Source organism: Mastigoproctus giganteus, chromosome 11 (genome assembly GCF_048544385.1).
Source record: "Mastigoproctus giganteus isolate SK-2022 chromosome 11, ASM4854438v1, whole genome shotgun sequence".
NCBI classification, from domain to species: domain Eukaryota; kingdom Metazoa; phylum Arthropoda; class Arachnida; order Uropygi; family Thelyphonidae; genus Mastigoproctus; species Mastigoproctus giganteus.
In genome coordinates, this window is record NC_143585.1 from 55,104,601 (window position 1) to 55,174,886 (window position 70,286).

General features: G+C 38.1%; 3 protein-coding genes across 3 annotated transcripts in view; all 3 read right to left on the reverse strand.

The window, feature by feature from the left end:
* Positions 1-23,487, reverse strand: part of rg (A kinase anchor protein rugose) — a 1,582,765-nt gene extending 1,559,278 nt beyond the window's left edge. The window contains exon 1 of the mRNA XM_090384432.1: positions 23,078-23,487. Coding sequence (XP_090240558.1) covers positions 23,078-23,239 — 162 coding nt within the window. The 5' untranslated portion in view covers positions 23,240-23,487. The remainder of the gene's footprint in view (positions 1-23,077) is intronic.
* A 29,411-nt stretch (positions 23,488-52,898) lies between these two features.
* On the reverse strand, positions 52,899-54,134 carry LOC150078019 (uncharacterized protein F54H12.2-like). Its single transcript, XM_090384433.1, has one exon. It carries the CDS (start codon positions 54,132-54,134, stop codon positions 52,899-52,901), a length of 1,236 nt encoding a protein of 411 aa, XP_090240559.1.
* A 1,366-nt stretch (positions 54,135-55,500) lies between these two features.
* On the reverse strand, positions 55,501-56,598 carry LOC150078020 (uncharacterized). The gene is made up of 2 exons (XM_090384434.1): positions 56,138-56,598; positions 55,501-56,014 (listed from the first exon to the last, which is right to left on the reverse strand). Exons 1-2 carry the CDS (start codon positions 56,596-56,598, stop codon positions 55,501-55,503), a joined length of 975 nt encoding a protein of 324 aa, XP_090240560.1.
* Between the last annotated feature and the right edge of the window lie 13,688 nt (positions 56,599-70,286).

Below are 70,286 nucleotides of genomic sequence, written 5' to 3' on the forward strand. Positions count from 1 at the left end.
ACACGACAAACGCACACTCATTTGCACACACCCAACTACACGACAAACGCACACTCATTTACACACACCCAACTACACGACAAACGCACCCATTTACACACACCCAACTACACGACAAACGCACACCCATTTACACACACCCAACTACACCACAAACGCACACCCATTTACACTCACACACCCAACTACACCACAAACGCACACCCATTTACACACACCCAACTAAACCGCAAACGCACACCCATTTACACACACACACCCAACTAAACCACAAACGCACACCCATTTACACACACACACCCAACTACACCGCAAACGCACACCCATTTACACACACACACCCAACTAAACCACAAACGCACACCCATTTACACACACACACCCAACTACACCACAAACGCACACCCATTTACACACACACACCCAACTAAACCACAAACGCACACCCATTTACACACACACACCCAACTACACCACAAACGCACACCCATTTACACACACACACCCAACTACACCACAAACGCACACCCATTTACACACACACCCAACTACACCACAAACACACACACAACTACACCACCCTTCAACTTGTGATTCACTAGTTAGAAGCCTAGCTTGCTTCTACCTCTCAATTGCATTGAAGCCACTTCTTCGCCTATTAGAAATGCTACCAGGTAGACCGAATCTTTTCTAATTGCAGTTTTCATCAAAAATCTGCCAGTTTTCTTTAAATCAGAACACCTTCCCATACAAGCTACATTAATGCCATCTTACAACCTCAAGACCTTCTCCTGGCAAGGCATTATCAGCACTTTTCCTGAACCAAGATCATTTTAGGTTCCTGTTCACCTTTATTCTCAAGTCAGTCTGCCTTTGTGAGTCCTCTCTCTAATGCCTAGTCTTGGTTGGCTTGTTGGCTTACTTTAATTTGAAGTGCAACAATGTTTGGGACTCAACATTGCCAATTTGCAAGGAGAACTGGTACTAGTTCTCTTTGCAAAACAAACCACAGTGAACATCCAACTTATAAATCCTTTTTCAGAAAAAAAAAAAAAATGCGTTTCAATAGGTTTGAAGGCAGCCCTCTCATGGGATGTATGCCGATTTCTCAGGTCACCATTCCGTTTAATACTATTAAGAAAGCAGCCCTAACTGAATTTATCAACACTCAATCTCAAAAGGAAAGAGGATCTTTTCACAAAAATTCACATCCATATCCCTCAAAACTTCCTGCTGGACAGATTATGTTACCAGATTTTGTCTTATCTCATCAACCAATGCAATGCTCAGGGACTTCATTCTGACATGCTGTCTGAAATCTCAATTTCATCTTTGAACTGGCTAATCCACTCCCTTCTGAACTTCATGCAACAGGATTGGATGGTATCCTGAATGCTGCCTGAAAATCAGTAGCTCTTTCTTCCTAGACACCTTGGCTAATCTTTACAACAAATCTGTTACTGAAGCTAATGTACCTCCAGAATCAACATGTATTTTTAAATGTCATAATATAATTACACTGGCCAAACAAAAAATAAATAAAAAATAAAAATGTTTGTATCTCCAGAGCAAAATTTGCAGCTTGATTCCAAAGCAAATTAATCCACTGATTCCAAAAATACCATTATTTTTGGAATCGGCTATCACATCTCCATTAAAAGATAAACTGAAATATTAGTAACCTAATGAATGACCAATTTCAAATAGCATACAATAATACATATACTATCTTAAAAATGAGTCATTCATTTTAAAGACGTTAAATCAAAAATAAGGTATTACATACATTCCTTAGAAATGTTTTCCACTCAGTTTTCTTACAGTCAGTTTTGCTTTCTCTCTCTTAAGAAACCAGCAGTAATCTCCCATCGTGGCAGTATCCCAGCAACCGTAGCACCATTTTTATATCAAGGATATGCATGTCCTGCTGAAAGCATTCCCCTTTTTGTCACTTACATCTCCCCAGTTTTGAAGAAAAACTGAAATGGGAATGAAGAAAATGAATTACGTTTTGCTTTCCCTTTTAAGAAACAGCAGTAATCTACCATCGTGGCAGTATCCCAGCAACCCTAGCACCATTTTTTCATCAAGGATATGTCCTGATGAAAGCATTCCCCTTGCTATCACCTAAATCTCCCAAGTTTTGAGGAAAAGCAATTGAAATGGGAATGAAGAAAATGGATTTTCAAAGAAATTCAGCAACCCATCCTTTATAACACTGCAGTAAAGTCGACACCAAGGATACATAATTATATTCAGCAAAGGTAAAGAAAGGCAACACGAAAACCACATCAAACTTCGGGAAACTTACCAGATAAACTTGTTTCCCGCTACCGCAGTTTCTCCCTGCATTCTCAGTAAACAGACGGTGTGTGTTATCGGTAGTGCCAGTAGAAGTTGATAACAATGTATGTATTGATTAGTTTTTTTTTCATTATTAAAAGCAGATTATTGGAGTTCATAAGGTAATGCCTTCGTGGCTGAAATTTACTTACGGGTACACTTTCCAGACTGCCTCAGTTGTAGGGTGTTTATTCCTCCCTGCTGTTTTAAAATAGGAAAACTACTTCTACAGACAGTGTGCATTATCGGTAGTGACATTAAAAGCAGTTTTCCTATTTTGAAATAGTGGGAAAGGGGGGGGATAAACACCCTCAAACTGAGGCAGTCTGGAGTGTGTACCCGTAAGTTGATTTCAGCCCACTCAAGAACTCCAATAATCTGCTTTTAATAATAAGAAAAAACTAGTCAATGCATAGGTATTGACTTGTACTGTCACTACCAATAACATGCACCACCTTTTTACAGAGAATGCAGGGAGAAATGGGGGTAGCAGAAAATGAGTTTGTCTGGTAAGTTTCCTCAAGTTTGCTGTGCTTCTCATGTTGGCCTTCTTTACCTTAGCCTTATCTTTTTTCCTTCTTAGAAGGAAGGAAGAAAGAAGATAAGGATATTTGTGAAGGGAACAAAATGGAACATACAAACCACTGGAACAAATAAATTCGCAATTGCTTTAAATGATTGGAGAGCTGTTAGCTCAGTATCATGTAGCTCTGTTTAAAATACATCATATTTGAGTATGTTTCTTATTTGAGACATATTTTGCATCTGTACTTGTTAAATTGGGAAACACTTACCTTAGGTAACAGAATCCACTTCCTTCTTTATTCAAAGCCTTAACAAAATTCTTCATTAATCTAAGCTTATACAAAGGTGGAAGAAGAACCCTTTTTTTTGGTTCAACCAGTGGAACATTTTATATTACTTCTCCCTGGTAAAAATTCCTTCCTCTTTTCCCATTGCTGCACAGTACAATGGGAAAAGACCGTTGCAAATTCTGTTGTAAGACCGTTCCACAAACTTAGAAAACAACAGTATTTTGCAAAACCTCCCTGTGGACTAGCAAATAATCCAATTACCATATAATCACCACAAACATTCCAAGCAAAATCATCGCACTTTACTGCACTCAGGATCTTGGACACCTCATATGTTTCTTCAAGCCAAGCAAAAGAACTGATGGGAATACATTTCTAGCGAGGCATCGATGCACCATTCATTAGGATCGTGTGGTGCTCAGTTCATTCAGAAGACCACTAAAGGCCGCCTCCGTAGCCAGGTGGGCAGGAGCGACAGTGCGTAGCACACGCTTCTTGATTAGACCAGGGTTCAAGCCCGTGACCACCAAATAACTGAGGATGCGGAAAGGTCAGGAATGACCACCGCATATCCCGGAGCAATATGGCCTTAGTTGCTAATGCTCCTAAAAACCAAATAACAACAACAACAAGATCACTAATATCTTTATAGAAACACATACTACTTTCCATAATGAAATATTCTGAAGAAATTTTGTGATGTTTTTGATATACTATAATTTAAGTTCCTGCTTCAAGTAACTTCAACTGTTGTAATCTAGAAGGAAGAGCTTTGCTTGCCCTTTGTGTAAGTTTAAACCATGAACTAAGGCATTCAGTTTCTTCTTGCTTAAGTGAGGTGCATTATAATTTTCTGGTTGGAAGTCCAGCAAAATCTGAAACACAAGAATCCTCGCTATATCCATCGCTGGTTCCTTTATTCCATTATTTTGGAGGATCTGGTATCAGCAGGTCTTCATTATGTGAAACAGGCCTTATATTAGATGTGTTAGGATATTTGATGCTATGCTTTTTCTAGACATTCCTGATATTTTTGTCATCCAAAAACAGCAATTGTCAACATGGCTGCACAGTTCTCACAGAGGAACAGCTAAATGCATACTTTTAATTTTTCGTTTCAGTTAGCCATTTGCTCAAATTTGTGGTGCAGGCAAAACATCACATATGTAGAGTCCAAATTATGTCCTGATCACTAATCCTGCAATCAAAGTAAAAAGAATATGCAAATATATTAATACTACAGATTTTCTTCCTCTAAGCTTTTTTTTTTGTAAACTGGCCACACATGTAGCAGAAATTGTCACAGTGATTCAGACACTCCCTTTGCTTTGGCTTAAACACTTTAACAATACAATGATAAATAAAACAAAGAAGAAACAAACATTCAATAGTTACAGAAACTGTATACTTACTCATACTATAACTATTTTTCCATTATTACTGAGCGCGAGAGAGTGACAAAGTTGAACATGTTAACCCTTCCCACCATTACACGTAAACATTATTTTTTGTATGTAAAACAACAGATCAGTGTCATATCTACTTCCCTAGATTGTAGCAAGATATACACAACATATGGATAAACACAAAAATGTACACACACACACACACACACACACACACAGAGAAATTGTGATGTAATGTGAAATTTTAAGAATTATTTTCAAAATCTACACATAAAAATAGACTGCAAATAGCTGATAAATTAGTGCAGGTAAAAATCATACTGGCTAGTGTTATTAGATCTAATTTATCACCTTTGCATTCCTTTAAAATAAGTCTCATCCAAAATTGGTAAAAACATTAAATACACTGAAAATAAAATCTGGTATGAAATTCTATACTTTTCCATATAATTCTATACTTTTCCACATACATGATAAACATATATATATGGGAAAGATAAACATACATCTATTATGTATTTAATCTAATTATTTGATTAGATTGTAAACAATGTTATGGATATCACTGGTTATACTCAAGTGATGAAATTAGTACAAAGAGCATTCGAGAACTATTACAACTCAGTTATAAACACAGTACTGTTTTCACAGTGTATTTAAATATTACAAATATTTAAATATACCTAATGGCCAATTTATTAGGTAAAAGGACCTAATAGCAAGTAAAAACTCTTTTAACCTTCAGAACAGTCTCAAATCATTTGGGGACAGGCTCCACAAAGTGCAAAAACATTCCACAGAGATGGCCCATGTAGACTATCACTCACAGACCACATGTGAGTGACTGTCTATACAGTCTACCTGTTCTACCTCATTACACAAATGCTCAATCGCTTTAAAATGCACTCTAAACAAGACAAAAAAGTATATTAAATTCACCCTAAAAATACTCCTGGAACCACTTCTAATGATCTACATCTTGGATAAACTAGAAGTGTGGAGGTTAATGCACCTGTTCGGTAACAGCATTCAAGTGGACTGTGGCATTCAAACATTGATCTGCCATTTGAATCAAGGGACCAGTATCAACTGGTCCCTTGATCCCTTTAATGCTCAGGTTGAATTGTGGAGGCCTATCACACTGTGTGATAGGTCTCCACAATTAAAGGGATAACAATTACAAAATATATGCTAAGATCTTAAATCCTGGATTTACATGTTTAAATTGTGTCATTCGAAGTTACCAAACATATGAGGTCCCAAGAAGATCCTTGCTTTTTAACCTACATTTCTGTTGTACTTAATTTTATTTACATTTTTTTTTTTTTTGAATTTGACTTAATTTACTTTAATTTGACTTGCATTTTCTATAGACTTGAGCATAAAAAAAGTATCACACCATAAATAATATGCCATGATACTTTTTTCAAACTGATCTGGTAAATGATGAATTATGCACAGCAACATCTGTTCAAAGTAAAAACAAAAGTTAACAGTAAAAATTTTAACTAAAAAAGTTGAAATTATGCCCATTGCAGCCCAAACACGAATCTATCATCTTTCAGTGGTACCTTTTCAACAACAACCATTCCTGTAACCAACAATCCTGTGTAAATCTCTGAAGGATAGAATGATCTTATTTACAGCAAGATCTAACAATAATGTGAACTGTTTTAATACCCATGTTGTTTCACATGATTAACATTCACAGACATGTCATACGGGCCCCGTCAGAAATTTCGAAAACTATTCTTCCAATTCTTTCATTGGAGAAAGCAGCAAGAATTACTTGTGCTGCCAAAGGATGGGGGGAGGGAGATTATGTTGCGCCAGAATTGTACTGGTTTCACTTTGCTTATGGAACACAGATGCAATTTTGTCAAGCTCATATGGAGCAACCAGTTTGGCAAAGTACTGCTTTTTACTGACTGTGATTTTCAGGTGTCCCATGTCATGCTCTGTACTCCCCCAATCAACATTTTAAAAGAAATTAATGAAAATATACTATGGTTGGTTGGTTATTTGGTTTTTAAGAGCATTAGCAACTAAAGGATTATTGCTCCAGGATATGCGGTGGTCATTCCCTCACCTTTCCGCATCCTCCATATTTGGTGGTGACGGGCTCGAACCCCGGTCTAATCAAGAAGCATGTGCTACATACTGCTGCTCCTTCCCACCTGGCTACGGAGGCACCCAAAAATATACTAAAATTTGACATTTTGTATCTGATGATACAGAAGTGAATAGCCTCAATAAATTCAAAGAAGAACTAGACAACTGTTGGAGGGAATGGATAGGAGAAATGGGAAGGGTTTGTTTGTTTTTTGTTGATGCTATATACACTTGCTTTCATGTATCATTTGCCACAAGTAATACTACAAAATGCTACAAAAAGCAAATAAAATTAAAATATATAAGAAAAAAATAAAGGCGAGTGGAAAACTATGTACCCTTTTTAGGTACATATTCTTTCCACATTATTCTTTTTCTCATTTTTTCCCTCACTTCTTTTTTTTTTTCTTATGTAATTTAGTTTTATTTGTTTTTTTGCAGTGTTTATCCTTCTTACTGTCCTACTTTAATTTACATTATGTTCCTGGCAACATGTCAATGGATATGCTAACACTAGTCGTTAAGTTTGCCATTCTTTCTTCATTTCCTCTTTATTTTATATATATATATACAAATAAAGAGGGTCCATTTTGTGTACCCCTAGAGCTGATCTATGGACCCACCAGAAGTCCACAGACCCCTGTTTGGGAAATGCTAGCATAAGGCAATGGTTAGGCTACATCTTGAGTACTGCATACAGGTCTGGAGGCCTCATTTTAGGAAGGATGTAGAACTGATGGAATGAGTATAGAGAAGGAAAGGGAGATTGGTGAGGGGAAGAAAGGGGTGCTCTTACCAAGAAAGGCTTAAGTTCTGCAAATTACAACGTCTGGAGACTAGGCACCTGTGAGGTGATCTGATTGAGGTGTTTACGGCTTTGAATGGATTGAGCATGATCAATGCTGATAGGATTCTTCCTTTTTGCTCACACACACACACACACACACACACACACACACACACACACACACACACACACACACACACACACACACACACACACACACAAGGGGGAACGAATTTAAATTGAGGGAGGACGGTTGTAGAAAAGATGTGCAGAAGTTTTCTTTTAGCCAGTGAGTGGTTGATTGCCAGAACAAACCTAAATCTGTTGTTGTGGAAGCTGATAGCGTAAATAAATTTAAGGAAGAACTAACTATTGGAGGGAATGAATAGGTGAATAGGAGGTGTGTTTTCTTTTTTTTTTTTTTGTCTCATGCTGTATAAGCTTGCTTCCTTGTATCATTTGCCATTGCTGATGATGATGGTAATGCTAAAGAATCTCCAGATAAAGGAACTACTAGGTGGCAGTGATCATAAGAGATTGATGTGGGATTTATTTAAAAATATAACTATGATCATGGTTAGGAGAAAAGAATTTTGCTTTCGCAAACATGATAAAGATGTTCTTACACAATTTTTAAATTCTTTTCAGTGGGATCAAATGGATGATGTTACCAGCGGCAACTTCTAAACTGGAAGCATTCAGGGAAGTAATCATAGAAGCTCCTAGGCTTTTTATACCAGATGGATGAGACTAGTCACACAGAAGAAAAATGCATGGGATGAGTATAAATGATCAGGAAACTATAATAAGTACAGACTAGTCTACAATCAAGTCACTAAGGGAGTTGAGCAAGCTAAGCCAAATTGAGGAGTATTTTAAGAATGCAAGAAAAAGTGGCAAAGCATTCATTGCTTATGTTAACAGTAGTTAGTAGTAGAAGAAAAGTGATGACTAAATTGACCCACTGGATATGAATGGCATAATAACTGTTGATCCTATTCAGATTACTGAAAACTGAATGAATATTTTCATGAAAGAAATTTCTAGGGATGAGAATATCAGAAGTAGACCAAGTAATAATTGTGAGCTATATCAGTTTGAGATAACGGAGAAACAAGGGGAAAGGAAATTGTTGAAGATACAAGTAAAAAATAAGCACTTGGTAGTAGCAAGGGGAGGTAAGAAAATCTTTGGCCATAATTGTGAGAGTATCCTTGGATTAGGGGAAATCCCTACAGATTGGAGATATGTGACTTAGTATTAATGATGTAAGAAATCAAGCTTATACAGCAGCAGACAAAAAAAAAAGGGGGGGGGGGGAGAATCAGATTTCACCAAAAATCTCCAATAGTTTGGCAAGTTTTTCCTTGAATGTATTCAAACTATTCACTTCCAATAACAATTGATGGAAGCTTGCTCTAGCAATGCAATCAACCACCTGTTGTTGGCTGAAGGCAAACTTCTGCACATCTATTCTGCAACCATCATTCCTAAAATTGAATTTATGGCCCCCCTCATGTGCATAGGCTGAGCAAGAGGGGGAAAAACCCCTATCAGAATTGTTTGCCCAAGCCATTCAAAGCCTTAAACACCTCAATCAGATCACCCAGCAGGAGCCTAGTTTCCAGACACTGCAAGCCTTTCTTGCAAAGAGCACCCCTTAGTTCCTTCCCCTCACCAATCTCACTGTCCTTCTCTAAACCCACTCCAGCAGCTCTGTGTCCTTCCCAAAATGAATCTTCCAGACAATCACCTGCCTATCTCTACCAGCAAAACTCCAGCATATCACAGACAAAACCATCTGAGCTGTCCCATCAGACTGTCCACAACTTCATATCAGACTGCACAATTACACAAGGTACTTTAACATCTGTCAAAAGTTAAACTTCAATTTCCATTCCTCAGCCCATCTGCCTAATTTTTCCAGATCTTTTTGCATCAGCATACCTTCAATACTGTCAAACCACCCTACCAACCTTTGTACCATCTGCAAAATCAGACATTAATCTTGATATAACCACATCAATAAATACAGAAAACAACAATGAGCCCAACAGTGAACCCTGTGGGACCCAACCAATAACACTAGTCCAATAGCAGTGCAAGAAGAGCATTTCACTGTCTTCTCCCACTCAACCACCCTTCATCCACAGCAGTAAATTTCCCTTAACGCCATGCCACACTGCTCCATTTGTACAGCAGTCTTTTATGTGCAACAGTTTCAAAAGCTTTCCTGAAATCCAAGTATATGATACCAAAATTATTTTTTGCATCCAGTTCCTTTATGACTGCATCATACTATCCAATAAAATTGGTCCAACAAGATATCACCTTAACAAACCCATGCTGAGTGTGAAGTACAATTGCAACCTTGTCTAGATGATCCGGCATTACTTCTCTTACCAGTGACTCCATTTTTTTCTGGAACAGAAGTCACTCTATGATCTCCCTTTGTGAATTGGGAATATATTAGCACATCTCCAATCTGCAGGGACTTCCCCTGAATCCAAGGATGCTCCCATAATTAGGGCCAAGGGTATGCTTATTTCCTTTGCTGCCTCCCTTAATATAATTGGATAGATCTCATTCATCCCAGGTCAGAGAAGTTTCAGAAGTTTTCAGAGTGTGTTTAAGAGGAAACATTACTGTGACTGAATTATAACTGCTCTCTTGCAATGGTCCTGCATTACTTCTTTAACCAGTGTCTCCATTATTTTCCCTGAAACAGAATATATCCCCCCCCACAAAAAATACATTCACACATCTCCAGTCCACAGCGACCTCCCCTGAATCCAAAAATGCTCATATAATTATGGCTAAGAGTTTGCTGCCTCTCTGAACAGACCTCATCCACCCTAGGTAACTTTTTTAAATTTAACTTCAACAATTTCTCATCCACTTTCCTCTCAGTTATCACAGAATCATTTAGCTCCTGTTTGAATTTGTTAAACGTCTGGCATCCTCTTCCCTAAAGAATTTCTCTTGTGTGAATGTAGGATGCAAAATACCTATTCAGCCTATCAACAAGCTCAGCAGGATCATCAACAGTTAAACCATCAACGTCAAGTGGGCCAATGTGATTCAGCCCCTTTCTTCTACTGTTAATATAAGTAAAGAAGTTTTTGCTAATTTTCTTGGCATTCTTTACCAGAAATTTCTCATAATCTGCCTTGGCTTCAGCAAACCTTCATTGCAACTTGAGTAGACTAGTTTATATTTACCATAGGCTTCTGTATCACCTAACAATTTAACGCATCCCATTCATTCTTCTTCTCTGACATGTGTCTCAATAGTTCATCTGTCATCCATTTAGGTCTAAGCCTTTAACTGTATTTCTTAGTTGGTATGAAAAGCCTAGTTGCTTCTATGATTACTTCCCACTTAGAATATATTGTTGGTAACAACATTAGTTGGTCCCATAGTATAAAATTTAAAAACTGTCTGAGACCACTGTAGTTTCCTTTACAAAATCAAAAATGTTCCCCTTACCCTCTTGATGGTAGTTGCTTCTTTAAGTAAATTCTACATCAATATGCTGTCACCTAGTAGTTCTTTTATCTGCTGCTTGTTAATGCATGAAGAATCTGCAGATAAAAGAATCAGTACTCCCTCTTTTTGCCTCTCTAACATGCTGCTGCTGTAGAAAAGTCATCCAATAAATCCATATAAGTCTTGCTAGTGTATGAGAGAACAACCCACAAGTTCTAGTCAACATTTGGTTAAATTCCCCAATTATAAGATAATCTGATTTACTGGCCCACTCTCTCTGTACAGCAGTACATTGTACTCACCACAGTCATTCAACCTATAAAACAGTCCTACTCTCAATTTTGTTTTCCCACCACTTATGTCACACCAAACTAACTCAATATTGCACTGGCCACCCATGTTAACTGGATGCACTGCCTTGGATTTTACATACTTCTTAATTAAGGCTATAACCCCCTGTCCTTTCTTTGTACTCCCCCATATTCAAATTCTGCAACCCTTATATCCAGTGGTGAGCTATAATGGGCTTGCAATGGGCTTGCGAGAGCCCATTGTTATTTTTTTTGAAAATTTGCGAGCCCATTGTTGAGACAATCATTTATTTTACAAATGAAATCCGGAATGCAATTGAGTATCCAGAGTCGAAACTACGGTGGGGCCCCAATCCCAGCATTTTAATGGACAATCGATCGGTTATGTATTTTAAAATTGCTTCATTTTTGATTTAATTACAGTCCGACATCTGTCTAACGAACTTCTTTATAGCGAATTTTTCTGATTCCCCTTCGTAATTATATTTCAAATAGTTTCCGGTGAACGAAGAAAATTTCCATGTAACGAACGGATTAGGAGAGACAACTTTGTATGCATTGTTCTCACCTCTGGCCTTTAGGTAATTAGAAAGCGCAAATGGGATTACCGTTGGTGATTACTGTTTCACAATGTTAGTGGTGTCCATAAAACCTATGCAGTCACATACTGAGAAGTCGCACTTGTCAATCTGTTTTCCATAGCCACTCAGAGGATTAAGAAGATTCCCGACACGGATAATAGCTTCTGGTCAATCTGTGTTGTGGTTTCCCCTTTACTCCGACAAACAGGCATATGTTTTTCAGAGAAGTGAGTGATCCACACCTTCCAGAAAATTTCTCCTGTCTATGTTTACATGGTCACAGCAGCAGAATATCCGTGTGATTCTGATATTTTGCACAGTATTCAAACAACCAGTGAGAGTAGCAACTAAGATATATAAACTTTACAAAGATGAAATGGTGGCAGATTTTGAAACTTTGTTGAGCTTTTCACTGTGTAGAAAATGTTCTAAAATATAATGGCATGCAGGCAATAATTAAAAAAAAAAACTGTATTACCAATCTCCAAAAAACTAGCGCGAATTAAGGATGATTGCTAAAGAACTTGATGTGGAAACTATAAAGATCGGTCGTGTGTTCAGGACACGATGGGCAGCTTGTAGCTTGCGGACGGCAATTGTAGGTTGGAGGAATTACCCCGCTTTGTGCAAACATTTTGAATCAGAAGTTAAATATTCTGGATTATTAAATTGACTTTTAAATTTGGAATTTCTTAAATTAGCACTAATGATCGACATCCTGCAGGAGCTCTCTTACCTTTCAGAAGCTTTACAGAATCACAATGGTAAAAGCATATAAATTAATAAATCAAACTATCAATGCTATTGCTAATTTGTAAAATTCTGAAGGAAATCATGAAGCTAAAATTGAGAGCATGTTGAAGTGGAAAGAATTTGAAGGAATCAAAATCAAAAGCAAAAAAATTACCTCGTGACAGGTTATTAAATGCATTGTTTTATCCTTAAAGGATAAGTTATTAATGCAACAGAGTGATTTTAAATTAAATAACGAAAATGACGATACCATTGAAAGAAATTTTAAACATATGCTACCCGAAATCATGGAATGTGAAAGAACTTTCGTCTCGGTGACAAGATGGTGAAAACCGAATAAGAAATTTAAGTTTTCTGATAAAATATGAAATAAAAATTAATGATTTTAGAGATTTTGTCGAAGACAGTTTATCTTTAAAATCGAGTGAAATTACCTTTTCAATTAAGAAAGCCAGAAAATATCTTCACACAATATTCAGGAAGCATGATTCTTCAGGAAGCATGATTGAGATTAGCAGTGCTGAAGCTGAGCAAGTTTTCAGTGTAATGAATAATATTGTGACAATTAAACACGTTGCAGATTATGATGACCATACATCTAAATGGAAAACCATTGCTTCAATTTGATCCGGGTCGTTATGTCAAATCATTCCTCTATAATCATCGCTCAGCTATTGAGCAAAGCAGAAGATCGACAACAAATATTAATAAAGAAGTAAATTGGCAATTTTTAGAATAAATTTTTCTTGAATATTTGAGAAATAATTTTTTTTTTTCATGTAATCTATGATTTTTGTATACTTTTTTCTAGAAAGTTTGTTTCTTATGTAATATTTGTTTTTATATTGTGGAATGTTTTGTGATAGATTATGTTATTTGTGATATGGGAAATATTTCATTATTTTTTATTCACAATATTAAAATTTTATAATGAAAAAAAAAAAAAAAAAAAAATGTATCCATTATATTTCCCTAGTTGTTAAAAAAAAAGACGAATAAAAAGTTGCACATGTGCCGAGCACGCATGGTGGATGGTTTATGTGAAACATCCTTCGCATTTCTTTTAGGTATATTGATTTGTATATATTGATTACGAAATAAAAGCTTTTTTATCGTAAATATTTTATTGCTCATTCACAGATTTTCATAATTTCTAGAAGACAAGATAGAATGAATTTATAACTAAAGTAAGAGATGTATACTTGCAAGTGCAACATATCTAAATATCTCTGTAAAATAGCACCGATTGATGTACCAATCTTAGGGGCACCTAACAATGGAATGTAACGAAAATGCGAGACGAAAAAAGAAATTGTTGACAAGTATTTGTATTGTTACAATCATACTTACTGCAGTAGTAACTTCAGGAAGCATGATTCTGACATCATATTATTCAAAAATTCAGAACTCCAGACACTGTCATATCCAGTTATCATCGTAAGGTGAGGAATGATGACCAGGTTTTTTTTAAGTTTTTTTTTTTTTTTTTAGATAGACCTAGGAACGTTTTACACATTCACTTATATGCATGGTTAAGGGGGTAATAAGCCGCATCTGTCCACCCCCTAAATCCACCCATGACTTGAGATATCATACCGGTCACTAAAAATGCATCACTCGCTCTAATCACACTACTAGTAATGCGAGCGTGGGAAGCGCCTCTGGTGTAAGCTGCGGATGACATCACTTCCATGACCGATCAAATTTACTGGGTAGAAAGTCGGAAAAACTGCGAGCCCATTGTTAAAATATTCACAGCTCACCACTGCTTATACCAGAGTGACACAACATCTCTGATATCCCCACAATGTCTGCATTTGATGACTTGATCAACAAATTCATCAAAATTATTTACTATGATCCTAACACTGGTGTACATGGAAGTTTTGTTCTTGAACTTAGTTACCCTAACACAGCCCATGTATTTCCTTGTTCCATGATGACCCACAGTTGGCCTTGAAATTCTCAATGCCTTGCTTTCCAGGCTGCCACTCATTCCGATAGAAGCAGTGCAAGAATTACCTTCACCTCTGACTATGGCTATTTTTAATCTATTAGGCCAAGCTAGCAATTTTCTGACCCACCTAACACTGACTCGATAGAATCAGCAAATATTCTTGCACTCTTTCCATTTAAGTGCATCCCATCCCTGTAAAAACAGTCTCTCCTGTTAACAAGACAGACCACGTTGAGGAAAATTCTACCCCTAGCACAATCTCTCCAATATCAAAATTATCTGAATTTTGATGCTAGAGTTGTAAGTGATTGACAAGGCTCTCATCACAAAGTGATTGACAAAGGCTCTCGTCACATTCTGGGCAGAATTGCAGCCACTTTCAAATTTAAACCAAGCTTATGACTTTTTCTCAATATTGCTCTGTACTTGTTAAATAAGTTCTCAGATCTCCTGCTCTTAATGTCATTGGTGCCAACATGTACAATATCACCTTTTGTGCCCTTAAAAGATATCTGCTCTACAATGCCATCAACATTTGCCCCAGGCAGACATACCCTGGTCCTATTCCACCTATAACTTTGAACAACATATTTCCCTCTTTTTTTTTTTTTCTTTTTTTTTTCGCACAATATATTTCCCTGGCAATGTCTATCTTATACACAAAGAGGCATCAAAGAGCAAAGTTATTAATTACAGAAGTGTCAGCTTGATTTTGGTTCCATGGAAAATAATGGAGTCATCAGCTAAACAAGTTTTGCAAGATCATCTTCACAAAGTACAGTTACACAAAATTCATGGAGTGATCTCTGCCTAATCTGATTACCTACCATGATGCAGAGGCACGGGAAATAAAGTTTTTACATTAGTAATGATTTCAGTAAAACTTTGGACACTGTTCCACATGAAAGACTGCTGTACAAATCAAAATAGCATGGCATAGGGAGAAGTAAATGATATGAATAAAGAGATGGTTAAGTGGCAGAAAACTGAGGATAGTTATAAATAGGCACTGCTCTCATTGCACTAACATTATCAGTGAAGTCTCTCAGGGTTCAGTGATGGGCTCCCTTATAGCGTTCAATACTTCTTTATGATACTGAAGCTTATTGTATAAGGTTGGCAGTGTAGTTAACGACAGGCATACTATGTAACATGATCTGAAAAAAAAAAAAAAAAAAAAAAAAAATGTAGGCTGGACTCAGAAGTGGCAATTAAGATTTAACATTGATAATGTCAAACTTCAACTGTGGTACCACCAATTGACACTATTCTGGGATTAGGGGCAGTAGTAATCGCAGAATAACATACGAAACAGGTGGTACCACATTCAAGGTGGTGAGAGAACAAAAGACCAGCGTAATTGTACAATCCAACACACAGTTCCCTGAACAATGAAGATAGGTTGTACAGGAATTTTTCCAGTAGGAACCAGGAGCTAATTATCCCACTGTATACAGCAATGGTTAGGCACCATCATGAGTACTGCATACAAGTCTAGAAGACTTATTTTAAGAATAATATGTAAAAACAAGTGCAGGGAAGAGCTACAAGATAAGACAAGGAGACAAAAGGGTACTCATCATAAAAGACGTCAGTTCTGCAACTTGAGACCTGGCTGACGTATTTAAGGCTTTAAATGGATTGAGTAAACCGAATGCTGATAGCATCCTTACTCTTTCTAGGACAACACACATAAGTGGATATAAATTGAAAAGGATGGTTGCACGATAGATGTGCAAAAATTACTTTCAACCAGAATGATTGATTGTTGAAACCACAGAGTAGTAAGATACAGAGTGGACACTCCGCTGAATTACTCCCAGCACCATCAATGTATGAACGTGGAACTAACACAGCCATCAAAACCCAGAGAGTACTAACGCACATGCCCAATGCTAATGAAGCCATTACTGTATTTGGATTTGATTAGTGTTAATGGAGTGTAGCAAGTTCGATTTACATTGGTTTTATCATTATTATAATTATAATTATTTGTGTAGTTGTCTCTGACATCGTGGATAGAAAGAAGTATTTCTTTTGTAACAAAGCTGGAGTGCGATTCTGCCGATTTCCAAAAGAACATTTAAGGTAATTTATCATAATAATTGATACAACTATGAAATATTTAATGAAATGTTAAAAAAAACTACTATTAATAGCTAATTAATAACTAATTCATAACTTATTACATTAATTAATATGAATAATGTATTGATATTAATCGAATTAATGGTTTATCTAATAATTAAATAATTTAAATATTTCTAGATGACAGCTCCCACTTATTTCAGTCTAGTGAACTGTCCACAAAAAAGTCCTAAGCATGTTTCAGTCTGTATCAGTATCTTTCTTAAAACTCCAATATCAAAATTATCTGAATTTTGATGCTAGAGTTGTAAGAAATACTGATATTTGTATTAGCAAAGGAAGCAAAGCTTATCTCTCAGTAACAGAATGGAATATATGTCACAGCATCTTTACAGTTTATGAAATCAAGGATTGTATTAAAAACTGTGGCATACTGCTTTATTATTACTATTATTAGTTTATTTAGTTTTGTTGCTTATACTACTGGGCAAATAAGTCTTGCTTTTAATTTTATGACTTAAATCAACATGCCATTTTATATAACCACCAATAATAGGTAACAATCAAAAATTCGAACAATTAGAAACGCATATATATATATATGTATGTGTGTTTGTATTAATATATTGAATAAAGTATGCATAAATCGATGTGAAAGTTACACAAAGTGCCAGTAACTAGAAGGATGAGGATAGTTGAAAAAGAAGTGTAGTAGGTATGTGAAAGAATGTTAATATCCTAAAAGTTATGATGAATTTTGAAAATTATAGGCTGAATTACTAAGCTAATAGAAGGTGGGAGAACTATAAAATAAAATTAGTACAGCAAAATACCAATAAAATAAAAAATAAAAGTAGAAAGTGGTACAGCTGTCATCATGTATCAATATTTATTTCAGCTGACATCAGATCAAGCACATTTGCCTTACCTGTATTCCACCATTATCTAAATATGTTCCCCCCATATCTGATGACAGCTATACCACTTTCTACTTTTATTTCATTGGTATTTTGCTGTACTAATTTTATTTTATAGTTCTCCCACCTTCTATTGACTTAGTAATTCAGCTCATAATTTTCTTAATTCATCATAACTTTCAGCTTTCACATATCTACTACAATTCTTTTTCAACTATCCTTACCCTTCCAGTTACTGGCCCTTTGTGTAACTTTCACATCCATTTATGCATATTTTATTCAATATATTAATACTCATTTGTATTATATATACTCTTGCCTCCTTTAATGTTTACACTTTTTGGTGCATCTGTCATAACTGACTTATTAATCTTTCATTTACTGAAACCATTTCATCAACTGAATACCTTTTTATCCTATGTAACTTTTTAAACATTACCTATGTAACTTTTTAAAAATTACCTTTAATGGGTTACATTTAACGTTCATTTATATATAGTATTAAGAAAATAAGTAAGTGGCGGACAGTAATTGTAGCATCCTCTTCACACTTTTTTCATACTATAAAAAATATATATCAATGAAAGAATGCTAAATTACTTTGTTAAAGATAATAACTAACTCAGTTATAAGGCAGTCAAAATTCTGTCACAGATAATCGTGTTCCAAATTTTCCATTGATTCCAGAATATTTTTGTGTAGCATACAAAAAAAAAAAAAAAAAAAAAATATATATATATACAGGGTGTTTCAGTTAAACATTTCGGAACTTCTAAGAGGGGTAGGGTACATCCTGACAACTCGAAATCATATAGCAATGTGGGGTCGGAAATGCTTTCCTGAAGCGGTGTTGTACACAGAAGCACCATAAAGAAAAGAGACCGTAAGTGAGAATCGTTTTAATAATACATGAAAAGAAGCAAAAGGTACATGGATTAAAGTAAGTGTTCGAAGTTTCTTCCACGGGCTACAATGCACGCCTCACATCTCCGACGCATGGACATCCGAACATTCTGGAATACTCCAGGCGAATTTCGAATTTCTTCGGCAGCTACTGCGATTCTTGCAACCAGCTCCTCAGCATTGTCAACAGGGGTGTCATAAACTAGCGATTTCATATGACCGTGAAAATTCCTTCACAAGGAAAGGAATTTTCAACAAGGATAACGACCATATCTGGGCGGTCGAGAACCCGCATGCAATACGACGTCGTGCAGCACAGATTCGATTTTCGGTCAATGTATGGGCCGGTATTATGGGAGATCACCTCATCGGACCTTACCTGTTACCGTGTCGTCTAACCGGATCTTTCTGCAGCAAGTATTGCCACAACTTTTTAGAGATGAACAGATTTCTGCATCGACGCAACAGACAATGTGGTTCCAACACGATGGAGTCCCTGCCCATTATAGCGGAGATGTTCGTAACTACCTGGATGTTACATTTGGTCAACAGTGGATCGGACGTGGTGGTCCCGTGCGTTGGCCTGCTCGGTCACCCGACCTATCATGTCTTGATTTTTATTTCTGGGGTCATATGAAATCGCTAGTTTATGACACCCCTGTTGACAATGCTGAGGAGCTGGTTGCAAGAATCGCAGTAGCTGCCGAAGAAATTCGAAATTCGCCTGGAGTATTCCAGAATGTTCGGATGTCCATGCGTCGGAGATGTGAGGCGTGCATTGTAGCCCGTGGAAGAAACTTCGAACACTTACTTTAATCCATGTACCTTTTGCTTCTTTTCATGTATTATTAAAACGATTTCTCACTTACGGTCTCTTTTCTTTATGGTGCTTCTGTGTACAACACCGCTTCAGGAAAGCATTTCCGACCCCACATTGCTATATGATTTCGAGTTGTCAGGATGAATCCTACCCCTCTTAGAAGTTCTGAAACGTTTAACTGAAACACCCTGTATATATATATATATATATATTAGTGGCTCTGGTTAGCAGCTAAATGATGCAGAGTTTGTTTCATAGGATGCCAGACCTAAAATAATAAATAAAGGAAAAGAATTAAATAAAAATTAAAACCGAAGTCAAAAGGAGTTCAGTTCATTAAATCAAAACCTAAAACAAGAGTTGAGGTTTGTTGTTATTGTTTGTTATTTTGTTTTTAGGAGTATTAGCAACTAAGGCCATATTGCTCCGGGGATATGCGGTGGTCATTCCCTGACCTTGCCGCATCCTCCGTATTTGGTGGGCACGGGCTCGAACCCCGGTCTAATCAAGAAGCGTGTGCTCCGCACTGCTGCTCCTGCCCACCTGGCTACGGAGGCACCCAAGAGTTGAGGCTAATCAAAGTGACCAGATGTAGATTTATGGAGTTTATGGAGTTAAGATCAAATAAATAATATTTTAAAATATAATGACCAGACATTGGCTAAAATGACAGTCATGTGTGCCAGTTGCAATAAACATTAATAAACCTCAGGAGCTCACAACTGATGAGTATAGTGTCTCTCACTCTCTGGGTAATTCAGAATTTCATTTTATTTTTTTTGCTTGGTGCTGCATAAGCCTCGGGCTTCCTTGCAACATAAGGCTAATAATAATAATAATAATAAATAAAGAATTTATATATACACATATATATATATATATATATATATATATATATACACACACACACACACACACACTACTGTACATAAAGTTGTGGGTAATTATAGCAGGTTTCAGTACAGTGAGACCAGTCTCACTGTACTGAAACTTTTATTATTGAACCCAGTAGTATGTACATAAAATTCTGTATTTATTAATGTTTATTGCAAATGGCACACATGACTGTCATCTTAAACTCCTTCTAGGCTACATTTTAGCCAATGTGTGGCCATTGTATCAAAAAAAAACCATTAAAAATATTTTTAAAAATTTCTTATTAAATATGTGTGAAAACATAAGTAAACTACCATATTACACTGAATAAATAAATATAAAGTATAAGAAGGAGAAAAAAAAAAGGGGGGGAAGAAAAACGTGGGGGCAAAAATAAATAGATTTGAACTGAGGAAGGAGAAAACCACCATCTGCAGCATTCCCACATTAGAACATTGCAACTACAAAAATGTAGAAAATTCTCCAGGAACTCTTCACAATGTTCCGGCCTGTTTCTATGTTAATACAATGATAGCTCTACTTTCTATGCGCTATATCATAACCGCTGTTTTGTCGAAATATATACTGATGTTTATATTTCACTTTTCTGCCATCTTTCATAGCGTCTTTTTTTTTTTTTTTTTTTTTTCTGTATAAAAATAATAATTAATTATGAATATCTAATAATCAGTGAATCGAAATGGTATCCATTGCAACTACAAAACTGTAGAAAATTCTCCAGGAACTCTTCACGATGTTCTGGCCTGTTTCCATGTTAATACAATGATTGCTCCACTTTCTATACACTTTACCATGTAAAAGGAATTAACATTATTGCCTATGGGAATGTCCACTCTGTATCTTACTACTCTGCCGTTGGAACAAACTTCAATATGATGTTGGGGGTGGGGGGGGGGATTTTCTAAAGGGAAGGAATAATGCAGTTAAACAGAGATAGCTAAGGCAGTGTTCTGGGCAGCAGCGTAGCTACCCTTTTTCAGGCCCGAAGGCAAAGAACATGTTTGGGCCCCTACTTAATTAATGAAAATAGCAAAAAGGGGAGATAGCCAAAGACACCGGGGCCCTTAATGGCCCCGGAGGCAATTGCCTTGCCTGCCTACATGGTAGCTACGCCACTGATTCTGGGGAATTCATCATATAGCAGTAAAAAAAAATAAAAAAAAAAAAAAAAAACTTCATTATTTTCAACATAAAGGAAGGACTATAGTCACCCCCCCCCCCCCCCGAGCTCTGATACTGTAGAAGTGGATAGTTCAAATAAATTCAAGGACCTAAAACTATTAGAGAGATTGGACAAGTGATATGGGAAGTAGATTTTTTTTTTTTTTTGTTTGTTTGCTGTATAGGCTTGCTTCCTCTGCGTCACTTTCCAATACTAATTGTTAATAGTAATATCTTTAAACCACCCATCCTATGGTTGAGATTTTACTCACATCCATAGTCTTTCTAGAAATCTTAACAATTTGTACAAATTCTTAGATGATAATGCAGTGAAGACAGCTGTTAATGGCCATTTTGAGAAGGCTTCATACTTTTATGTAACAGGTATTAAAAACCTGCAGGGAAAAAAAAGAACATAGCATTGACATACAAGGGCATTATATTAAAAAAATAAAATTATGATTGAAACTACCAAGAATTTTTTGAATGCCTCTCTGTTTAAATTGATAGTAGTATCATAATCAAGAATTGCTCTAGTAATATACACACACTATATATATATTATTATTATCAGTGTATTAGGTGGAGGTGCTGAACTGTCGGGTGTAATTACTGTGGAAAAATTGAGAACACATGCAGGTGGTAGATGACTTTCATCAACCAGTGAAATACCACCACTTTGCTTATTGGAGGCTTGAAGTGGTGAAACCCATGTTTAGTCTCTAGAGCAAAGTTTCCGGCATCCCCCTCTCTCCATACTTCTCTAACCCATGCATAGTACTAAGTACTATAGGTTTTGATACCTTTCGTGTTTGGGGTTTTCATAAAAAAAAAAAAAAAAAAAAAAAAAAATGGTAAAAACAGAATACCTGAAATAAAATGAAATTAAAGCTTAACATAAAAATAAATGATAGTACATAAAGCCATAGGTCCTAGGACTTGAACTGCTTCATTATTACATATATATAAGTATTTAAGAATAGATAAGTCTGATAAAGTTTGCACAAATGGAGGTGAAAAGTACACAAAGTGCCAAGGACCAGAAGGGCAAGAATAGTAGAAAAAAGAAATATTGTAGGTTTGTAAAAGGCAAAAGAATGTTAATATCCTAAAAGTCATGATGAAGTAAGACAGTTGTGAGCTGAATTGCAAAGCCAATTAGAGGTGAGGGAACTGTAAATAAAATTATTAAATAAATAAAATAAAAAAGATAGAAAATTTAAAAAAATAAAAGGTGGTAAAGCTGTCATCAAGTTATCATCATTATATATATATATATTATTTTTTATTTATTTATTTATTTTTTTTTTTTCCTTTTTTTAACATCACCAAAGGGTTACTTTTGGTAATCCAGTTTCATATATTACCACATCCGGCATATCATCAAATATACATCAGTTACTTTTCTAAAAATCACATTACTAACATAGCCAGCAACTCATGTTTTTTTTTTAATTATTATTTTTTTTAATTAACTGATCGTGCTACATACTGTGTGTGTGTGTGTGTGTGTGTGTAATTACAACCAGTATAATAATCGCATAATTTTGTAATGGTTTCATAAACAGCTGCAAACTTTCACTATATATAACAGAATTTATATATGATATGATATATATATATATATATATATACACGGAGGGTGGAACTATAACCAGAAGCTCACTGCCTATTCTTAAAATAGCCTTAAATAATAACAATATATATATATATTGCTATTATTACAAACAAACTTACCAGGTGAAGAACTGCATTCACAACTTCCTTATTAGACACCTGCCCCACCTCCACCAAACCGATCAAAACGGCAAATTTTAAGTTATCATTCAAAGGCATTTTTATGACATCTTCAGGCTTCTTCGCCTCACCGGGCATAACGTCTCCTGAATTCTCCATCATTACCTAAACGGCAGAAACACGTTCTATAAAGTTTCAATGAATGATTCCGTACATATTTTCAAATCCACAAAGCACTAATCTAAGCAGTTCACCTGCCATGTTTGTCATATAACGATAGTAGGTTCCAGTTCCCGTTTTCCACTATTGCGTATAAGAGTTATTTCATTTATTACTACACACGTATGGTATAGTAAAGGGAAAACTATATTGGCTGATTATACACAAAATAACGTACATTTTTCAACATAATAAACAAGAACATATAACCTGAGAGATTATATAACTAAACCAAAGATTGCTCAACGATTGCAACACCCAGAAAATATAACCGCACGTTTTGACACTTAACAAGCAAAATAACACCGTACAGAATATCAAAGCATGATAACATGAACTGTGGACTATTTATTTTGTGCTTACATACGCAAGAGCTAGTCTAATTACATGGACTGGAAGAAATGCTCCGCTCATTGCATTATCGAAGTTAGTAGTGGTAGCGACTGTATATGTTATAAAATAAAAAGAAAAAGGTGCGTTATATTTGAAACTCGTGAACAACACAAGCCAGATAAAGTACAGTGGGTGAAAAATATAAAAATAAAAACAGGCAGACAGAGGGAGAGAGAGAAGGAGATACTAATTAAATAATATGTGATTCTCTAATTGTTTTCAATTGTTTCTGTTCACCGCTGTCAAAAACTTGCCGTAGCGCCATTCTTGCTCCGAGATTTTCTTTCTCTTTTTTTTTTTTTTTTTTTTTTAGGACACTACAGCTGTCCTAAAATCAAGCCATTTACCATTTAAATTCTGTACTCTTGGTTTTTTTTGGCGCGGTCACTTCATGTTTCGTTGGTTTTGTCTCATTTTCGCACCGTTCTTAATTGCTTCAACTGGTAATTCAGATTACGGCTTTTTTAAATTTTATAAAGTATAAAAAGATTTTGGACAAAGAAAGAAAGAAGTAGACAGTTTTTAAAGAATATTTTCGATGTCTTCATCGGCAATAATCAGATTCCAAATTATATACGCAACACTAACTGGAGATAAAATGGAGACTAGGGCAAAGCATACTTCACACACCCTAATCATTGCTATTACTTTTTAGTCAATGCCAAATTTACCGAGGTGCAGCGGTGGGGTTACTCCAGAGCTCACCGTAGCTGCAAAACACAGGGTTCGGCGTTATGTCCACTGTTGTTTTGTATATTTATCAATGATATTGATGAAGGTATATCAGGCTTAATGTCGAAGTTTGCAGTGATACAAAGGTTGGCAGGGTTGTTAATGACAGTGATGGCGGTGTACTACTGCAACAGGATCTAGATAATTTGGGCAGATGGGCTAAGAAGTGGCAACTGAAGTTTAAACTTGACAAATGCAAAGTACTGCATATGGGTAGAAGTAACCCCAGAGAAACGTACCAACTGTGTGGTACTACACTTAAGGTGGTAGAAAATGAAAAAGACCTGGGAGTAATTGTGCAGTCAGATATGAAGTTTTCTGAGCAATGCAACAGGCTGCCAGGGCAGGTCATGGGGTTTTGTCAATGATATATAGGAATTTTGCTAGAAGGGAAAAGGAGGTGATTATCCCTCTGTATAAGGCAATGGTCAGGCCACGCCTTGAGTACTGCGTACAGGTCTGGAGGCCTCATTTTAGGAAGGATGTAGATTTACTTGAGCGTGTACAGAAAAGGGCAACAAGATTGGTGAGGGGAATGAAGGGATCCTCTTACCAAGAGAGGCTTAAGTTCTGCAAATTGCAGTGGCTGGAGACTAAGCACCTGCGCGGTGATCTGATTGAGATGTATAAGGCCTTGAATGGGTTGAGAACGCTGAATTCTGATGGGATCCTTTCACTTGTTCAGATTACGAATCTAAGGGGGCATAAATTCAAATTAAGAAAAGACAGATGCAGATTAGATGTGCGGAAATTTGCCTTTAGCCAGCGGGTGGTTAATTGCTGTAACAAATTTCCATCTGTCGTTGTGGAAGTTGATAGGTTGAATAAATTTAAGGAGGAACTGGACAGGCATTTGGAGGGAATGGTGTGATTTTTTTTTTTTTTTTTTTTTTGGCTGATGCTGCATAAGCTCATACACTTGCTTTCTTGCATCAAATGCCACTACTACTACTACTACTACAATGCAGCTACTTTTGTCCTAGTACCTTATTTTAAGTCCTAAACAGATGACCAAACTTCCTAATCTGCAAAAGGTTCAGTAGTAGGGGCAAAGCTATAACTTGTGCGTGGTAAGCGACGAACGTTCGGCGATCATATCAAATCTGGAGAGCAGTAACCTAGGATTTAGGATAATTTAAAAAAAAAAACTATTATATTAGGACCACCGGGTAATTTCTAACATATACCCATATATGTAATATGTTTGTAAATCGAGTGTGCTCTCTGGTCGATTTGCCTTTTTGCCTGGACGAAAAAAAAACCCAGTTTCTGGGGGAAAAACCTTGTCATCTACGCCTCAGACTGACTAACTCAGCCACGGAGTAAAAAAAAATTCCGTTCCGCGCGTCATCGACGGAATTCGAACCCGGACTTTTTCCAAACGGTGTGGAGAAAACAGTGACGATACTACCGTGCTACCGCGCAGACGATTTAAGATAATTAAATAAATATTCTCTTTATAACGCGACGACCACATAGGGTCAAAAGTGATTACAAGATATATACACAACCCTTCCTATTATAATGCGCCATCTTTTAACACGCGTTTCAAATTGCAGGCATATTTAACACCTTGTCTGCCATTACGCGCACAAAAATTCAGAGTTAGCGCACGAAACCAAAGACCCGCGATGCTACACTCTTGATCAATAACGTTATTTCAGTTATGGTTATCCGCGAAAGTGGTTTGAATATTTTGATTCGTTATATACTTTGCGTGTAAAATATAGTATTTTGATTCTTTATATATTTAATGTATATACAGTTCCTATATGCACTGAGTTGGTTCTTCATTAGCAAAACTACCAAATAACTCGAGGAGCCAAGTTTTGCGTGTAATGCAGCCATACAATTATACTTCTATTAGAATAAGCCATACTTCTATTAGAATAAGAAGCGACCTGGAGCGAGGGGTGTTGGGGGTTTCAGGGACGGATGGCAGTCATCTTGGAATAGTTGGGTATATGGGATGTGTTAGGGTAACAAGGAATAGGCATAGGAGCATGTATGCTTGCATGTGCACTGTGGACAGTGCACTGTTGAGTCAGTTTGGTGTGACATAAGCACTGCGAAAGCAAAAATAAGAGTAGGAGTGTGTTATAGGCCTAATGACTCGAATGAGTACAATGAACAATTGTACAGAGAAATAGAGTGGGCCAGTAAATCAGAATGTCTTATAATGGGGGATTTTAACTTCCCAGATATTGACTGGAACTTGTGGGTTGGTCACTCACACACTAGTCAGACTTTTGTGGATTTATTGGATGATTGTTTTCTGCAGCAGCATGTTCGAGAGGCAACCAGAGAAAGTAATACTCTTGATCTGGTTATCAGCAGTGATCATTCGTGTATTAAGAATTTGCAGATAAAGGAACCACTAGGTGGCAGTGATCACAGTGTGCTGCAGTGGGATTTACTTAAAGAGGTAACTACCGTCAGGGGTAAAGGAAAGGGTTTTTGCTTCCGTAAAGGGGGAGTACAGTGGTCTCAGACAGTTTTTAAATTCTGTACAGTGGGATCAACTGACGATGTTACAAACAGTAAATTCTAAGTGGGAAGCATTCAAGGAATTAATCGTGGAAGCTACTAGACTTTTCATACCGATGAAGAAATATTGTTCAAGGTTTAGGCCTAAATGGTTATCAAATGAACTAATGAGACTCGTGACAGAGAAGAAAAATGCATGGGATGCATATAAATTATCAGGTGACGCAGAAGCCTGTGGCAGATATAAGCTAGTCTGTAATCAGGTCATAAAGGAGGTTCGGCAGTCAAAGGCGGATTACGAGAAATCTTTGGCAAAAGATGCTAAGAAAAACAGCAAGGATTTCTTTACTTATATAAACTCTAAAAGGAAGGGGATGAATATGATTGGTGGTTCGACTGTTGATGATCCTGCTCAGATAGCAAACAAACTGAATGAGTATTTTGCATCTACATTCACACGTGAGGAATTATTACAGTTTGAAAATGGAAGAAGGACATCAAATTGTAGCAGTGTGCTTAATGATTTTGTAATAACTGAGAGCAAAGTGGAGGAGAAATTGTTGAAGTTAAACATAAGAAAGGCACCTGGGGTGGATGGGATCTATCCAGTTATATTAAAGGAGGCGGCAAAGCAACTAAGCAAACCCTTAGCCATAATTATGAGAGCATCCTTGGATTCCGGGGAGGTTCCCACGGACTTGAGATGTGCAAATGTATCCCCAATTCACAAAGGAGGTTCGAAGGGTGACACGAGTAATTACAGACCAGTTAGTTTAACTTCTGTTCCGGGTAAAATAATGGAGTCACTGGTTAAAGATGCATTGCAGGATCATCTAGACAAGACTGCAGCAATAATTCAGACACAGCATGGGTTTGTTAAGGGAAAGTCTTGTCTGACAAATTTGATTGGTTATTATGATGTGGTCACAAAGGAACTGGATGCAAAAAATAATTTTGATATCATATACTTGGATTTCAGGAAAGCTTTTGACACAGTTGCGCATGGAAGACTACTGTACAAATTGGAGCAGAATGGTATTAACGGTAAGTTGCTACAATGGATAAAAGGATGGTTAAGTGGGAGAAGACAGAGGGTGGTAATCAATGGGTGCTGCTCTTCGTGGACTAATGCTATTAGTGGAGTCCCACAGGGTTCGGTGTTGGGTCCACAGTTGTTTTGTATATTTATCAATGATATTGATGAAGGTATATCAGGCTTAATGTCGAAGTTTGCAGATGACACGAAGGTTGGCAGGGTTGTTAATGACAGTCATGGCAGTGTGCTACTGCAACAGGATCTAGATAATTTGGGCAGATGGGCTAAGAAGTGGCAACTGAAGTTTAACCTTGACAAATGCAAAGTACTGCATATGGGTAGAAGTAACCCCAGAGAAACGTACCAACTGTGTGGTACTACACTTAAGGTGGTAGAAAATGAAAGAGACCTGGGAATAATTGTGCAGTCAGATATGAAGTTTTCTGAGCAATGCAGACAGGCTGCTAGGGCAGGTCATGGGTTTTGTCAATGATATAAAGGAATTTTGCTAGCAGGGAAAAGGAGGTGATTGTCCCTCTGTATAAGGCAATGGTCAGGCCACGCCTTGAGTACTGCGTACAGGTCTGGAGGCCTCATTTTAGGAAGGATGTAGATTTGCTTGAGCGTGTACAGAGAAGAGCAACAAGATTGGTGAGGGGAATGAAGGGATCCTCTTACCAAGAGAGGCTTAAGTTCTGCAAATTGCAGTGGCTGGAGACTAAGCACCTGCGCGGTGATCTGATTGAGGTCTATAAGGCCTTGAATGGGTTGAGCACGCTGAATTCTGATGGGATCCTCCCACTTGTTCAGAATACGAACCTACGGGGACATAAGTTCAAATTAAGAAAGGATAGATGTAGAATAGATGTGCGGAAATTTGCCTTTAGCCAGAGGGTGGTTAATTGCTGGAACAAACTTCCATCTGTCGTTGTGGAAGTTGATAGGTTAAATAAATTTAAGGAGGAACTGGACAGGCATTTGGAGGGTATGGTGTGATTTTTTTATTTTATTTTATTTTATTTTATTTTATTTATTTTTTTATTTTTTATGTTTTTTTTGGCTGATGCTGCATAAGCTCCTACACTTGCTTTCTACACTTTCCTACACTTTTAGTAGTAGACTACTACTACTACTACTACTACAAGTCTTGACATAAACTCCTCAAGGTGTTTTTTTGTTATGGGATTTTAGACACTTCAGCGAATAAGGCCATGTTGCGCCGTATATATTATCTGTAAAATAAGTGTGTTGTGGGGTGGTTTTCTGTTTGCTGGATGAAAAAGCTGAGTTTAGGGAGGAAAAAACTATACTACCGTTGCCTGAGACAGACTAATTCAGACACGTTGTGAAAAGTACCAAAAAAAAAAAATATTTCACATCATCGACGGAATTCAAATCGGCTGTTGTTGAAAGAACCCATGATATCAGGTGGATAGTCGTATCATGGAAGATGTCTCAAAGAGGGTCTCAAACCTTCTCATTTAGATTCAGATCGGATTAGTTGGCCGGCTATCAAAAGACGAGAGAATTAATTGGCATATACATGAAACCTCGTGGAGAACGTAGGGTAGGATCGCCGTGGATGACAGGAAGAATTTTTAATGGGCGTTTTTCACAACGTGGCTAAGTTACTTGGTCTCAGGCGTGGATAGTACGGTTTTATCCCGGAAACTACGGTTTTTCGCTCAGCAAACAAAAATTTGACCTCAGAACACATGCAGGTTACATGCATGTGTTCTGAGGGTTATATTGTGTATATTGTCTGTAACATGCAGGTTACAGACAATATACACCAAACAATATGGTCTTTGTCGCTAATGCTTATGTTATTAGTTTTTACTATGGCCATATTGCTTCTTTGTATATTGTCTGTGAATTGCGTGTGTACTATGGTCGATTTTCTGTTTGCTGAGCGAAAAACTCGAGTTTCCTGGATAAAAACCGTACTATCCACGAAAAACGTGGATAATACGGTTTTTATCCCGATGCATGAAAGCAAGCTTATGCAGCATCAAACAAAAAAAACCCATCGATTTCACAATCATTTATTAACAACAAATATTTGTCCAGCTTAGCCTTAATTTTATTTAAGCTATCAAATACCACAACGAGAAATGGAAGTCTATTCTTGCAATGAACTACCTGACGGATAAAAGCAAATTTCCGCGCATCTATTCTGCAACTGTCTTTCCTCAGTTTGAATCTATGCCCCTCACGTTTTTAACTTGAGCAAGAAAAAGAATCCCATTAATATTGAGCTTGCTCAACCCGTTCAAAGCTTCATACATCTCAATCAGATCACCTAGCATGCACGAAGTCTCCGGGACCTGCAAAATGCAGAATTCAGGCATATCTGAACAAATGGGTAAGAGCACCCATTTGTTCCCATCACCAATGTTGTTGCCGTCCTTTACACTCGTTCTAATAGCTCTACATCCTTCCTAAATGAAGCCTCCAGACCCCTACACGGTATTCAAGGTGTGGACTGACAATTTCCTTGTGAAACCGGATAATCACCACTGTGTATCTGCTAGCAAAATTATTATATATCATTGACAAGACTCAATATCCTGCTCTGGCCACACATCTGAAGTGCTTAGCGAACATCATATCTCACTGCACAATTACCCGCAGGTCGTTTTCACTCTCCACTTCCTTGAGTATAGTACCATACAGTCGGAACGTTTATCTTGGGTTACTGCTACCGATATGCAGTACTTTGCATTTGTCAATGTTAAACTTCAGCTTCCACTTCTCATAACATTTCACCAACTGTTCTAGATCCTTTTGCAGTAGCATACTGTCTTTACTTCATTAACACCGCCAACCTTTGTATCATCCGCAAACTTGGACGTTAAGCTTAATATACCTCAAGATCTGTGAAGCTCGATATCATTGATAAATACACTAAACAACAATGGAGCCAGCGCCGAACCCTGGGGAACTCCACTGATAAGAACAGTCCACGAAGAGCACTCTCCATTGATTACCACGCTCTGTCGAATCCCACTCAACCATTCCTTTATCCATTGTAACAACTTGCCCTGAAGACCATACCGCTCAAATTTGTACACCAGTCTTCAATGTGAAACAGTATCAAAAGCTTCATTGAAATCCAAGTATATGATATCAAAATTATTTTTTGCATCCCATTCCTTATGACCACATCATAGAATGCATTCAAATTGGTCAGACAAGACTTTCCTTTAATAAACTCATGCTGTGTCTTAACTACTACTGCAGTCTTGTCTAAATGATCCTGCAATGCTTCTTTAACCAGTGACTCCATTATTTTCTCTGGAACACTAGTTAAACTAACAGGTCTATAATTATTCGTGTCACCTTTTGAACACCCTTTGTGAATTGGGGACAAATTTGCACACTTCCAATCCATGGGGACCTCCCCTGAATCTAAAGAAGCTCTCATAATTATGGCTAAGAGTTTGCTTACTTCCTTTTCTGCCTCTTTTTATATTACTGAATAGATCCCATACACCCCAATTAAGTGACTACCTTAAATTTAACTGCGACAATTTCTACTACACTTTGCTCTCAGTTATTACAAAATTACCTAGCTCCCTGTTAGAGTTTGATAAGTTTCTGCGATTCCTCACCTTGAAGAACTCGTGTATGAATGTAGTTGCAACATTGTCATTCAGTTTACCAGCTACCTGAGCATGATCATCAATAATCAAACCACCTATGTTAAGTGGACCAATCTGATTCCTCCTTTTCCTACTAGAGTTTACATAAGTAAAAACTCCTTGCTTTTTTCTTTGCATCCCTTGCCAAAGATTTTCAATTCCAAAGATTCATAATCTGCCTTCACATGCCTAACCTACATTACAAACAAGCTTACATTGATGAGCCAAAATATTATGACCAGCGAGTTGTTATGCAAATCGAAGCAACTGCAGGTGAACTACGGCGCGTGCGCAGATCGGGACAGGGTATAAAAAACACATGATACTGAGCTATGTTAATTAGTGTTACTCTTGTTCTTCAGATGGGAAAGGCAGTGGATTCAAGAGAGTTTTGACAAAGGCCAAATTCTAATGGCCAAACGACTAAATCTGAGGCCCAAGAATGGGCCTCAGATTCAACAATCTCCATCTGTCACCAACTAAAACCAATTCTCTCCTTCTCAAAAGCAAGCTGAATATTAGAGTACTCTCCCCCCGCTGATCAGAATCAATGGAACAACTATCAAGTTTCCAACAGAATTAAACTATCTGGGAGTTATCCTCAACACAACATGCTCATTCCAACTTCATCTGAAATACCTCAGGAAAAAGGTACGAAATTATGCAGCCCTGGTTGCCAAGGTCTCACGTCGTGACTGGGGACTCAACCGGAAGACCTTATCTTTATTCTTCAAAACTGCTTTCACACCGATAATAACATATGCTTCTGGAATCTGGTATACCAAAGCTACCACTGCCACCAACAGAAGGACGCTGGATGCCATCCAACGCTCCATACTGCTCGTCACCTTCCGTGCTGCCGCACAGTGAGCACTCACTCCCCCCAGGTCCTGGCTGGTGCCTTACCTCTCGACCTTGAGGTCATTAGAAATGGTCTACTGTACCACCTTTCTAAGGGAAACCCACAAACCTTCCTCAACTTTACAATTAATCCAGCAAATGGCAAGACAGCTGAAAAATATCGCCTCCTTGCCCATCTGCAGCAGGAATTGCAAACCACGTAGTAGACGTGTAGACATGTATAGTATCTTCTGTATAGCGGCTCCAGGAACATATGTTCTTCTCTCTGCCCTGTTACTCTGTGATGATACAAAACTCTGTAGCCAGAAACGTGTAGTGTTATATTTGTGTATACTATGTGTTGTTTAGTTGTTTCTGGCCTCTTTGCCACCGGGCAGGCGACTTCCTGGAAAGCGTGCCTGGGGCCCGACTACACCACGAGGAGGTGGGCCACAACTAGATATGTCCTTAGCCAAGTGGAGATAGACCATTACAATATTTGTTTTCCCTGAAGAGGACGCCCGCACCCACTGGAGATAGTTCTATACCAGTGGGTGCCAGCAAATCCCGTACCACAGCTACCCAAACTTAAGGTACCAGCATAGAGAAAAAATTAATAAATAAAATCATAATTTAAAAAAAAAATTAAAAAACTAAAATAAGTTAGTTTAAAAAAAGGAAGAAAAAAGTAAAATAAAATAAACTAAGATAAAAATTTATAGATAAGAGTACAATTTTTTTTAAATTTAATTTTAAAAAATAATAAAATAAAACAAAACAGTATTAAAAGGGGGAAAAAAGAAAAAAAGAAGTAAAATAAAATAAGAAATAAATATATATATATAGATAGATACAAGATAAAAAACAAGGAAATTGCTAATAAAATATATAAATAAAATGAAGGTGAAGTAAAATTATATAAAATAAAATAAGATAAATAAAAAAAAATAAAAAAACCAGTTGCCCAGACTTTCTTCTATTTTCTCTAGCCAGTACACATGGCTAAAGAAAATAGAAGGGAAAAAAATTACACGAAAGTAAATAAATAAAATATATTAAAAATTAAGTAAATAAATAAATTACAAAAAAGAAAAGAGAAAAAAAATATTATAAATAAATTTAAACGAAAAAAAAATAAAAGTGAATTGTCCAAGATTGGAAGAATCCCACACCCACTGGAGGCAGTGCAATACCAGTGTTAGCCAAAAATCCTTGGGTTGCCCATGCCCGAGGGGATAAAAGTAAAAAAAAAAAACTGATCTATGTGATCTTCTAAGAGCTATTCAAGGTGACAATATTTTATCTTTGCAAGACACCGCTCACTGTTGAGGCTGACATTATTGAAGGTGCTGGAAGCACCGTAGGAGATGAAGCTGAAGTAGGACTGGCCGACAGAAGTTTTCTTCTAGCAAATAAATCAGAAGCAAATTGTTGTAGGATTCCAAGGTGTGAGGCAGATTCTACTAGATGTTTTTCGTTGCCAGGTGAGAAGGTGTTTATACAGTCTTGTAGTGATTTCGGTAGGTCAGCATAAAGAGGACAGTGATAGAGCAAGTGATTCCAGTCTTTCAGTTATAGACAAAGGCAGGAATCGGTATTGCTTATTCTGAACTGAAAGAGTTTGGAGTTGAAAGAGCCATGTCCAGTTATGATAAATGATGTGTAGAGGTTTGGAGAGAACCATAGGGAATTTTTCTTGTTGGCAGTTAAGCAGACGTCTGGTATATATTTATATGTAATTCTGCCTTTAGGGGTTGTATTCCAACGATCTTGTCAAATTTTTGTTAAAGCAGATCAAATCTGGGTTTTTTCAGCTTTGCTGTCTACAAGGACATCATTCTGTATTCCATAGAATTCCATGGAGATCAGATGTTTTTGAAAGTAGCAGAAGACACGATGTAAAATTTGCAAGTCCAGAGGTAATACTCCAGCTATGACTTGCAGGGCATCAGTTGAGACAGTTTTGCAGTCACAGATCATTGTAAGAATCACGGATCTTTGCCAGGAAAGTAGTTTTGATTTTAGTTTGACGTTCTTAATTCTGTCACACCGAAATGGAGCAGCATAGGTTGTAATAGGTGTGAATACTGCCTTGTAATATAAGAGAAGAACTTTGGGTCCAAGCCCCAGTCGGTTTTTGTAATCCAAACAATAGCCATAGTAAATTTCTTGATTTTATCTAAAAGGCACAAAGAGGGTATACTTATATGCTGCTGATCCTGTTGAGATGGTTGTTTCTTTCCCAGCAGATCCTAGTGGAAAGCTATAGTTCAATTAATATGGTCACGTGGTCAAACTCCACAAAGGGAGAGATCACCAGAAAATTCCTACTAGATGTCAATAGAACCATCCCCAGATCCTCCACCATGGTTCTCGCCAGGTCTATTCACAACGTTTTTACTTACTGGTCACGGTTCTATAAATGCTAAACTCGCAGCTCTCGGCATCACAGAGGACCCAACATGTACCAGTGGGGGCTTGAGAGCTAGCATCACCTTGTCTACGACTGGCAGCTATATGAGGACCTTCGTTGTATCTTCATTACGAAGATCAAATATATTCCAAAGGATCAAGAATCTCACCTCTTAGACACCCAGGATGAATACAATGCCTTCTCTTGCTTTGCAAAGGATCTCTTCACAAGACGAAGAACCCTCCTGGCACAACAAAGGCAGACTTGAACAAGACGATGCACAATAGCGACAGATATATCCACCGAACCAAGATGCTCATAAGTAAAACAGAAAATTTGTAATAATAGAACTGTAAGAACAATTCTTGACGTCAACCACTAATTTGGAATTTACCAACTGGACTGACAACACCAAAGGCCTTTTGGTAACCTACACCAGTGCTCCCTTGCATGGTGCCTTCTTTCCACTTCCCAGAGAGGAAGGGAGGGGATGGTCCCAGTCCCTCCCGTCCTCGCCTCCCCACTCTCCATTCTGGTGGGACATGGGCCTGTCCCACTTTTAAATGGAGGGGTCAATCTCTCTATCGACCCTTTACTTCCAACTTTGGTGCCTCTGTAGCCAGGTGGGCAGGAGCAGCAGTGCGTAGCACACGCTTCTTGATTAGACCGGGGTTCGAGCCCGTGACCACCAAATATGGAGGGTGCAGAAAGGTCAGGTAATGACCACCGCTTATCCCCGGAGTAATATGGCCTTAATTGCTAATGCTCCTAAAAAAACAAACAAATAACAACTTCTAAGTTCTGTCCCTCCAGTCTTCAGTCTCCCCACCCACCCTGTCTACTTCTCACAGTGTATGCCCCACACAGTCGAAACTTAAACGCACTAAAATTCTGTTCGCCCAATTTTTCAGCCTTATACACCTTTCTGTGTATAATCCCTACAGATTCATCTTATTTTTTAGCCTTTGCCATTGAAATCCCAGGAAATTAGGTGGCAGGGCCTTCCCGAGTTCAAATTATATGCTGGTGTACCTGGTCTGCCTCCACGGGGAAAAGTGTGGGCAACGTTGGGTCCCATTATTGGCTCAGCGGCTAAATGACCATACACTTTTAAATCTCTGGTATTTACAGTGTACTGTATCACTCAACGATACAGGGTGTCTCAAAAATATTGGTACAAACGTTTAGGGGAGGTAGGTAACATCTAAAGGAATGTGAATAGCATAGGAACCCATAACCGGAAATGTCACTGGAAAGTAGTAGCAGAGGCACAAGAAGCAGAAATGACACAAGACAGTAATTAGTCGCATTTATTTGACATAATATTAACAATGGAGTACGAGATAGATGCATTTCATGATGTTACAACAGATGCTCGAAGGTTCCACCATGAGACGCGATGCATGCGTGACACCGACGCAGCATAGATTGCCGGACACGGTCGAACACACCTGGAGTTTCTTTGACAGTAGCAGCAGCGCAGACGAGTCTCGCCACGAGATCCATTTCCGTCTCGACAGGCGATTCATACATGATAGATTTGATTGTTGCTGTACAACAGAAAGTGTTGGTGGGGAGGGGGGTAAAATAGGAAGAAAAGGGGTGGATAGGAAGTTACCCCCATTTTCAGTGTGGGGGTAACATTTAAATATGGGGAGGCGAGGAGGGGAGAAGAGAAAAAACTCTCCTCCCCTCCCCAGGAAATAGGAAAAAACAGATCTGCACAAGGGAGTGTGACTTTGGTTTGCCAACAGGCCATATCACCTAAGGGAGGGGGAGGAGACAGGAACCATCCACTCACCCCTACCAGGGAATGGGGATTTAAAGAAACCAGGTTAGGGCACCTGGTTTAGATCGCCAAAGGGCAGAAGGTTAGATTCGGTATGCGGTTCTACCTAACACACCGACTAGGGGACTAAAAGATCATTCCATTAGACTGTATTTGTCATACTTCAGTTGTATTTCCAGTTCTTCCATTTGCTAGTTTCAGTTTTGATAGGGAATCTTGTACTTCTACTTGGCGCATCGTGGGTAGTCAATTCTGGTCCATCAGATATGACGCTGATTTGGGATATATCCATCATCAGTGTCGTGACATCATAGGCATCCGACTCTTTGTTCATTGCCTTTTCTATTTAATAGCGTCAAGTTCAGGTGTCATTTCTGGGTGTTCAGTCACTAGGGATTTGTTGAAAGGGTCACCATTCCCTTGATTAGGCTCCTTGCTGCTATTTTCTTGCTCATTTGGTGCGAGTCTATGGTCTACTTTGTTAATCTCCTGTGTTGTGTAGCGCAATCAATGTCCTCCTCCTTGCAAAAAGATCCTGCGCAAATTTATTGAACTCTTTGTATTCTTCTTCTGTGTCCAGTAAAAGGTGTTCCCGATTACGAGGAAGGTATGTAGTCTTGGTTATCAGGATTCTTTGGAGATCCTCATAATGTTCACATTCATACATTATGTGTTGCTAAGTCTCTAACTGTCCGCATCCACAATTTGAGTCATCTACAATTCTCATATTATTTAGCTTGGCATTTATGGCCCCATGACCCATCAGTAGGTATGTAGTATGTAATCCTGGGAAGAACCAAAGTGGGGTTCTGGGGTAGACTCTGCTGACTTGAGGTATGAATTTTCTTGTGATTTCTCCTTTACAGGAGTTTGACCAGGGCCGTGCGGTAGATTTTCTCAGTATGATGCAAGTCTTCGAAATGCCGCCCCTTTAATGTTTTTTCTTTAAGATAACCTTCGATTGTGATTTAAAAAAAAAAAACTGCACAAAATGTACGAATACTATTTTTATTTTGAAAATATAAACTACTTTAAAATAACGATATCAACTATAAACTACAACAATCTACTACAGTTTTACCCTTCTAACTTTAACTTTAGCAAATTCGTTAATAAGGGATGTGTAGTCTAGAGTGGCAGCAAATGTAGATTCAATAGAAATTAATGACAGATTTATAAGTTTTGTTTGGCTTATTGAACTTCTTAAGTAGTGTTTTATTAATTTTAATTTGGAAAAACTTTTTTCCCCACTAGCTACAGAGACAGGGAGCTTTAATAAGATTCTCAGAGCAATAACAGTATTCGGATACAAAGTAATTAAGTTATTTTGGCACAAATGATTTAAAACATCCAAATGTTTCATAGAATATGGTAGCATTCTGGATACATCACGTAATTCTTCTTGAAGATCATTTGCATTTATATCTGATTCATTTTCGACCGAAAGTATTGACTGGAGACTGGTACAATAATTTTCTAGAGTTTTGTCATCTATATCCTTGAGTTTTAAAATGTCATATAAAAACTGAAAATTTTTCTATGGGTTTCCAGAAGCGTGAATCATTCATTCAGAGAATTAAGGTTAATGTCCAGAATATAATTGAAAAAGTTTATTTTAAATTTATTCTCCTCTGTTAAGGGTTCATCGACAGCTTCTTCATAGTCAAATTGACGCTTTTTCCTTCTGGCTCTAACTTCAGTTTCGGCAGAAAATTCTGTACTGATTCAAGATTCTCTGCAATCTCATTAGCAGCAATTTTCATCTGATCATATTCAGATTGTCTATAACTTTTCACTTTTTGTGTGGTTTCTGATAACATCCTTACTCAATCTGACAAATTTATAGTTACAGATTGCAATAGCTTCGAGACTGAATTTATTTCAAATAAAATATCATGCCAAAGAATTACACCGCATATAAACTTGTAATTTTTAATAATTTTTGCTAACCCTCTTGCTTTAACTTTAGTTTCTGCATCTCTGTTAACGTCTTCTATTATTTGGAATAATGCATCATAGATTTCGCAAAGTTGAAATCGTAAAGGTTTTAACGCATCTACTCTGCTTGACCACCTAGTAGCACTCAATGGTTTTAGAGTTAATTGTGAAACATATTTTTTTAGCACTTCCCAACGCTTTGTAGAACCAGAAAAAAAAAGTGTAAAGTTCTTGTGCAATAGAAAAAAAAAGTTGTTGTTTCTGTAGAAGAAGATGCTGCATCATTCACAATTAGGTTTAAAGAATGACATGCGCAGGGCATATAAAACGCCCTTGGATATTTTTCAAGTATTCTATTTTGTACACCCTTTCTTACTCCTTTCATATTAGCTTCGTTGTAGTAGTAGTAGTAGTAGTAGTGGCATGTGATGCAAGAAAGCAAATGTATGAGCTTATGCAGCATCAGCCAAAAAAAAAAAAAAAAAAAATCACACCATTCCCTCCAAATGCCTGTCCATTTCCTCCTTAAATTTATTCAACCTATCAACTTCCACAACGACAGATGGAAGTTTGTTCCAGCAATTAACCACCCGCTGGCCAAAGGCAAATTTCCGCACATCTATTCTACATCTGTCCTTTCTTAATTTCAATTTATGCCCCCTTAGGTTCGTAATCTGAACAAGTGGAAGGATCCCATCAGAATTCAGCGTGCTGAACCCATTCAAGGCCTTATACACCTCAATCAGATCACCACGCAGGTGCCTAGTCTCCAGCCACTGCAATTTGCAGAACTTAAGCCTCTCTTAATAAGAGGATCCCTTCATTCCCCTCACCAATCCTGTTGCCCTTCTCTGTACACGCTCAAGTAAATCTACATCCTTCCTAAAATGAGGCCTCCAGACCTGTACGCAGTACTCAAGGCGTGGCCTGACCATTGCCTTATACAGAGGGATAATCACCTCCTTTTCCCTGCTAGCAAAATTCCTATATATCATTGACAAAACCCCATGACCTGCCCTGGCAGCCTGTCTGCATTGCTCAGAAAACTTCATATCTGACTGCACAATTACTCCCAGGTCTTTTTCATTTTCTACCACCTTAAGTGTAGTACCAAACAGTTGGTACGTTTCTCTGGGGTTACTTCTACCCATATGCAGTACTTTGCATTTGTCATAGCCTTGTCCTCTAAGATACTTTAACTCAAAACCTAACTTTTCCAAATGTGTTGAATCACTCTCCGGTTGAATCACTAGCTTCAAAAAAAACCAATAAAGAATTCTTCAATTTCATATTTATTTTGAATGGAGTAAAAAGCGACAACTCTTATTGTTAATGAGAGCTGTTCAATATGACTTACGTCTGGGGTACAATCGGCGATTATCGAAAAATATTTAGCGATTTTTGTTATTTCGACAATTTTGCTTAAAATTACATTTCCCATCAAATTTATCAATTCATCTTGTATATTATTGCTTAGATAAGTCACAGACCATTTATCAGACTCGCGTTGAACTTTCCTGATATGTTCTTCCATAACTGGATCAAACTCAGAAAGTAATTCTACCAACTGTAGGATGTTTCCGTTATTAGGCTGAAACAAATGTTCAGTTATTCCACGAAAAGCTAAGCATTGCGAGGCCAATAGTCTAATTATTGACATAATTCTTTTTAGAACTCCTCTCCAATGCTAAATTTCGATATCCATAATTCGTTGATATTCAGCGTCAATAGTTTTTTTCTGCTTTAATCGAATGTCCAATTCTTTCCATGCTCTAAAAGCATTTCTGTGATTTACAGACTTTTCGTGCACTGTGAGGGCTCTTATAAGATTTCCCCAGTCAGAATAGCCTTTTTTTGGGCCAGTCACTAATAGCAGACGAATTATCAAATAACATACAACAAAAGCAAAAAACGGCATCATTTGTAACAGAGTAAATCAACCAACTTCTCTAAACGACTTCACCATTGCTCAACACGTTCAAATAATGCGAGGGCGAAAATCTACGCCTTCCTTTATTAATAGGAAACTCGAATTCTTTAATTTGATGTGGACCCCTCTCACCCAGTATTTGACGAGTTTCAGATGACATGCAGAAAGTATTCCATAATGCAGGATCAGAAGGAATTTCGTTTAATATCTGCTGGCTGCCACTGCTACTGCTACCCGGCTCTTGATGAACTTCTGATGATGTTATTTTTTTGGCTCTCTTCAACAACTTCTTCTGGAAGTGATTGGGGTGGCACTGAGTTTTTATTTGCCAAATCCAAAGCAGTCGCTGTTGATGTGGATGTGGACGGCTCATCTAAACAGGACTTTTGTACTAAGAATTTCTTCATAACATAGCTTAGCTTTCTTCCTTGTTCTTCTTTCTTTAAGCGTTTCTTTTTATATTGACTTCCAGACAATTTTTTCCTTTTATGTTCCATACTGTAATAAAAATATTACAGTATACAAAAATTCACAGTCCTTCGCAAAGATGCAACCGAGGGGGGGGGGTCATTGAAAATTGAAAATGATTAAATATGATGATGCTTTTCATGCTCTTAAAATAGGGTAGATAAAATAATGATAGAAATGAGTTGCAAAGCTAGTAAGATTTGTAGGTAACAGAACATAATAAACAGATAACGAATATCTGTCAAATTGACAGCTAACAGAAGTTTTGACATATGCCTTTCTTTAACTTGTTATTGTATTGTCTCCACTTCAACGTATATGAATTTGGTAAAAATAGTGCAATAAATAACGAACGCAAAAGTAGGCGAATGCAAATATTTCCTAAGCAACTCTCTCTCTATCACACACAGAACGCAAAAGTAGACCAATATTACCTAAATATCTCTCTATCTATCACACACAGGCACACGTTCCGCATCTGAGATATACCCAGTCCATGCAAATGCTACTTTTTAATTCGAGTCCCTATTGTCATAACATAATCATTTTCAATGATAATAAGTAACTAAAATTGCTGTAAAAAAGAATAATTCTCTTACCTGATCTATTTTTTAAACACAAAACTGAATTAGTATCAATGCAAAAAAATTATACTGATACAAATATATTATATATCTGATTTACTGATTTAAACACAGCACAGCCACTTCTCGAGACAAAGTAACATTAAAATCAAATATTGTCAATAATTGTAAGCTCAAAGCAACACGTAACACGTGCAATTGTCTTTTGTGATAACTGCCGCCTCAGCTTTTAGGAGCGGCCACGCGGTATATTACAAACAAAAATAATAGCTTCGCGCTGTCAGATCAAAAGTCTTTCGGCGAGCGCTCGCCAACGATGCACCTGCACCAGAAACCGAAATCAAAGGGTACCGAAAGCGCTTAGGCAGAGGCGTGCGATAAATCATAAATCGTATACATCAATATCGGAATAACATAGACCAATATAGAAAAGCGTTGCGTAAAGATTTTTAATTATTGAATGGTTCAAATTGTATTTTGATTTCGCTGCTTATGCCGTCCCCTTACGGTGCCGCCTGATGCGGCCACCTCTTTGTATCATAGCACAGCACGGCCCTGCTGAAAGTGTAAAGTTAGGTGGTTAGCCTTCACTGGTGTCATGGAAATATCCATAAGGGAAGGTGCGTGTGTCATCTCCAATCACACGTTTAATGAACGTAAATCCAAACCTCTTTAACATGTAGAATTCCAGGAGAAGAGACGTTTGTTTGTCTCTTTAGACAGAAAACGGTACATCGACTGAAGCTTTTACATTTTGGCCCTTTGCTGCAGCTGTCATAACATCCAAGTTGACTAGCCTAACTATTTTGGCATTCAGAGTCGCACCTTTGCATTTAGTCACCGTTCTTCCTTCCTCAGTTTGCTTCTGCTGGTCCCTCGGTGGGACCTGCAGAAGCAAACTCTACAATGTGGTCACCGTCAAGCCCATCTGTGAGCTCCTCAAGCAAGTGACCGATTGGTGGACATTCGAAGCTCTTTTTACAGGTGTATACCAAACTGTCAGTGTCAAGATAAATAATTAGTTGGAGTAGAGGAGCCATAGCATTTTAGAGCTTTATGTGGCTATAGGAATGATCCAATGACTGCGTCCCCAAAATGGTAGGGTTCCTCCGTACCCTCAATCAGTGAGAATCCAACCAGCATTGTATCCTCCATTACTAATGGCCTCATGATTGACCTTGGTGTCATCTAAGAAAAGATCTACAACACTTTCATATGTGTCGCAAACTTTAGTGGTAGTCTTGTTTGTTCTCATTGTGAGGTGTTCTCACAACAAATTCAGACATAATTTAGCAAGTGCACGCTTTGCGGAGTTCGCCTTTATTTCCTGCCAGTCCATGGCTATACCTTCTTTATTCTTGAAGTCAAGGATGTAAACATCAGGGTCTTCCCCCTCCGGCCATCCTGACACTTCCTGCTTAATTTTTAAGAAGGTATCCATGTAGACCAAATAAAGACTTATGCCTCTCTTCAGGGGCGTGTTATCCAATAGGCAAAAAAGATATCTGCCTAGAGCCTGATCACAGGGGGGGGGCCAAAATTACTGTTTGAAAAACTTATAGGTGTTTTTTACTAACATTTTTAAGTGATTTTCATTGGAAACTGACTTTCCACCTGAAGGTCAATGAACTTGAAGATTAATTTGAAAATTTGAAAATTACGTTTTCTTCAAAAATGGTTTTACCGATTTTGACGAAATTTTATATTTAGTTCTTCCTTAAATAGTTGAGTTAATTGAAAGAGTAAAGACTGTCTTGTATGGAACCAGCACTGCTAACGGTCTTATGCTTAAGGTGCGTCATGTACAGGTGACTGCTTATCTGAAACTAGCAGCCAATTGCAGCTAAAGCTTCTCACAGGCTATGAAAATAATTGAAAGTGGAATAAAAAAAATACTTTTGCGAGCGAATTTAAATTTATTAAGATTATTGCTGTATTTAATACCACCCCTACTATGTGAAATTAATAATATACTTTATTAAGCCTAAAGATGCCGTTTCAGGCATCTTGGGGAATGATCTGATGATGGGTATCGGCAAGATGCCTGAAACATTAGTTAGTGGTTTAGTCGATTGTTTAATAAACTATATTATTAATTTCACGTGGTATATAAGTGGTATTAAATATAGTAATAATCTTAATAAATTTAAAATCGTTCACCTACAAAAATAATTTTCTCTTCCACTTTCAATTATTATTACAGTGGGCATTCCAACGAATATTTTGTAGAAATGTCCTGCGATGGGTATTAGTAAATCAGCCACTCCCCCTCCTTCCTCCATAATTATTTACCTCTTGATAAGTTTTCACCAAATTACTTGACATCTGCTGAATTGCAGGTGGGATTGATTGGCAATTTAGTGGTGAATTTTAGTTTACCCGAGAGCTAAAGGGATTAACGTTCCGCAATTCAGTGGTGCCCATAAACATACCTGATCGCATACCAAGAAGTTGCACTGATCAACTGTTTTTTATGTGTTCGTAGCCTGTGACATATCTTACTTCTCCCTATGGCCTGTGAGAAGTTTTAGCTGCATGTCGCTGCTAGTTCCAGGTAAGCGGTCACCTGTGTTTTTTGTGTGAACACCCTAAATAGCAGGGAGAAGGTAGCCACGATCTTATCAACAAGTCTTGAGTGAATATTCAAGCAGAACTGAGGGTGCAGCGAAATAATTCAGAAGTTTTTGATTTTAATGTGTAATTAATTTAAAAAACGAGTGTAAGAACATTAAATATTGAATGACAGAAGAACACTAACAGCTGAACTTTTTCGATAAGATTTTAACTTAAATATCGTAGGTATTTTATTTTGTTTTATTTCATTTTTGTTTTGTTTCATTTTTATTTTGTTTTATATTGAAAAATACAGCAGATACCCGATATATAGCGATAAACTCATAGCTTCCTTTTTGTTTCTTAAAAACAATAGACGGATTTCTTTAAATTTATTTCATATAGTTCAGGAATTCCCCAATCAGAACGGCATGTCTGGCAACCCTGCTTGCTTGGATATCAACTTAAGGCCGCCGTAGCCTAGTGGTTAGGCGCGCGGGTGCATAAGTACACGTGCCTTTGAGTGACCTTGGTTCAAGCCCGTGACTGCTGAATATGGTGCTGTTTCTTGTATTCTGTGTATCTTGTAAACTCCTCTGACCGTTTGGTCGTCCCGGAGTATAAACAGAAAATTTATTTATTGAGTTTCCATTGTCTATTACTTTATTAAAAAAATTTAATTACTTAATTATAAAAAACTGATTAAAACTACAAAAATTTTTAATTGTAAAATCTAAATCTAAAAATATCATATATTTTTAAGGCCATGAAAAGAACGTACAAATGTTTTCCACAGAAAAGGAAAAAGTCAAAAATTAGAGAAGCGGAATTAAAAAAACAACAGCAAAACAACCCCGTCTCACGCACATGATTGTGGGCGGCGATTGAAAGACCGGCTGGGGGAGCATGCAAACGCAATAAGTCCGCAAATTATGGGAAGTCTGCTGTGGTAGAACATTTCTGGGAGAAACAACATCAAATTTCTCCGGAGGATGCTGTCATCACAGATCATGCACAGGGGTTCTGGGACCGTAAATGGCTTGAGAACTTACGTATTTGGGCAGCTAGCAATACTATTAATTGGGATAGGGGTGCATGTCTACAACCCCCCCCCCCCCTGGAAACCGTCGTTCTTGGACGTGATGAACGGTTTCAGCTAGCGCGTTCCCGAGCCATTTCCGGACCCGGTGCGCAAATGGAAAATTCCAACCGTGGAACCATGTGATGTGTGCCGTGAATCTGCTATTTAAGGATGTGCCGCACAGTAGACATATGCTGCTGAGGAAGGAGATTGCTGCCTCCGAAAGCTACAACAAAATTTTATCGCTTTTAAAGTCTAGGTTTTTAGTATATGTCATCAGTGTTATTTATATTTTTATTGTAAATATATATCTATTTTATACTTATTTTATTGTAAATAAAGGGTTTTTAGTTAGAGTATTGAATTTATTTATCTTCTGGTATGAAGCTTAATCATCAACATGAATTGTCCCAGCCTTGTAGGCCTATTTAGAGAAATGCAAAGTACTGCATATGGGTAGCAATAACCGAAGAGAAACGTACCAACTAGGTGGTACTACACTCAGGGAAGTGGAAAGTGAAAAAGACCTGTGGGTAATTGTGCAGCCAAATATGAAGTTAGCTGAGCAGTGGAGACGGGCTGCCAGTGCAGGTCATGGAGTCTTGTCAATGATATGTAGGAATTTTGCTAGCAGAGACAGGGAAGTGATAATCTCCTTATACAAGGCAATGGTCAGGCCACACCTAGAGTACTGTGTACAGGTCTGGAGGCCTCATTTTAGGAACGATATAGAGTTGCTCGAACGAGTACAAAGAAGGGCAACAAGCTTGGTGAGGAGAACAAAGGGGTGCTCTTACCAAGAAAGGCTTAAGTTCTACAAATTGCGGCGCCTGGAGAGAGTAGGCACCTGCGAGGTGATCTGATTGAGGTGTATAAGGACTTGAATGGGTCGAGCAAGCTGAATGCTGATAGGATTCTTCGTCTTGTTCGGAGAACATGAGGGGGCACAGTTTCAAATTGAGGAAAGATAGTTGTAGAATAGATGTGCTGAAATTTACCTTTGGCCAACGGGTAGTTGATTGGTGGAACAGGCTTCATTCTTTTGTTGTAGAAGCTAATAGCCTAAATAAATTTAAGGCTAAGCTGGACAGGCATTTGGAACCAATGGAGGGATGAAATGGGAGGGTTTTTTTTTTTTTTTTTGGCTGATGCTGCATAAGCTTGCTTTCTTCCATCATATGCCTCTGCTAATGCTAATGCTTATCCCCAGACGACGTTATTGACAATAACTCTTTCGGCATCTCACAGGAAGATAATACCGATAATGGAAAAATCACATCACTCTCTGATACTATTAATGATACTCCGGATACGATTAAACATCAAACACATAGTAAAAATATTGCTCTATGGCCAAAACCCATCACGAATTACTTCCTTCAATTTTGCCTTCGTGAAAAATCGCAAAATGTAGGCAACGTAAAAAATTCAAAAATAGATTTTAATGAAGGGGGGAAAATAGTTACAAGAAAACTAAACGAATCACATTTCTATTTAACCAGATCTAACGGTACACACGAAAGAGAAATGTTTAATATTTTCAGAAACAACAAAATCAGTATATTGTTTTCAACCAAATCGAATGCATCGTTTTCCCTCCAGAAACTGGGGGGTTTTCGTCCAGCAAAGAAGTTACTGGATGTAGTGATTGAAAAAATATCGATGATATTTTAAAAAGGCATGATGAGATCATAACGAATTTATGTGTGTATACGTAAAGCGTTCGAAAAGTATAGGAAGAATTGATTCCGATGATAAAAGAATACGAAACGCAAACCAACTATTGGCGTGAGGTTTCAAAAAAGGTTGTTGCTACTGTGAAACTTTTAGCAACATTAGGATTGGGATTTCGAGGGCATGATAGTTCATGTACAGGAAATGTTATGAGTTGCTTAGAGTACTTAGCAGAATTTGATATATTTTTAAAAACTCATTTAGAAACTTATAGAAATGTGGTAAAGGACATGTAAATTACTCTCAAATACTACAATTCATTGGTTTAATAGCCACAAACGTAAGAAATACAATTATTAACTATATCAAACAAGCTAAATATTTTTCACTTACTGTTGACTCAACTCCCGATGTAAGTCATGCAGATTTGTTATCTTTTATCATATGATACATAGATAAACAAAACCAAATACAGGAACGTTCTTGTATTTCATTCATGTTGATAAACACGATGTATGGTCTTGATATGCAAAACTGTCGCGGCCAATCTTACGACAATCAGCAAATATGTCCGGTATATACAACGGATTACAGGCGAAGATTAAGAGCCATAGTAAAAACGCATTTTTTATTCCCTGCGAAGCTCATACTTTAAATTTAGTTGGAAATTCAGCTGCAGAATCTTGTTCGGAAGCGAGTCATTTTTTAAAATTTTATTCAAAATTTATTTGTATTTTTTTCTTCATCAACAAAAAGATGGGATCTTTTAAATTAATAATCCAATTGTCATATTTTCTTGGTGAAATTTGTAAACATAGCAAAACAATTTAAAATATTTTGGTATGCCTCAAAACTTCTGTTAATTTCTCCAAGCAATTTATCACAAATAACATTTAAACAATTTACAACAAATGCTTGTTTGCCTGTCAACTGTACACCCCGATCTCTTTTTTTATCAAAGTGTTTCTCTGTCGACTTTTAACTTTATCAGATTTATAATCTTTATTGCCAGTTATGCATAAACGTCGGCTTCCATAATATCAAAAAATTCATTGCTACCTCGAATGTCTGATAAAAATCAAACTATTATATTAGGCCACCCGAATATTTAAATTCATCTGCCGTGAGTAGATATGTTGGGGGTTCAAACACATTTACATAAAGTCTAAATGGTTTTAAACTCAATTGCATAATACCTGGAGGAATTTAAACTCAATTGCATACTATACTCCAAGTACAGGTGTGAAAATGATATTTAGTTCTCATTTCTCTCCCTAGATGGCGCCACCTGCTTACCGGGTTTTTTGTAGTTCGTATTTTTGTCCCTAGATGGCACCACGTATATTTCTCTCTTTTAATTTTTTATCATACCTGAGTCTTTTCTTGTGTGTATGTAAACCTTTTTGAAAATACATTTTATTACAGTATATCTTCTTAAGTTGTGTGTAAACCTTTTTATTGACACATTTCCTAATATCCAAAACTCAAACACCAAAGAAAATTTCAGCCTTTGATAAAAAGAAAATACATTTTCAATTCCACCCAACTGTATAATTCCAGAAGAATAACACGCATTCTTGTAGGAATATTTGTGTTAATTGTGTAATGTCCCAGCATGATGACTTCCTCCATCACTTTTTATTTACTGAAGCGATAAACATATCAAATAATGTCATCGGAATATTTGTGTTAATTGTGTAATGTCGCAGTATGAGACACTTTATTTTTAAAAGTGACAAAAAATATTTTCTTTCGCAGTGTCTTCTCATAGATTTAAACCTTTATTGATCCTTTGATAAAAAGAAAACTCATTGTCTTGTCATAGTGTTTATTAACTAAGCCACCTGAGTCTTTTTTTCTTGTGTGTGAGTAAAACTTTTATAGGTTCGTTTCCTTAGAGATTCAATATGAAGATACATTTTTTTTAATTTGAGCCTTTTTATTATTATTGTAACTCTTTATTATTGTCTTAACTTATGTGTGTTAACCGTTTTATTGACTCGTTTCCTAAAATCAAAAACTCAAACACCAAAGAAAACTTCTGCTTTTTAATGAACAATTTTTAAAAAGGTACATCTATGAACAAACAGTAACATTTTCAGATGTGTGGAAACAGTCCATACTCCTATCTTCACGCTGCGGCTCCGAGATAATAATAATCACTATCAGGATGATGACAAACCATTTAATTGACACTTTTCCTAAAATCAAAAAACTCAAACATCAAAGAAAATTTCTGCTTTTTAATGACCATTTTTAAAAAGGTACATCTATGAACAAAACAGTAACATTTCGAGAACACAAGCAATCAAAAGACACAGTTCAATGAAATGGGAATAAATGAGCATAACGTTCAATATAACGCTTCCTTAACTCTGATATCATTCCAACTACTGCCTGCAGAATATTATAAGGATTAATTTCTGGTTCTTTCTGCTGCAAAGTACATCTAGCCGTAAAGTCTGTTACAACGTTATACGGAATCAGATGTCGAACCATATACTCGTAGGCTTCTTGAAATGTGATATCACTGGTGGTGGTGAACTGTCGACGCAGTCGTAAACATTCGCGAGCTGTGTGTAGTACTTCCATCACTGATTCTTGCATCAGCGTGAATAGTTTAGCTTCGTTCCCAAGCACAGATACAAAATCGTCAACATAGAGTATTTTTTGTGAAAGAGACTCACATTCATCCAAGTCGAGATTAAAATCACACAGCTCACCATTGGTAATCGTAGCACGACCAGCTTCTGTCTCAATCTCCAAGCCATCTGTAAATGTAATAGTTTCATGTGCACGACCCCGAACTAATAGTAATACTTCAGGCCATTTTAACGCTATCTTACTCCACTGATCTACCGTTAGTTTTAGATAACTCGAAGCGCATTCCAAAACGATCGATACTTCGAAATCAAGCAGGAGAACTCGTAGAATAGTGCGTGAACTGAGGCGACGAAAAAACACATAGTTCTTCTTTGGAGCGGTACTCATCTTAGCAGTTGCTGAAAAATGGCAAATGTAACGTATAACAGTCATATATAAAGCAGTCCCAACCCAGATATGTGACTAATAATATTACTCAAGAAGAAGTGTGTCATCGGAAATTGCCCAATAAAACAACCTTCAACCCAGATATGGACTAAGAATATTACTCAAGAAGAAGTGTGTCATTGGAAATTATCTAATTAGGAGCTCTTACAGAATGACAAACTATTTTCCTTTTGACCTTAAAACCCACTTACAGGATGTCTGTAGTATTTCCGAACAAGTTTCGTTTTGACGAAATAGTAGGATCAATGACTGAGAATGTCATAAAGCTACTGGAGAGCCTTTAAAAGCGACCACAGTCACAGAATCGTTACCGAAAAAAAAAAAATGGACATGTGTGATGATAGTTCACTGGAGTGTGAAGCTGTCCGTCTTGCAGAAGTTATTGAAGCTGAAATATTGTATACGAATACTGTACTGTATACTGAGGTGAGTGACTTTCCTCCTATATTATCCCTCTTTATTTTTAAACGGGATAAAAATGCAGTTTTATAACAATGCTTAATATTCATTTTCAGAATGCAGAATTCTTTTCATTGTCTCCTCGTGTCGAGGGGAGGGCAGGAGGATCAAACGAAGGACCTGTAAGTCTTATTCAGAATCTCATATGCAGAATTACAATCCGAATTCCAAAAACGTTAAGTATTTTTTTTTTTTTTCATTTCTTTTCAGATTCAAATTGGTGGTGGTGACGAAACATACGAACGATTCTACGAAATCAGTGAAGGGCCAGAGAAGTATTCCTCTAAATATAAAACTATGTATAAAACGTACAAGTGCAAATACCGAGACTTACATTTGCTTGCAGGGGAACAATTTTTTCTTTTGTTCAAACAAATGTTTAAACTAATTATAGGACAAGTAAACAAGGGAGGAGAATTTAGCCATGTTCGTTTATGTGTAAACGCCGACTCCCTAAAAACACCGATTAATCTTCCATTTATGAAGATATCAGAACTGACAATAGATAGAATTATGGATGCGTTTTTCAGTGTAGATCAGTCGCGAAGTGACTTTCTGATAACAGACTCTCTCACAATCGATCTGGTTCTTATAAACATATCAAATAAAGGTGGTGCTGGGCCTCTTTCCTGTACCGTTCAACGTGAAACGTGACAAATGGCAGTGTAAGCTACTCCATACATCGTTAACTAGGCGGTATGGTTTCACATTTAAGAAGCGCATAGTTGGAGAGGACACCCGTACATTCCCATATGGATACTTCCGTGAAAAACACAATCAAAAATGATTCGTCGGTTATAACACTGTCACTATGTGTTCGTTTATCCACCCCTTCACATGTGTCGCGGCCGGTGGTACTCAAAGCGGTAAAACAACCTTCATTCTGTCCCTTATTAAAAACAGCAAACAGTTAATTTCACCCCCTCCGGAGAGAATAATTTACTGCTACTCTGAAGAGCAGGATCGGTTCTTACAGTTTCCGCAGGTTGAATTCGTAAAAGGCTTGAAACTGCCCGAAGTCGATAGACATGTCAGAAATCTAATCATAATCGACGATCTCCTACACGCTGCAAAAGACAGTTCCGAAATCGCTGAAATATTCATTAAAGGAAGCCATCACAGGAATACAAGTATCTGTCTTCTCTCCCAAAATTTGTTCTGTCAGGGTAGTCAATATCGGACCATCAGTCTTAACTCACACTATTTAATCGTTTTTAAAAATCCCAGAGATTCCCGACAAATATCTCACTTAGCCTCGCAAGTATTTCCAGGGCGTTCGAGTGTTCTAGTCGATATTTATAAGGAGGCCACAGAAAAACCGTTCTCATATTTATTACTGGACTTTCGACAAGATACACCAGAACAATTACGTCTGCGCTCGTGCATATTACCGGAGGACGGCCCGTCAATTACTTATGTACCTTCATGGCTAAAAGACTCCGAAAACATAGTGACTTCATCAGGTTTTTGTCTGGTGCCAGCCCCAAGCAAGCAAATACAATTTTGAGACAGACATCGCACTCTCAGGTCACTGTTTTGTGCGAACTGTGTAAGAATTTACTAAGAGGTAACATACCAATCACTCCACAAGAACTTCGTAGACTGCAGCGCAAAAAGAAGCTGTTACGTGTTCTAGCGGATAAAACAGTCCCCTTCACAAGGCGACGGAGACTTATTACCCAACAGGGAGGTGCACTGTTTCCCTTACTGGGCAGTCTGATAATTCCACTGATAACATCGCTAATAAGAAAATGAACGACTCGTTCAAAAAATATTTACTACTGGCACCACCAGAACACCAACGGATGATTTCTCTGGACGAAGAGATGTCCGAGATTCTGAAGAGACAGGACATGTCGATCGAATCCAAGGTGAAGGCCTACCTTCAAACATTGCAGGCTTTTCTGGGACTGAAGAAGAAAAGCGGGCCTCCGGAGGAGGCCCTCGTGCTCCCTCCCGCGGCGGCCGGGGAAAAGCGCGCGCCCAAACGTGCAAGGAAGAAGCCGTCGATTCTGACGTCTCCCCGTCGCTTGAGAGGAAAGAAAATACAGTGGATAAGTATGTGAGTACACAATTTTTTTTTTTTTAAATTTGTTTATTTAAGTGATCGATTACATCTAAAGTAGCAATGATATCATTGCCCCACAAATTTTTACAATAACATTCGTTAACAATCTGTCTCATAGTAATACCGCGACATCTATGGGTTAAAAAGAAAACACAATGCAGTCCACAAGCTATAGATTCCCGATGTTGTATTACAGTCTTGTTATGAGTCCACTTGCGACTTTGCCTTTTCAGAAACGCCACAAAATCTTCGGGCGGGGGGCGGGCAAACGTGTCGAAGTAATCGGCTTCTTCTTCTTCTCCGAGGTAAATAGCTATCCAATGGGTTCCTGGTCTGTCGGATGGATCGGTGTTGACGACTAGAAGAAACGGTTTACTAAGAATGTTCGTAGCCAGTTCGTCGCGAGCACATACACTTATGGGGTAATCTTTAACAACACTTTCCAACAAACGTGCTATTTCTTCAGTGTTCATAATCCAGAAGAACCGACCTGTCTTTTGTCAGCGAAACCACGTTCTCGAATTCACTGTACAAGACGCACGTGACGTTTTCAGGCAATGGTGATGAAAATTTCAGTTCGAGACGTACGCTCCCCCGTTTCAGAGCACTAATGTGTGCACCAATCGCGTTTTCGTCTGGCGATAAATCAAAACCGTACAATACATTACCGAGTGGATACTCGGAATATGACAAATCGTTTCCGGTGTCTTCCGTCCATTTATTTAATGAAGAGAAGAGTGACAGATACGATCTCGTATACTGTCCTGTCTTGAAGTCGGGAGTCAGAGGTATTGACGGGTACTGAATGCCATCGGCAGTCACTTGTAAGTAACACAGGTTGAAGTGAGAGAAGTTAAAAGGATTACGAGAGTACGATCCATTGAAACCTTCACTCGACACCAAACCCACAATCACGCGCGATGGAATTTGTCCTAGGAATATATTATCACGTGTGGAATCTACCATTCCTTTGGGAATAGAAAAGTATGTCACGTTCACGCGATTAATAGGGTACACGATCGGGTTCTTCTCTAAAACATTGATGTGTGCTAGTTGAATCTGAGGATTCAATTTCACTTTACGTACGAATAACGTTGCTTCCATAATGTTCAACTTGGCAGTCGACGAATCGTTGGAAAGCAAACAAAATTCGGGGGAACTTCTTACCAGTCGTAAACGGAGGGAGACGTTATTCACTATGTATTTAGATTGGTGACACAGATCGAGTCGAAGTCTTCCTAACATCTCTGCAGTTTTCGATTTTGAGAAGAATTTCAATCGTTGGTACATACCACTGTCGTCCTTCTCGAACATCTGTTTAACATCGGTGTACTGATCTTTGACGTACATCTCAGTTGTCAGTTGCGAATTCTTGGCTTCCCGTCCATAGTTAAGAAGTGTTTCCAGGTATGCACGATAAGGGTACGTATTCGATGATGGGTTAATCAGTTTGTCTTGTACAAAGAGATCGACTTGACTGAATAGAGAGTGAAAGAAATTGTTAACGACTCCTACTTTATCATTTTCTTCCAGATCTTTTCCATCGCTTCTGGTGATTCGCACCTTCAACCGCAAATAACTTTTCCCGAGGTCTAGATACTCTTCCGAAGTCCCCGGAATATAGAATTCGATCGGGCCTACACTATCTACAGATGCCAGAGGAAGGAAAGTAATATACGACGACCGTTCGACACACATATTAGTGGCAGGTTTACTGAAAAGATCCAGCTCAGACATCATAACTTCCATCGAAAATATCGCGACGTCTACGTTTACCACCTCTCTGATTACGCACCTTGTCTTTAATGGCTTGCCCGACTTCTGATACACGATTTAAAAACGAACGTTTAGGTGGAACACCTGATATAACATCATCAACGATATTTCGTCCTGCCGAGAGTACTTGTCGACCGATGAAAGCTGCTGCAGGTTTGAGTATAGGTGTGAGAAAGCGGAATGCAGTTCGGAAAATGCTTCCTAATCCGTGACCTCTCTGGATGGAGGGCCCAGCGAAGTAGGGGTTCCCCCCTGCTTGCATTGTGTAGTAATGGACGTACGCATTCATCGTTCACGGAAATGGAGTTTAATTGTAGTCTTTCCCTCACTGAACGGTACGAATTCACCGCTATCTGTACGCACTTGGATGGTTACTGTATGGAACGTGTTTAACTGGAGTGGGTAATAATCTAAATGCGAGAACTCTCCGTTATTGGAAAACGATATGACACGTAACAGTGGCGCTTTCGTATCGCCTACAACCTGATCCTCAATTAGGTTACAATAGACGAAATAGGAACTGACACCCCTATATATATCTGCCTGGTACTTAGCGTAAACTCTACCTTCTAAGTCTCTGCCTAGTTTTTCGAAACCTAGCATCTGACCGAGCCCTGTTTTTGGGAAGCGAAGGTAAACCGATGGATCGATTTCGATAGACACTATACCTATGGAGTTCACTTTTGCGTCGAGTTGGGGTGCCAGCTTCATCATGGCGTTAAGCACCTGTGGTATACTTTTGTAGCTCCCTCGTGGCAGTTTACAGACCTGAACAGCTTCTGCTTTCACACCCCGATATGTGATCGTTCTATTGGATGCTTCTTTAGGCAATGTGATTTCCTTCTTGGAAAGCCACTCGCCGACGTGATAATTTCGGAAAATATAGAACCCTCCTTGATCCTCGCTAAATGCCCTATCGAGACCTATAACCCGTGTAAAAGCTTTAGAGATTTTCACAGTACTCTCGTTCTTCACCCTTAACGTGAACTGTTCTTTCGTTCCGTCAGTTTTCACTTTCAGTTGAATGTCACTGTCGACAGAATTAATATCATCGATAAGTTTTGAGGAATTGGTATACATTTCTTTTAATACTGTCATCGCTCTGACTTCTTTTTTCTTTTTGGGGTACAGAGTGAATATGTTCCATCCATCGGAGATATTATCCCATGAAAGAGGGAAGTGTACTTCGGCAAGTGCTACTTCCCACTTGCCAGAGAGAGAAACAGCATTAGGCAGTTCCACTGTGAATTGTGACTGAGAATTTCTGGGATGTAGATCCATACTAGCGTTACTGGGAAGTGTAAGGAAAAACATCTTGTGAGCTGACCCAGCTATTGAAGCTTTGTGGGTAGCCTAACCATTTGACTAATAACTGACGTTGTCCTCTGACTGTCTTTTGTTTAAGTACCTTTTCGATGGGGTAGACGTCAGGGGGTACATTATCGTCAAAGTTAACTTTCTGTAACTGTGTTTCGTAAAACGTTCCTTCTATCTGATCACCATCACGGCCTGTCACACTGTACACAACAGGGTTACGCTTCAAAACACGTGTAATAGTAAACACTTCTCTCGTCCAATTCCCCCAGTAACCTTTGCGAAAAGGGTGAGACCCGCTGCTCAAAACAACTCTATCTCCGATTTTAAATTTCGGTTTCAGGGTTTTGGTACGGTTGTAGTAGAGTCTATTATACACTTCTTCTTCGTTAGCAAGTGTGACTTTTACAGGGGCCATACCAATAGAACGATGGGTAGTACGATTATACGTAGCCACAATATCGTCGAGTACGTGAATATATTTCTGACTTTTGGAATAAGAAATCCACTTATAAATTTTTTCTTTGAGTGTACGTATGAACCGTTCGGCAATAGCTGCCTTCTTTTCTGATCTTGTTGTATAGAAATTGATACCAAGGGAAAGGAATAACCGACGAAGAGGAGCATTAGTGAATTCTTTTCCTTGGTCGGTGCTAACGCAAAATGGTGTTTCTTCTTCGAAAATAGATTTGAATGCCTGCACCACCTCGTTGGCTTTTTTGCTTTTCAGTTTTCTGACCCAAGAATATCGCGAGAAGCAGTCCACACAAACCAGAAGGTAACGATATCCATCGTTTGAGTCGGCGAGAGCCGACAGGTCACCTAGGTCACATTGAAAAGTGTGATTAAGTCCGGGAACTTTAATTTGGTTTCTCCGAAAATTAATTCTTTGCTGTCGATGTCTCACGTAAGTAGGTTGACTAGCTAGGAATTCGCGAACAACACGTCTGGGTAATTTAGTATGTTTTTGAAGAGCATCAATAGAACTGAAACTACCTATTACTTTAGGATTATAATAGTCTGCTAACATTTCTCTATCTCCACAGGTAGGAATGGACAGTGTCGAAGACATCGCACTACTTATATTTGTCATCATCCTGATAGTGATTATTATTATCTCGGAACAGCAGCTTGAAGATTGGAGGATGGACTGCTTCCACACATCTGAAAATGTTACTGTTTGTTCATAGATGTACCTTTTTAAAAATTGTTCATTAAAAAGCAGAAGTTTTCTTTGGTGTTTGAGTTTTTGATTTAAGGAAACGAGTCAATAAAATGGTTAACACACATAAGTTAAGACAATAATAATAAAAAGGCTCTAATTAAAAAAAGTATCTTCATATTGAATCTCTAAGGAAACGAACCTATAAAAGTTTTACTCACACACAAGAAAAAAAGACTCAGGTGGATTAGTTAATAAACACTACGACAAGACAATGAGTTTTCTTTTTATCAAAGGATCAATAAAGGTTTAAATCTATGAGAAGACACTGCGAAAGAAAATATTTTTTGTCACTTTTAAAAATAAAAAGTGGCTCTTACTGCGACATTACACAATTAACACAAATATTCCGATGACATTATTTGATATGTTTATCGCTTCAGTAAATAAAAAGTGATGGAGGAAGTCATCAAAAGGTTTACACACAACTTAAGAAGATATACTGTAATAAAATGTATTTTCAAAAAAGTTTACATGCACACAAGAAAAGACTCAAGTATGATAATAAAAAAAAAAAAAAAAAAAATCTCGGTAAGCAAGTGGCGCCATCTAGGGAGAGAAATGAGAACTAACTATCACTTTCACACCTGTACTTGGAGTATAGTATGCAATTGAGTTTAAATCACTCCAGGTATTATGCAATTGAGTTTAAAACCATTTAGACTTTATGTAAATGTGTTTGAACCCCCAACATATCTACTGCCGTGCAGCGTGTATTATGTCTCTAAATTGCGTGTGTTCTATAGTCGATTTGCCTGTTTTGCTAGACGAAACCCCCCAGTTTCTGGGGGGGAGAACCTTGTTATCTACGCCTGAGACCGACTAACTCAGCCATGGAGTGAAAAAAGCTCATTAAAGTTCCTCGCGTCATCGACGGAATTCGAACCCGGGCCTTTTCCAACCAGTGTGGGAATGTCTGATATATATAACGTGTAATAATTTTAAAATATTTATAGCATGTTGTAAATTCCAATCTTTATCTTGAAGATTTTCATTTATGGAATTTAATCGCTGTAGAATTGAATGCCATATGAAAAGAAAAAGAGTTGTTTCAAAATCTTCAAAGAAATTATACAGTTTCTTTGCTTCTAATTATGTCAAAGGTTTTTCAGATCATTAGAGCATGTAAATAAAGCTTCTTTTATGGCAAAAAAAAATTTATCTTAACGGTTTGAATTGCATCTGCCTTTGCGAACCATCTGGTATCACTAATTCTTTTTAATGTTTTATTTCTTTCTGAGTTTGTCTTTATTAATAAATACTTATTCAGATGACATTGTTGCTAATGTTTTTAAAAGAATTAACGCATTTTATACATTTTGCAAAACATGACAATTTATCTTCACCTTCTTTAATACAAAGCAATTCAAGGACTAATATCAACTTTTCCTAATGTGGACATCATTTTAAAAATATTTTTGTCAATTCCTGTTTCGAACGCATCAGCAGAATGATCATTCTCAGAGTTAAGAATTACATTATAAATTCACTTGGACAAGAAAAATTAAGTAATTTGGCAATAATTTGTATTGAGAATGATATTACAAACAGGATTGATTATAATGAACTGATATATAATTTCTAAGCCCAAAAAGCACGAAGAGTCCACATAAAGTAGTATAAAAATACTTATCATACTACATACTTGTACATACTTATCAGTTTAATATACTTACTTATTAGTTTAAGTGTATGTATTATTTCTGAATTATTCTTCTGGATTAGGTACTTTTCTTATGTCATATAATTTGTTTTGTTGTCACAATAAAATGAAATTGAAAATGTTCTTTATTAGTTTTTTCTTTATATGGGACCCCCAAATTCCATTTTGCCTTGGGCCCTATGAAGGTATAACGCGGCCCTGGCTCTCTTCGAAATGCCAGACCTCATAGATGTCAATAATTTTGTAGTCGGTCTCGACTGCTAGGTAAAATTCAGGCATACACCATACCCCAGAAAAACTTCTGGTCTCGTGGTTACACTTGGCGACATTTCATCAGCACAAGCACCGCACAGAGGGAAAACAAGCTTGTCATTGGATGATATAGGAAGGACAGGCAAAAAAAAGCTCCTCTAGCACGACCACTCTGGCATGGATAATTCCAAAGTATGCCTCCGGACAATAGTTCAAGTCGCTAAGAATGACTTTAGGGTGGCCGCATGGAAAGATGCTGTATTTACAAATGCACGGATACAACGAGCAGAAATCGATATAATGAATCTCCTCGTTATCTGCCATCTGGTGGTAGAGTTTAAAGCAGTCAACTCTGCCACCCCCTGAGAGCACTACGGGCCGTAATTGGTTTGTGCATTGTGATAGCTGCAACAAACTCTTTCATGGCTGGGTCGTTTTTCTGTTGGGTGCCAAATTGGCATTCCCATACAGAAACTACTTCATACCCTTGAGACCTGATGAAAGTCTCACGATCCATAGTTTCTTCATACAGGTCGCCCATCATCTTATTTCTCTGTGTCTGTAAAGTGTTAGGCTTAAAATATTTCTTGCACCCCTGGAAGTAACAGCCATAAAACTCGTAGGCGGTGTTACCACAGACCTCATCTATAAAAAAAGTTCTTACCCTAACTTCCCCTCCCTGTGAATGAGCGTGTTGAATTTTAATGCTGTTCTGTTTTTTCCAACCATGAAAGCCAGACCAACGCTTTACGACTGTGTGTTTGTGCCCATGTATCCACCTGGGGGCAGGATCACCATTGTGTTCGTTTTTGAAAGTTGCGGGCAAAGATCCTGCTACAAGCCCCGGTGATAGTTATGTCCTGACAGAAGGGTTCAACTTGCAAGACGGCTATAAAGAGGGAACGAAATTTGTTACACGAATCGCGCAATACCCTAATGTCATCGAGGGCATATGCCAATAACTCCCACTTGAGAGACTATACATTTTGTGTGACTTCTCATGGTACCATAACCCGAATTCCGTACGAGTTTCTTTCATCACGAATTCTGGTTTAAAAAATTTTTTGTCTGGAATTGGACCCTCATTTTCTAATGTGTCTAATTTGTGGAACTCATGTGGAAAGAAACCCTTACAAACCTCAGGCAGCTCAAATGAGCGGCACTGAAAGGAAAGAGTAAGAATCTAGGAAGATGATATTTAACGAGCTCAGAAAAATGCCCAAAACCGGCCAAAAATCATGTGAGGTCTCATGTGATTCCCAAAGATATAAGAAAATACGATGTACCTGTTGAAAACCACGATAGTTATGCGCCACTACTCGTATATTCTTATGGAGTATAGTGTATAATGCGTTCGTGTTTAACGGCACCAGGGGTTTCCCCCCATCTCCGCGTTGCTTTTATTATAGGTGTACCAGTTCACTGGAAAGGCCAGAGATTTAAAAGTGTATGGATTTTGTAAGTGTAATGTTGTGTATCGTTGTGCTTCTGGTCATTTAGCCGCTAGACCCCTGCTGGGGCCCAACGTTGTCTACACTGTGCCTCATGGAGGCAGGTACCAAGTAATTTTAAGTTTTCACTCTGGCAGGTCCTGCCACCTAAATTCCTGAGATTTCAGTGGCAAGGACCTAAAAAAATAAATAAATAAAAATAAATTTAAAAAAATAATAAATCATAATTTAATAGTATTGGGAAGTAGTCGCTGTAAGATTAGGTCGAAAGGGGTTTTCATATGCAGTTGGAATTTTGACATTGTATGGGGCGTTCGCTGGTGTTTAGGCAGAGTAGCGGGAAAGCTGAAGACAGGGGTGAAAGTCAAAAATATGGAGCCAATAGGGAAGGTAACCCAGGTCAAAGTTTTAAATTTAAATTTAGACTGTGTGGGGTTATGCTGTGAAAGTGAAGAAAGTAGGGGAGAGACTGAGGGCTTGAGGAGGAAACAGGAAGTAAGGGTTGATAGAGGAGGTGACCCCTGTGTCAGTGGGGCAGGCCCATGTCCCACCAGGAGGAAAGGGAGTGAGGAAGGAAAGAGACAATGAAACAATCTCCTCCACTCCCCAAGGAAGCGGAAAGAAAGTACTGTGCAAGAGAGCACAGGTATATCGCCTGTGGCGTTGGCAGCAGAGCTGCAATGAGGTCAAGTCCATGGTAGGTCTTCTTTTAAGTTCTAGTTCTTCTAAAGAGATGTCAATTTCTAGGGTTGCGGGTCATTCCTGGGACAAGTCCCGTACTTGCAGTTCAGGTTGTTGAGGTTGCGCTTGCAGTCTGTCATCAAGTTTTGTTTTAATCTTCTTCCGTTTAAAAAGGAGAAAATGCTGGTTGGTGATATGTTTTGTCTTTGGGTATATTCTTATATTGCGGTTCGGCATGTCGAATTTTTCGACTATCCTGGGCATGTTTCATTGTCTCCCAGACCCCAAACAGCTCATCCAAAAACTCTGCCATGGAAGATCGGCCCAATTATACGCATTCTTGGTCCCCAAGAGAAGCAACACAAAGTACAGCCACGTGCTCGCCATTTAATAGAATTGTTTCTGTTTTGAAATAAATTACAGAAACTGAAGTTTTTGGATCCTTCGGTTTTTGAACGAAACAGTGTTGAGGCTTGTGCACAGTCTTTCAGTGACAACAGAATTCTGGAATTTGGCATTTATGTGCGTTTTTAGTGAGATAGGTTCACAAACAAATGCAGTTCCAAAGAAGTATTGTTTGCTCGGTTATAATCCAAGCATTCGCTGATCCTGAAATACCTGTTGTAGCCATGGCATAAAAGAAGGCTGCTTCCACTATGATGGGTGTGGGCCCTGCACCGATTATAGGAATGTGGTCAAGTATGTGTTGAAAGTCACTGGAAGTTTGTAAAAGCCTTCAGACAAAGTGAACAGTAATGATCAACACTGAGCAGTCCCTTCAAAGAATGCACCAAATCATAATGTTCATCGTGGTGCATAAGGAAAATCTGTTAAGTGTCCTCGGGCCCCCGTTAAATAGGTTCAAAACCACACTCGGCAGAAATCACCACAATCTGAAAATTGGGGGGTGAGAACACGCTGAAACCTTTTCACTTCAGCCAAGCCACAAGCACCTGAAGCAACCCCTGCAATTTTGTGCAAGAGTTTAGCCCTTGTAGTCTGCTCATTAAGTTTATCTTCCCACACTTGTCACTATGTTTTGGCATCGTCCTGTTGGGCTGATATGCCGACGCATAATACTCTTAAGAGGCACAGAGAATCGGCATTATTGATCTGAACAACGCATCTTTTTTTTTTCTTCAAAAAGTCGTTCAGATATTCTCAGTCGTTCAGATGTTCTTAATATTCTCAGAACGATTGCTCCCCCCCCCCTATTGGCGATGTTAATGAGAATGATATCCAGACTAAAATCATCTGTGATCATAAAGTCTGTATTTGATTGGTCTACTTTTATGAACGCTGCCATCACCCTGTCTAAAGTAAGATCAGACAGAGCCATGAAGGGTAAATTAACGTGCCTTTTGAGGATCGGCGCATCAAGGCACAGACGTATGTGAAAATAGTTTCCCTGTGCACTCAAGCATCTGATAATTTCCTCAAACATCTCTCAGAAGGCAGATACAAATTTTAACAGTCATCTGCAAGGCTATGTTTCTGAATTTTGTTTCGTTTCATGTTTTGAAAAGCGTACGGTATTTCTTGGAATACCTTTCTACACCATCTTTAACAGCATAAAAAGGCTCAAATCCCACAACAGGGGCATCTTCACCTCCGTCTGCTAGAAAAAAAAAAAGACAAAGTTTTTTCATACAAAAATCGTATCGCTTTTCAAATTACAAAAATTTAGAGTTCACCTGCTCATTATCAGTGTTGTTATGCAGCAGCACGGCATTGGGGGCTGCGGCCCCTTTCTCAGGGTTCTCCGCAGTGCCGAGAATCTGTGGGCGTTCGCTAGTGCTAGGAGAAAAAATGTCAAATTGGGTCCCTTCTGGTTTGTGCTTCTGTGAGGCGACGGAGACTGGCCTTAATATCATGCTCTATTGTCTCTATTATGAAGATCTGCCCAGCAAACTTTAGGGGGAGACCTTTAATTTGTATTTGGATACCTTGCCGGATTTGTCTGTAAGTCGAGTGTTTTTTAAATGTTTTAATAATGTTTTTAAAAGGAGGCCATGTTGCTAAATGACAGTAGAGGTATTTCGTCACAACTCATAAGGTTGTGACGAAATAGGAATGGCAGCCGAAGGCACTGGATCGCACAATGTGCTATTCGGTGCCATTGGACTAATGGCTCTCTGTTTTTAGAGTGCATATTATGTGCAATTTTATCTATATTGAAGCAAGATTCAATTGGAAATTTTAGAAAGATTTATTGTAATTATTCCATTTTATTTATTTATTATTATTTAATTGGCTATAAATACACAATTTTAAAATAATGTCGTGTCTGAGCAGCATTGCAAACATATGTACATTCTGATCTTACTCATATCGCTTTTTCGGCATGGTCCTATATTTATCCAAAAAATTGTCAGTTCTTGTGTGGTTATGATCATTAGTCCCAAGTGAATAATAATGCTCTTTAACCTCCTTAAAATCTAACAATCTGTTTATGATATTAATTGTTGCTTCTGGCAAACCTTGATTCTAGTTGACATATTTTATTATAAAAACAAAATGTAACCCATTTCACTCACAATGGCGCCTCCCAATCCAATCTCCTAAATCAAAACAAAACAAAATTCTCCTTAATTAGAACAGTACACTTGACTGTTCTCTTTGTGGCCTAAATCAGGACATCACCTGCCACCACTATATGCAAATAGTTAATACACCGAGTTTTAATTTTAGATCGGTATCCTCCCACTTAAATATCGTCAATTGAGCTACGATTATCTTCTGGATTGAACTTTACAGGCTATACAAGCGATGAATTTGTGAATCGCCTACAGTCATTCAGATCTGGAGGGTTCGAGGACGAGGCTTTCCTGTGCGGACGTGCCTTTCTGCCGCTCTTGGAACAGAGAAGTTTTTTCTGATTTATTTTCTGCTTTATTAGTTTAAATTGACATATTAACTTATTTCTAGAGTAGCTTTATATTCCTATTTACGGTACTTAAAGTTAAAGTAACTTAGATAGAGATTTGTAGGTATTACTTAGTATCGGAAAGGGTATCAAATCCACGTGTTTACCGTTCATAATAGGCCGCCATTGTTACGTGAAAATTAATCAGTAAAATCTATTAATCTTGTCGAACTTCATTGGCAATTAAATTGTACTTTTAACTATACATATAACCACTTAGGTTACGGAACATAAATAATTAGTAAAAATAAATAATTAATACATAACTTGATACGGAAGTTATATAAAGGAATTTCGTAGATAACACTCGTTACTGAAACGCGATACAGCATATCCGGAATTCGATAGCATTAGCTTTGTATAGTATAGTGCATAATATAATATTGTCAGTTAATCAGTAGATCTATTAATCTTGTTAAACTTCATTGTCAATTAAATTGTACTTTTAACTATATATATATATAACGACTTAGAGTACAAACGTAACAAATAATTAATACATACTTGATACGGAAGTTATATAAAGGGAACTCGTAGATAACACTCGATACTGAAAAATAAATATAGCGTTATAACTGTGTTAAGATACAAGTTTAAGGTTTTTAATTTTGTTCTTGAATTGTAATTTTATTGACATTTAAATCGAAATCATGACTCTGACCAGAGCAGCAAAGCAAAAGGCTCAAGCTATTGGGAGTGCTGTGACTCAGGGGAGAACTGAGGGGGGCAGTTGCCCTCTGAATCACAGCCTTTTAAGATGCACTGTTTGCTTGATGTTTGCGGAGCAATCGGGTACGGAACATGATACTGCCATGAGGGATGTCTTTGTGTGTGCACGATGCAAGGAGTGCAAGGAAATTAGGCGACAACTCGGCGTTGTTATGGGCCTATATGAGACCTTGAAGGACAGGGTGGATGCCCTCGAAGGAAATAAATTGAGGGGCCCATCAAGCTCTCAGCTGCCCACATCAACGCCAGAGCTTGCACTTGGTCATCTTGCAACACAGAGGCAGCCCCCAAGGCAGAATGCGCTGGTCCCACAGGAACTAGTAGTTGTTGGTGACTCTATTGTCAGGGAAACGGGGAACATGCTTTGTAAAAAGGATAGGTGGAACAGGACCAGGGTATGTCTGCCAGGGGCAAAGGTTGATGACGTTGTAGAGCAGATATCATCTTTTAAGGGCACAAAAGGTGATATAGTTGTACACGTTGGCACTAATGATATTAAGAGTAGGAGACCAGCGGAATTACTTAACAAGTACAGGTCACTGTTGAAAAAAAGCCGTGAAGTAGGGTTGAATTTGAAAGTGTCTGCAATTCTGCCCAGACACGATAGGAGGGAGTATATGATGAGAGCCTTGTCGATCAATTCAGCCCTGGAAAGATTGTGCAAGGCTCAAGGGGTAGAATTTTTTTCAGCCTGGAATGTACTTGTTAACAGGAGAGATTGCTTCCACAGGGATGGGATACACTTAAATAGAAAGGGTGCAAGAATATTTGCTGATGCTATCGAGGCAGTGTTAGGTGGGTCGGAAAACTGCTAGCTTGGGGGGAGACAAAGACTAATGGGTTAACAGTAGCCACTGGCAGAGGTGAAAGAGATTCTTGCACTGCTTCTATTGGAATGAGCAGAAGCCTGAAAAACAAGATGCAGGATATTTCAGAGACTGCTGGAAGTCATTACGGTACAAGTAAACACATGGGTTGTGTTAGGGTAGCTAAGAATAGAAACAGGTGCATGTATACTTGCGTGTAAACCAATGCTAGGAGTTTAGTAAATAAATTTGATGAATTTGAGGTATTGCTCAAAACATCAAAGGCAGATATTGTTGGGATATCAGAGACGTGGTGTCACACAGATATAAGGAATGCAGAACTGGAATTTGGGGAGTACAATGTGTATAGAAAGGATAGACAGGACAGGAGGGGAGGAGGGGTTATGCTATTAGTTAAAAAACACATTAAATCCAAGGAAGTGAAGCCAGTCGACATTGATGGACAGGGCAGTGTCGAGTCAGTTTGGTGTGACATAAGCATAGGTAAATCAAAATTGAGAGTAGGAGTGTGCTATAGGCCTAATGACTCTGATGAGTATAATAAGATACTGTACAGGGAAATAGAATGGGCCAGTAAATCAGAGAGTCTTATAATGGGGGATTTTAATTTCCCAGATATTGACTGGAATTTGTGGGTTGGTCACTCACACACTAGCAAGGCTTTTGTGGATTTATTGGATGATTGTTTTCTACACCAGCATGTTCGGGAGGCAACTAGAGGGAGTAATACTCTTGATCTGATTATCAGTAGTGATTCTTCATGCGTTAGGAATCTGCAGATAAAGGAACCATTGGGTGGCAGTGATCACCGTGTGCTGAGGTGGGATTTACTCAAGGAGGTAACTACCACCAGAGGTAAAGGGAAGGGTTTTTGCTTTCGTAAAGGTGACTATGATGGTCTGAGACAGTATTTAAATTCTATACAGTGGGACCAACTGATGCTGTTACCAACAGCAAATTCAAAATGGGAAGCATTCAAGGAACTAATCTTGGAAGCTACCAGGCTTTACATACCAACCAAGAAATATTGTTCAAAGTTCAGGCCTAAATGGTTGTCAGATGAACTAATGAGACATATGGCAGAGAAGAAAAATGCATGGGATACATACAAATTAATGGGTGACATGGAAGCCTATGATAGATATAAGTTGGTCTGTAACCAAGTCACAAAGGAGATTAGGCAGGCAAAGGCAGATTATGAGAAATCCTTGGCAAAGGATGCAAAGAAAAACAGAAAAGAGTTCTTCACCTATTTAAACTCAAGAAGGAAAGGGATGAATCAGATTTGTCCACTGGATGTTGATGGTTCAATAGTTGTGGATCCAGCTCAGGTGGCTAACAATCTAAACGAGTATTTTGCATCTACATTCACACATGAGGAGTTATTCAGGAAGGGGAATGTCGTAGGTGAAGTAAACATTGGCAGTGAGCTAGATGATTTTCTAATAACTGAGAGGAAAGTGGAGGAGAAATTGTTGAGGATAACTATAAAAAAGGCACCCGGGGTGGATGGGATCTATCCAGTTATATTAAAGGAGGCAGCAAAGGAAGTAAGCAAACCCCTAGCCATAATTATGAGAGCTTCTTTGGACTCAGGGGAGATACCCATGGACTGGAGATGTGCAAATGTAACCCCAATTCACAAAGGAGGATCAAAGGCTGACACAAGTAATTATAGACCTGTTAGTTTAACTTCTGTTCCAGGTAAATTAATGGAGGCACTGGTTAAAGAAGCACTGCAGGATCATCTGGACAAGAATTCAGTTATAGCTCAGACACAGCATGGTTTTGTTAAGGGCAGGTCTTCTCTGACCAATTTGATTGGATACTATGATGTAGTCACAAAAGAACTGGATGCAGGGAATAACTTTGATATTATATATTTGGATCTTAGAAAGGCTTTTGATACTGTTGCGCATGGAAGACTGCTGCACAAATTGGAGAAGTGCGGCATTGGAGGCAAATTGCTGCTATGGATAAAGGGATGGTTGAGTGGCAGAAGACAGAGAGTGGTAATCAATGGACACTGCTCAACGTGGACTAATGTTATTAGTGGGGTTCGTCAGGGTTCAGTGTTGGGTCCATTGTTGTTTTCTGTATTTATAAATGATATTGATGATGTGTATCAGGCTTAATGTCTAAGTTTGCAGACGATACCAAGGTTGGCAGGGTTGTTAAGGACACTACTGATACTATGCTGCTGCAACAGGATCTGGAAAGGTTGAGCAGATGGGCTGAGAGGTGGCAAATGAAGTTTAACATTGACAAATGTAAAGTACTACATATGGGAAACAGTAACCCCAGATCACCGTATCAACTCTGTGGGACTACGCTGACAGTGGTAGAGAATGAAAAGGACCTGGGGGTAATTGTGCAGGCAGATATGAAGTTCTCTGAGCAGTGCAGACGAGCTGCAAGAGTAGCTCATGGTGTCTTGTCAATGATATACAGGAATTTTTCTAGCAGGGACAGGGATGTGATTATTCCCTTGTATAAGGCATTGGTCAGGCCACACCTTGAGTACTGTATAGAGGTCTGGAGGCCTCATTTCAAGAAGGATGTAGAGCTGCTGGAACGAGTACAGAGAAGGGCAACAAGATTAGTGAATGGAACAAAGGGTTGCTCTTACGAAGAAAGGCTTAAGTTTTGCAAATTACAGAGCCTGGAGACTAGGCATCGGCGAGGTGATCTGATAGAGGTGTATAAGGCTTTGAATGGCTTGAGCATGCTCAATGCCGATGGGATTCTTCCTCTGGCTCAGAATAATCACCTGAGAGGGCATAAATTCAAATTGAGGAAGGACGGATGTCGGATAGATGTGCGGAAATTTTCCTTTAGCCAGCGGGCAGTTTGTTTGTGGAATAGACTCCCATCGCTTGTTGTTGAAGTTGATAGCCTAAACAAATTTAAGACTCAGCTGGACAGGTATTTCGAACGAACGGAGGGGTGAAATGGGAGTAGTGGTTGGTTTTTTTTTTTTTTTTTTTTTTGGCTGATGCTGAATAAGCTTGCTTTCTTGCATCATATGCCTCTACTAATGCTAATGCTAATGCTAATCTACGTCATTCTATTTTTTTTTTTTTTTTTTGTAGAGTGTTTAGGCACATTAGTGACTAATACTGTATTGGGCCTAATATATCTCTAAATTGCATTGTCCTCTATTCAATTTTCTGTTTGCTCGATGAAAACCCGAGATTAAGAGAAAAACGATGCTAACTTCGCCCGAAACCGACTAACTCTGCCACTTTAGAAAAAGCCCCATAAAAATTTCCCGTCATTGACAGGATTCAAAATCAAGTCTCTTCCACCCGGTGGGGAAGGAGATCCTATCAACTGTGCTACACACGATGGCATGAGAAAGATAAATCTATGGAAAACTATTGTCAGGTGACTGGTTCCTTCGATTTCGATTTTCAGTGTTTTGAAATCAGATTCGCGCAAGGGTCAAGAGAAATAACGTTAAAACGAATAACGCTGAACTAAAATTGCAAAAATATTTGTGAACAAAATCAAAGTCAATGTAAAACAAGAGAAATCAATCATTGATTGATTTCTCTTGAGGTCATTGATTTCTCGGACCTGTCACTGAATTGCACAGATTTGAACCAGTCACACTATAGCTAAGGGGAATGAATATAAGAAACCCATCTAATTGTTCATCTGCTTTGCTTTTTGCTTTACTCGCATTGATTTCAGATTTATTACCATCAATCAGAATACCATTCATTTTGTGTAAAAATCAAAGCTAGTAAAAGGTAAAAATTGTATATTTATATACATCGATCCGCCAAAACATTATGATCAGCGAGTCGTTATGCAAATCGAAGCAACTGCAGGTGAACTACAGCGCATGCGTGGGCCAGGACATGGTATAAAAATCATCTGATACTGAACTCCGTTAATGAGTGTTATTCTTGCTTTTCAGATGGGAAAGGCAGCGGTCTTAAGTTAGGTTGCGAAAGGCCAAATTTTAACGGCCAGACGACTGGGTCAGAGCATTTCCGAAACGGCATGGTTGATGGTGTACTCACGGTCAACCACCTACTGGCTAAAGGCAAACTTCCGCACATCTATCCTACATTTGTCTTTCCTCAATTTGAATTTATGCCCTCTCAGGTGATTATTCTGAGCAAGAGGTAGTATCCCATCAGCATTGAGCATGCTCAAACAATTCAAGGCTTTGTACATCTCTATCAGATCACCTCCCCGGTGCCTAGTTTCCAGACATTGTAATTTACAAAACTTAAGCCTTTCTTCGTCAGAGCAACCCTTCGTTCCGTTCACTAACCTTGTTGCCCTTCTCTGTACTCGTTCCAGCAGCTCTACATCCTTCTTGAAATGAGGCCTCCAGACCTGTCATCCACCACCTCCTGGCAGTTCATAGGTTTTTCCTCCTTGGACCACTTTCAGTAGGGATTAGCTATTTGTACTGCTGGTGAAGTAGTAGTAGTAGTAGTAGTAGTGGCATGTGATGCAAGAAAGCAAGTGTATGAGCTTATGCAGCAGCAGACAAAAAAAAAAAAAAAAAAAAAAAAAGAAAAGAAAAAATCACACCATCCCCTCCAAATGACTGTCCAGTTCTTCCTTAAATTTATTTAACCTATCAACTTCCACAATGACAGATGGAAGTTTGTTCCAACAATTAACCACCCGCTGGCTAAAGGCAAATTTCCGCACATCTATTCTACATCTGTCTTTTCTTAATTTGAATTTATGCCCCCTTAGGTTCGTAATCTGAACAAGTGGAAGTATCCCATCAGAATTCAGCGTGCTCAACCCATTCAAGGCCTTACACACCTCAATCAGATCACCGCGCAAGTGCTTAGTCTCCAGCCACTGCCATTTGCAGAACTTAAGCCTCTCTTGGTAAGAGGATCCCTTCATTCCCCTCACCAAACTTGTTGCCCTTCTCTGTACACGCTCAAGTAAATCTACATCCTTCCTAAATGAGGCCTCCAGACCTGTACGCAGTACTCAAGGCGTGGCCTGACCATTGCCTTTTACAGAGG

What these genes read in the sequence shown, in the direction of transcription:
- LOC150078019 (XM_090384433.1), bottom strand. Translation starts at nt 54,134, where the DNA reads ATGTGTGTCGAACGGTCGTCGTATATTACTTTCCTTCCTCTGGCATCT.
- LOC150078020 (XM_090384434.1), bottom strand. Translation starts at nt 56,598, where the DNA reads ATGTCTTCGACACTGTCCATTCCTACCTGTGGAGATAGAGAAATGTTA. An exon ending in ACTAATGCTCCTCTTCGTCG is followed by an intron (nt 56,015 to 56,137) that starts GTTATTCCTTTC and finishes TTATTCCAAAAG; the next exon opens with TCAGAAATATATTCACGTAC.